General features: G+C 37.0%; 1 protein-coding gene and 1 pseudogene across 1 annotated transcript; one reads left to right on the top strand and one right to left on the bottom strand.

Moving 5' to 3' along the window:
- Window positions 1-29632: 29632 nt before the first annotated feature.
- SGO1 (shugoshin 1) lies at window positions 29633-50569 on the top strand. Its single transcript, XM_037828234.1, has 8 exons — window positions 29633-29758; window positions 31928-32076; window positions 32158-32354; window positions 36859-36935; window positions 38471-38529; window positions 39665-40489; window positions 49214-49403; window positions 49628-50569. The coding sequence occupies exons 2-8, from the start codon at window positions 31935-31937 to the stop codon at window positions 49743-49745; spliced, it is 1608 nt and encodes a 535-aa protein (XP_037684162.1). The 5' UTR covers window positions 29633-29758; window positions 31928-31934; the 3' UTR covers window positions 49746-50569.
- Window positions 50570-56183: 5614 nt separating this feature from the next.
- On the bottom strand, window positions 56184-59066 carry LOC119526367 (annotated as a pseudogene).
- Between the last annotated feature and the right edge of the window lie 13023 nt (window positions 59067-72089).

Here is a 72089-nt window from a genome sequence, read left to right as displayed (position 1 = left end):
ACTAGCTCTGATTGGGGGCTTTCTTTCCCTTTTCTCTCTCTCAACCTCAGTGGCTCAGGGGAGAGAGCCCAAGCCATTTTCAGTTTGCAGTGCTCTGACCCAAACAGGGGTGGAGTTAACAGAGTCAGAGAGACAAAGAAATAATTCAAATGCAGAAGATAACTCCTGGGGGTGTATCTTTCCTAAGATGAGGGAGGGGGGCCTAGCTCAAGGGCATTCCCTCCCCCCAGAACACAGACCCAAGGGCCTGGGGGAAAACAGTCAAAACAGAAACAACCTAAGCTAAGAATTAAAGGGGCCACACCTCTTTACACCAGTCATAAGCAACAGGCTGACAGGCACCTCCTGCTGGGCACGTTAGGAAAAGCACAGTGGCAAGAGGCCTCACAGGAAAGTCTGTCAATCTTCTAAGACACACCCTCAGGAAAACTTGACTCTGAATATAGCCCCACTCTGAGATCTGAATCTGGTCTTGTCTGGGAAAATCTGAGTGGGGTAACCAAGGAAACCAGATGCCTAGACAACAGAAAACTACAAATTACATTTTACATACAAACTACAATTACAAATTACATACTTCATTTGTAATGAAGATATGGCCCAGTCACAGGAAAAAACTTACACCTCAATTAAGATACAGTTGAGATATTATTTCACTTTAATGAAACAATCTATTACAGATTTTCAAAGAAATATGCTAAATCAATCCAAAAACCAAATCAATGATTTCAGGGAAGATACGGCAAAAGAGGTGAAGAATATAAAGAAAACACTGGATGAACATAAGGTAGAAATCAAAAGTTTGAAAAAACTACCAGCAGAATCTGTGGAAACAAAAGGCACAACACAAGAGATGAAAAACATAATGGAGACATATAACAGAAGATTTTAAGAGGCAGAATAAAATGCTCAGGAACTGGAGAACAAACTCCTACACACAAAAGAACAGATAGGGAAAAGAATGGAAAAATATGAGCAATGTCTCAGGGAATTGAATGACAACATCATGCACATGAATGTACATGTCATGGGTGTCCCAGAAGGAGAAGAGAAGGGAAAAGGGGCAGAAGCAATAATAGAGGAAATAATCAATGAAAATTTCCCATCTCTTATGAAAGACATAAAATTACAGATCCAAGAAGCACAGCATACCCCAAACAGAATAGAACTGAATAGACCTATGCCAAGACATTTAATAATCAGATTATCAAACGTCAAAGACAAAGAAAGAATCCTGAAAGCATCAAGAGAAAAGCGATCCATCACATACGAAGGAAGCTTGATAAGACTATGTGTGGTTTTCTCAGTAGAAACCATGGAGGCAAGAAGGAAGTGGTGTGATATATTTAAGACACCAAAAGAGAAAAGCCACCAACCAAGAATCCTATATCTGGCAAAACTGTCCTTCAAATATGAGGGAGAGTTTAAGATATTCTCTGACAAACAGACAATGAGAGAGTTAGTGAACCAGATACCCGCTTTACAAGAAATACTAAAGAGAGCACTACAGACAGATAGGAAAAGACAGGAGTGAGACATCTGGGACACATTTAGGGTGATGGTAGGACACAATGTAAGTACACTGAACCAATTTGACTGTGAGTATGGTTGAAAGGGGGAGGTTAGGAGCATATGGGACACCAGAAGGAAAGAGGAAAGATAAAGACTGGGAGTGTATAACTCAGTGAAACCTAGAGTGCTCAACAATTGTGATAAAATGAACAAATATGTTTTTACATGAAGGAGAACAAAGAATGTCAACCTTGAAAGGTGTTAAAAATGGGGTGGTATTAGGGAAAAAATACAATCAATGCAAACTAGAGACTACAGTTAACAGAAACATTGTATTATGCTTCCTTTAATGTAACAAAAGCAATATATCAAAGCTAAATGCCTATAAGAGGGGGATATAAGGAGGAGTATGGGACTCTTGGCATTGGTGATGCTGTCTGACTCTTTTATTCTACTTTAGTTTAATTCCATCTTTCCTTTTATTGCTTTTTAACTGTCATTTTTTCTTTCTTTTTCTTTTTATTTTGTCTCTTTACCTTCTTTGATTCCTCCTCCTTCTTTGTAGAAGAAATGGAGATGTCCTTATATAGATAATGGTGATAGCTGTGAATGCATAAATATGTGATTATACAGGACCATCGATTGTTTACTTAGGACAGAATGTATGGTGGGTGAACAAAGCCATCTTTAAAAAAGAAACAGGTTGATGAAGAAACCTTGAGGGCACTATATTGAGTGTAATAAGTCAGGCACAAAAGAACAAATATTGCAAGGTCTCACTGATATGAATTAATTATAATATGTAAACTCACAGACATGAAATATAACTTATCAGGATATAGAATATGGCTGAAGAATGGGGAGTGGTTGCTTATTATGGACAGAATGTTTAACTAGGTTGAACTTAAGTGTTTGGAAATGGATAGAGGTGATGGTAGCATGTTATTGTGAGAATAACTAACAGTGCTGAATGGTGTGTGAATGTAGTAGAAAGGGGAAGCTTAGAATCACGTATTTCACCAGAAGGAAAGTTGGAGGTTAAAATATGGGAATGTACAAAACAGTGAATCCTGTGGTGGGCAATGTCTGTGATTAAGTGTACAAATATTAGAAATCTCTTTCATGAACTAGAACAAATGTATGACACTATAACTAGAAGTTAATAATACAACAAATGTATGATACTATAAATAGAAAGTCATAATAGAGGGTATATAGGGAAAAACATATCTATTGCAAACTATGTATTACAGTTAGTAGTATTTTAACATTCTTTCATCAACAATAACAAATGTACTAAACCAATACTATGAATCAGTAATGAAGGGAGGATGGTTAGGGGTATGGGAGGATTTGAATTTTCTTTTTTGTTTTTATTTCTTTTCTGGAATAATGGATGCACAGCTGTATGATGGTACCATGGGCAAATGATTGTGCTCTTTGGATGATTGTATGATATGTGAACAATCTCAATAAACTTGAATTAAAAAAATACAATAGACGCATAAACAGCAGATTAGAACAAGCACTAGAAAGAATCAGAAAACTGGATTACAGGACAATAAAAACCTTACAGATAGAACAGATAGAGAATGGAATGGAAAAAATTGAGCAGGGCCTCAGAGATTTGAATGACAGCATGAAGAAAACAAATATATTCATCATGGGTGTACCAGAATGACAGGATAAGGGAGCAAAAAGTATATTTGAGCAAATAATGGCTGAAAATTTCCCAAGTCTTATGAAAGACATAAATACACATGCACAAGAAGTGTGATGTTCTCCAAACAGAATAAATCCTAAAAGAACTACCCCCAGACACATACTAATCAGTATGTCAAATGCCAAAGATAAAGAGAGAATCCTGAAAGCAGCAAGAGGAAAACAACTTGTCACATACAAAGGAGATGCAATAAGACTAAGTGTCAATTTCTCATCAGAAATTATGGAGAAAAGAAGGTGAGGTATAATATGTTTAAGGTACTAAAATCAATATTCAATAATCAAAAACCTTCCATCACTGAAAAGTCCAGGACCATATGGCTTCACTGGTAAATTCTTCCAAACATTCCAAGAATAATTGTCACTAATCCTTCTCAAACTCTTACAAGGAATTCAAGAGGAGAGAACTCTTCTTAATTCATTCTATCAGACCAGGCATTACCCCAATACCAAAGCCTGATAAAGACATCACAAGAAAAGAAAATGACAGACCAATTTCCTAATGACTATAAATGCAAAAATCCTCAACAAAATCCTAGAGATATAATTCCACAGCATGTTAAAATGATTATACACAATGACCACTGGGCTTTATCCCAGAAATGCAAGGGTATTTCAACATTTGAAAATCAATCACTGTAATACACCAAATAAATAGAATGAGAAGGAAAAAGGAAAAAATGCATGATTATCTCTATAGTTGCAGTAAAGACATTTGACAAAATCCAGCACCCTTTCTTAATAAAACACTCAGAAAACTAGGAATAGAAAGGAACTTTCTCAGAATGATTAAAGCCATTTATGAAAAATTCATAGCTAACATTATACTCAATGATGAAAGACTTAATGCTTTCCCTCTAAGATCAAGAACAAGTCAAGGATGCCTGCTTTCACAATTGCTATTCAACAATGTACTAGAAGTTCTTTACAGAGCAATTAGGCATGAAAAAAAAATAAAGGTTATCTAAACTGAAAAGGAGGAAATAAGTCTACCTCTATTACCAGATGACACAATCTTGTATATAGAAAATTCAAATGAATCTGTAGGAAAACTACAAGAGCTAATCAATGAATTCAGCAAAGTGGCAGGGTAGAAGATCAGCACACAAAAATCTATTGTGTTTCTATACACTAGCAATGAACCAAAGAGGAAATTAAGAAAACAATTCCATAAATAGTAGCATCTAAAAGAATGAGAAGATGGCAGACTGGTGAGCTGTATGTTTTAGTTACTCCTCCAGGAAAGTAGGTAAAAAGCCAGGAACTGTGTGGACTGGACACCACAGAGCAATCTGTCTTTGGGCATACTTCATACAACACTCATGAAAACGTGGAACTGCTGAGATCAGCGAAATCTGTAAGTTTTTGCGGCCAGGGGACCCGCGCCCCTCCCTGCCAGGCTCAGTCCCGGGGGAGGAGGGGCTGTCAGCTCCAGGAAGGAGAAGGGAGAATTGCAGTGGCTGCTCTTACCGGAAACTCATTCTACTGATTCAAACTCCAACCATAGATAGACTGAGGCCAGACACCAGAGACTCTGAGAGCAGCCAGCCCAGCAGAGAGGAGACAGGCATAGAAAAAAAACAACACGAAAAACTCCAAAATAAAAGCAGAGGATTTTTGGAGTTCTGGTGAACACAGAAAGGGGAAGGGCGGAGATCAGGCCTTGAGGTGCATATGCAAATCCCGAAGCAAGGCTGATCTCTCTGCCCTGGGCACCTTTCCTTAATGGCCCTGGTTGCTTTGTCTATTAGCATTTCAATAACCCATTAGATCTCTGAGGAGGGCCGTTTTTTTTTTTTTTTTTTTTTTTTTTTTTTTTTTTTTTTAATCCTTTTTGCTTTTTCTAAAACAATTACTCTAAGAAGCTCAATACAGAAAGCTTCAAAGAATTGAAATTTGGGCACGTCAAGTCAAGAGCAGAACTAAGAGAGCTCTGAGACAAAAGGCAATAATCCAGTGGCTGAGAAAATTCACTAAACAACACAACTTCCCAAGAAAAGGGGGGTGTCCGCTCACAGCCACCATCCTGGTGGACAGGAAACACTCCTGCCCATCGCCAGCCCCATAGCCCAGAGCTGCCCCAGACAACCCAGTGTGACGGAAGTGCTTCAAATAACAGGCACACACCACAAAACTGGGCGTGGACATTAGCCTTCCCTGCAACCTCAGCTGAATGTCCCAGAGCTGGGAAGGGGGAGCAGTGTGAATTAACAGAGCCCCATTCAGCCATCATTTGAGCAGACTGGGAGCCTCCCAACACAGCCCAGCAGCCCAGAACTGCCCTGGGGGGACGGCACTCACCTGTGACATAGCACAGTCATCCCTCAACAGAGGACCCGGGGTGCACAGCCTGGAAGAGGGGCCCACTTGCAAGTCTCAGGAGCCATACGCCAATACCAAAGACTTGTGGGTCAGTGGCAGAGACAAACTGTGGCAGGACTGAACTGAAGGATTAGACTATTGCAGTAGCTTTAAAACTCTAGGATCATCAGGGAGATTTGATTGTTAGGGCCACCCCCCCTCCCCGACGGCCCAGAAACACGCCCCACATACAGGGCAGGCAACACCAACTACACACGCAAGCTTGGGACACCAATTGGGCCCCACAAGACTCACTCCCCCACTCACCAAAAAGGCTAAGCAGGGGAGATCTGGCTTGTGGAGAACAGGTGGCTCGTGGACGCCACCTGCTGGTTAGTTAGAGAAAGTGTACTCCACGAAGCTGTAGATCTGATAAATTAGAGATAAGGACTTCAACTGGTCTACAAACCCTAAAAGAACCCTATCAAGGTCAGCAAATGCCACGAGGCCAAAAACAACAGAAAATTATAAAGCATATGAAAAAACCAGACGATATGGATAACCCAAGCCCAAGCACCCAAATCAAAAGACCAGAAGAGACACACCTAGAGCAGCTACTCAAAGAACTAAAGATGAACAATGAGACCCTAGTACGGGATATGAAGGAAATCAAGAAGACCCTAGAAGAGCATAAAGAAGACATTGCAAGACTAAATAAAAAAATGGATGATCTTATGGAAATTAAAGAAACTGTTGACCAAATTAAAAAGATTCTGGACACTCATAGTACAAGACTAGAGGAAGTTGAACAACGAATCAGTGACCTGGAAGATGACAGAATGGAAAATGAAAACATAAAAGAAAGAATGGGGAAAAAAATTGAAAAACTCGAAATGGACCTCAGGGATATGATAGATAATATGAAACGTCCGAATATAAGACTCATTGGTGTCCCAGAAGGGGAAGAAAAGGGTAAAGGTCTAGGAAGAGTATTCAAAGAAATTGTTGGGGAAAACTTCCCAAATCTTCTAAACAACATAAATACACAAATCATAAATGCTCAGCGAACTCCAAATAGAATAAATCCAAAAAAACCCACTCCGAGACATATACTGATCACACTGTCAAACATAGAAGAGAAGGAGCAAGTTCTGAAAGCAGCAAGAGAAAAGCAATTCACCACATACAAAGGAAACAGCATAAGACTAAGTAGTGACTACTCAGCAGCCACCATGGAGGCGAGAAGGCAGTGGCACGATATATTTAAAATTCTGAGTGAGAGGAATTTCCAGCCAAGAATACTTTATCCAGCAAAGCTCTCCTTCAAATTTGAGGGAGAGCTTAAATTTTTCACAGACAAAGAAATGCTGAGAGAATTTGCTAACAAGAGACCTGCCCTACTGGAGATACTAAAGGGAGCCCTACAGACAGACAAACAAAGACAGGACAGAGAGACTTGGAGAAAGGTTCAGTACTAAAGAGATTCGGTATGGGTACAATAAAGGATATTAATAGAGAGAGGGAAAAATATGGCAAACATAATCCAAAGGATAAGATGGCCGATTCAAGAAATGCCTTCACGGTTTTAACGTTGAATGTAAATGGATTAAACTCCCCAATTAAAAGATATAGATTCGCAGAATGGATCAAAAAAAATGAACCATCAATATGTTGCATACAAGAGACTCATCTTAGACACAGGGACACAAAGAAACTGAAAGTGAAAGGATGGAAAAAAATATTTCATGCAAGCTACAGCCAAAAGAAAGCAGGTGTAGCAATATTAATCTCAGATAAAATAGACTTCAAATGCAGGGATGTTTTGAGAGACAAAGAAGGCCACTACATACTAATAAAAGGGGCAATTCAGCAAGAAGAAATAACAATCGTAAATGTCTATGCACCCAATCAAGGTGCCACAAAATACATGAGAGAAACATTGGCAAAACTAAAGGAAGCAATTGATGTTTCCACAATAATTGTGGGAGACTTCAACACATCACTCTCTCCTATAGATAGATCAACCAGACAGAAGACCAATAAGGAAATTGAAAACCTAAACAATCTGATAAATGAATTAGATTTAACAGACATCTACAGGACATTACATCCCAAATCAACAGGATACACATACTTTTCTAGTGCTCACGGAACTTTCTCCAGAATAGATCATATGCTGGGACATAAAACAAGCCTCAATAAATTTAAAAAGATTGAAATTATTCAAAGCACATTCTCTGACCACAATGGAATACAATTAGAAGTCAATAACCATCAGAGACTTAGAAAATTCACAAATACCTGGAGGTTAAACAACACACTCCTAAACAATCAGTGGGTTAAAGAAGAAATAGCAAGAGAAATTGCTAAATATATAGAGACGAATGAAAATGAGAACACAACATACCAAAACCTATGGGATGCAGCAAAAGCAGTGCTAAGGGGGAAATTTATAGCACTAAACGCATATATTAAAAAGGAAGAAAGAGCCAAAATCAAAGAACTAATGGATCAACTGAAGAAGCTAGAAAATGAACAGCAAACCAATCCTAAACCAAGTACAAGAAAAGAAATAACAAGGATTAAAGCAGAAATAAATGACATAGAGAACAAAAAAACAATAGAAAGGATAAATATCACCAAAAGTTGGTTCTTTGAGAAGATCAACAAGATTGACAAGCCCCTAGCTAGACTGACAAAATCAAAAAGAGAGAAGACCCATATAAACAAAATAATGAATGAAAAAGGTGACATAACTGCAGATCCTGAAGAAATTAAAAAAATTATAAGAGGATATTATGAACAACTGTATGGCAACAAACTGGATAATGTAGAAGAAATGGACAATTTCCTGGAAACATATGAACAACCTAGACTGACCAGAGAAGAAATAGAAGACCTCAACCAACCCATCACAAGCAAAGAGATCCAATCAGTCATCAAAAATCTTCCCACAAATAAATGCCCAGGGCCAGATGGCTTCACAGGGGAATTCTACCAAACTTTCCAGAAAGAACTGACACCAATCTTACTCAAACTCTTTCAAAACATTGAAAAAAATGGAACACTACCTAACTCATTTTATGAAGCTAACATCAATCTAATACCAAAACCAGGCAAAGATGCTACAAAAAAGGAAAACTACCGGCCAATCTCCCTAATGAATATAGATGCAAAAATCCTCAACAAAATACTTGCAAATCGAATCCAAAGACACATTAAAAAAATCATACACCATGACCAAGTGGGGTTCATTCCAGGCATGCAAGGATGGTTCAACATAAGAAAAACAATCAATGTATTACAACACATTAAAAACTCGAAAGGGAAAAATCAATTGATCATCTCAATAGATGCTGAAAAAGCATTTGACAAAATCCAACATCCGTTTTTGATAAAAACACTTCAAAAGGTAGGAATTGAAGGAAACTTCCTCAACATGATAAAGAGCATATATGAAAAACCCACAGCCAGCATAGTACTCAATGGTGAGAGACTGAAAGCCTTCCCTCTAAGATCAGGAACAAGACAAGGATGCCCGCTGTCACCACTGTTATTCAACATTGTGCTGCAAGTGCTAGCCAGGGCAATCCGGCAAGACAAAGAAATAAAAGGCATCCAAATTGGAAAAGAAGAAGTAAAACTGTCATTGTTTGCAGATGATATGATCTTATATCTAGAAAACCCTGAGAAATCAACGATACACCTACTAGAGCTAATAAACAAATTTAGCAAAGTAGCGGGATACAAGATTAATGCACATAAATCAGTAATGTTTCTATATGCTAGAAATGAACAAACTGAAGAGACACTCAAGAAAAAGATACCATTTTCAATAGCAACTAAAAAAATCAAGTACCTAGGAATAAACTTAACCAAAGATGTAAAAGACCTATACAAAGAAAACTACATAACTCTACTAAAAGAAATAGAAGGGGACCTTAAAAGATGGAAAAATATTCCATGTTCATGGATAGGAAGGCTAAATGTCATTAAGATGTCAATTCTACCCAAACTCATCTACAGATTCAATGCAATCCCAATCAAAATTCCAACAACCTACTTTGCAGACTTGGAAAAGCTAGTTATCAAATTTATTTGGAAAGGGAAGATGCCTCGAATTGCTAAAGACACTTTAAAAAAGAAAAACGAAGTGGGAGGACTTACACTCCCTGACTTTGAAGCTTATTATAAAGCCACAATTGCCAAAACAGCATGGTACTGGCACAAAGATAGACATATAGATCAATGGAATCGAATTGAGAATTCAGAGATAGACCCTCAGATCTATGGCCGACTGATCTTTGATAAGGCCCCCAAAGTCACCGAACTGAGCCATAATGGTCTTTTCAACAAATGGGGCTGGGAGAGTTGGATATCCATATCCAAAAGAATGAAAGAGGACCCCTACCTCACCCCCTACACAAAAATTAACTCAAAATGGACCAAAGATCTCAATATAAAAGAAAGTACCATAAAACTCCTAGAAGATAATGTAGGAAAACATCTTCAAGACCTTGTATTAGGAGGCCACTTCCTAGACTTTACACCCAAAGCACAAGCAACAAAAGAGAAAATAGATAAATGGGAACTCCTCAAGCTTAGAAGTTTCTGCACCTCAAAGGAATTTCTCAAAAAGGTAAAGAGGCAGCCAACTCAATGGGAAAAAATTTTTGGAAACCATGTATCTGACAAAAGACTGATATCTTGCATATACAAAGAAATCCTACAACTCAATGACAATAGTACAGACAGCCCAATTATAAAATGGGCAAAAGATATGAAAAGACAGTTCTCTGAAGAGGAAATACAAATGGCCAAGAAACACATGAAAAAATGTTCAGCTTCACTAGCTATTAGAGAGATGCAAATTAAGACCACAATGAGATACCATCTAACACCGGTTAGAATGGCTGCCATTAAACAAACAGGAAACTACAAATGCTGGAGGGGATGTGGAGAAATTGGAACTCTTATTCATTGTTGGTGGGACTGTATAATGGTTCAGCCACTCTGGAAGTCAGTCTGGCAGTTCCTTAGAAAACTAGAGATAGAGCTACCATTCGATCCAGCGATTGCACTTCTCGGGATATACCCGGAAGATCGGAAAGCAGTGACACGAACAGATATCTGCACGCCAATGTTCATAGCAGCATTATTCACAATTGCCAAGAGATGGAAACAACCCAAATGTCCATCAACAGATGAGTGGACAAATAAAATGTGGTATATACACACGATGGAATACTACGCGGCAGTAAGAAGGAACGATCTGGTGAAACATATGACAACATGGATGAACCTTGAAGACATAATGCTGAGAGAAATAAGCCAAGCACAAAAAGAGAAATATTATATGCTACCACTAATGTGAACTTTGAAAAATGTAAAACAAATGGTTTATAATGTAGAATGTAGGGGAACTAGCAGTAGAGAGCAATTAAGGAAGGGGGAACAATAATCCAAGAAGAACAGATAAGCTATTTAACGTTCTGGGGATGCCCAGAAATGACTATGGTCTGTTAATTTCTGATGGATGTAGTAGGAACAAGTTCACTGAAATGTTGCTATAGTATGTAACTTTCTTGGGGTAAAGTAGGAACATGTTGGAAGTTAAGCAGTTATCTTAGGTTAGTTGTCTTTTTCTTACTCCCTTGCTATGGTCTCTTTGAAATGTTCTTTTATTGTATGTTTGTTTTCTTTTTAACTTTTTTTTTTTCATACAGTTGATTTGAAAAAAGAAGGGAAAGTTAAAAAAAAAAAAAAAAAAGAAAAAAGACAAACAAGGAAAAAAAAAAAAAAAAAAAAAAAAAACGATGTAGTGCCCCCTTGAGGAGCCTGTGGAGAATGCAGGGGTATTCGCCTACCCCACCTCCATGGTTGCTAACATGACCACAGACATAGGGGACTGGTGGTTTGATGGGTTGAGCCCTCTACCATAAGTTTTACCCTTGGGAAGACGGTTGCTGCAAAGGAGAGGCTAGGCCTCCCTGTATTTGTGCCTAAGAGTCTCCTCCTGAATGCCTCTTTGTTGCTCAGATGTGGCCCTCTCTCTCTGGCTAAGCCAACTTGAAAGGTGAAATCACTGCCCTCCCCCCTACGTGGGATCAGACACCCAGGGAAGTGAATCTCCCTGGCAACGTGGAATATGACTCCCGGGGAGGAATGTAGACCCGGCATCGTGGGATGGAGAACATCTTCTTGACCAAAAGGGGGATGTGAAAGGAAATGAAATAAGCTTCAGTGGCAGAGAGATTCCAAAATGAGCCGAGAGATCACTCTGGTGGGCACTCTTACGCACACTTTAGACAACCTTTTTTAGGTTCTAAAGAATTGGGGTAGCTGGTGGTGGATACCTGAAACTATTAAACTACAACCCAGAACCCATGAATCTCGAAGACAGTTGTATAAAAATGTAGCTTATGAGGGGTGACAGTGGGATTGGGAATGCCATAAGGACCAAACTCCACTTTGTCTAGTTTATGGATCGATGTGTAGAAAAGTAGGGGAAGCAAACAAACAGACAAAGGTACCTAGTGTTCTTTTTTACTTCAATTGCTCTTTTTCACTCTAATTATTATTCTTGTTATTTTTGTGTGTGTGCTAATGAAGGTGTCAGGGATTGATTTAGGTGATGAATGTACAACTATGTAATGGTACTGTAAACAATCGAAAGTACAATTTGTTTTGTATGACTGCGTGGTATGTGAATGTATCTCAATAAAATGATGATTAAAAAAAAAATAATAAAAAAAATAAAAAAAAAAAAAAATGTTCAGCTTCACTAGCTATTAGAGAGATGCAAATTAAGACCACAATGAGATACCATCTAACACCGGTTAGAATGGCTGCCATTAAACAAACAGGAAACTACAAATGCTGGAGGGGATGTGGAGAAATTGGAACTCTTATTCATTGTTGGTGGGACTGTATAATGGTTCAGCCACTCTGGAAGTCAGTCTGGCAGTTCCTTAGAAAACTAGAGATAGAGCTACCATTCGATCCAGCGATTGCACTTCTCGGGATATACCCGGAAGATCGGAAAGCAGTGACACGAACAGATATCTGCACGCCAATGTTCATAGCAGCATTATTCACAATTGCCAAGAGATGGAAACAACCCAAATGTCCATCAACAGATGAGTGGATAAATAAAATGTGGTATATACACACGATGGAATACTACGCGGCAGTAAGAAGGAACGATCTGGTGAAACATATGACAACATGGATGAACCTTGAAGACATAATGCTGAGCGAAATAAGCCAGGCACAAAAAGAGAAATATTATATGCTACCACTAATGTGAACTTTGAAAAATGTAAAACAAATGGTTTATAATGTAGAATGTAGGGGAACTAGCAGTAGAGAGCAATTAAGGAAGGGGGAACAATAATCCAAGAAGAACAGATAAGCTATTTAACGTTCTGGGGATGCCCAGAAATGACTATGGTCTGTTAATTTCTGATGGATGTAGTAGGAACAAGTTCACTGAAATGTTGCTATAGTATGTAACTTTCTTGGGGTAAAGTAGGAACATGTTGGAAGTTAAGCAGTTATCTTAGGTTAGTTGTCTTTTTCTTACTCCCTTGCTATGGTCTCTTTGAAATGTTCTTTTATTGTATGTTTGTTTTCTTTTTAACTTTTTTTTTCATACAGTTGATTTGAAAAAAGAAGGGAAAGTTAAAAAAAAAAAAAAGAAAGAAAAAAGACAAACAAGGAAAAAAAAAAAAAAAAAGATGTAGTGCCCCCTTGAGGAGCCTGTGGAGAATGCAGGGGTATTCACCTACCCCACCTCCATGGTTGCTAACATGACCACAGACATAGGGGACTGGTGGTTTGATGGGTTGAGCCCTCTACCATAAGTTTTACCCTTGGGAAGACGGTTGCTGCAAAGGAGAGGCTAGGCCTCCCTGTATTTGTGCCTAAGAGTCTCCTCCTGAATGCCTCTTTGTTGCTCAGATGTGGCCCTCTCTCTCTGGCTAAGCCAACTTGAAAGGTGAAATCACTGCCCTCCCCCCTACGTGGGATCAGACACCCAGGGAAGTGAATCTCCCTGGCAATGTGGAATATGACTCCCGGGGAGGAATGTAGACCCAGCATCGTGGGATGGAGAACATCTTCTTGACCAAAAGGGGGATGTGAAAGGAAATGAAATAAGCTTCAGTGGCAGAGAGATTCCAAAACGAGCCGAGAGATCACTCTGGTGGGCACTCTTACGCACACTTTAGACAACCTTTTTTAGGTTCTAAAGAATTGGGGTAGCTGGTGGTGGATACCTGAAACTATTAAACTACAACCCAGAACCCATGAATCTCGAAGACAGTTGTATAAAAATGTAGCTTATGAGGGGTGACAGTGGGATTGGGAATGCCATAAGGACCAAACTCCACTTTGTCTAGTTTATGGATCGATGTGTAGAAAAGTAGGGGAAGCAAACAAACAGACAAAGGTACCTAGTGTTCTTTTTTACTTCAATTGCTCTTTTTCACTCTAATTATTATTCTTGTTATTTTTGTGTGTGTGCTAATGAAGGTGTCAGGGATTGATTTAGGTGATGAATGTACAACTATGTAATGGTACTGTAAACAATCGAAAGTACAATTTGTTTTGTATGACTGCGTGGTATGTGAATATATCTCAATAAAATGATGATTAAAAAAAAAAAATAAAAGAATGAAATATAGAGGAATAAATTTAACTAAGTATGTGAAAGACATGTATTGAAAACTCCAAAGCAATGCTGAAAGAAATTAAAGAAAGACATTAAAGAACATGCTAACAGAAATTAAAGAAATTAAAGAACACCTTTAATTGCTTTAAAAAAATTAAAGAATATTCCATGTTTATGGATTGGAGGATTTAATATTGGTAAGAAGTCAATACTGGCCAAAGTGATTTACAAATTCAATACAAACCTTATTAAAATTGCAGCATACTTTCTTGGAAAAATGGAAATGCTGATCTTCAAATTCATATGAAACTGCAAGGGGCCCTGAATAGCCAAAAAAAAAAAAAATTGAAAATGAAGAACAAAGTTCAAAGACTCACATTTCCCAGTTTCAAAACATACTACAATGCTACTGTAATCTAAACAGCAAAGTACTGGCACAAGGATAAATAAATAGACCTATTAAATAGAATTTAAGGTCCAGAAACAGACACACACATGTATAGCCAATTGATTTTGGCAAGGGTGCCAAGTATATGCAATGAGGAAAGAACAGTCTCTTCAAAAAATAGTGTGGTATAAACTGGATATCCACATGCAAAAGAATGACATTGGATCCCTACCTCCTCACACCATATACAAAAATTAACAACAACAACAACAAAAATCAAGGGACCTAAACATAAGAGCAAAAACCATAAAATTCTTAGAAGATAAAATAGGGGCAAATCTTCATGACCTTGTATTTGGCAATGGATTCTTAGATATGACATCAAAAGCATGAGCAACAAAAGAAAAAACAGATAAATTTGACTTCATCAAAATTAAAAACTTATATGCATCAAAGGACATTATTAAGGAAGTAAAAAAAACAACCTACAGAAGGGGAGGAAATAGTTGTAAATCATATATCTGGTAAAGGCTTAATATCCAAAGTATATTCAGAACTTATACAATGCCACACCAGAAGACAAACAACCCAATTTTAAAAATGTGCAAAGGACTTGAACATACATTTTTAGAAAGAAGATATATAAATAGCCAATAAGTATATGAAAAGATGCTCAACATTATTAGCCATTAGGGAACTACAAACCCAAACCACAATGAGATACCACTTCACACCCACAAAGATTGCTATTATTCAAAAAAAGATAATAATAGTTGCTGATGAGGATGAAGAAAACTTCAAACTCCAGTGTTTCCATTGTGGGAATATAAAATGTTGTAGCTACTATAGAAAGAAGTTCTTCAAAAAGTTATACATAATCAGGGGACAGAGGGGCAGAGATTGGGCAATGAAGCAGGAGTAAGAGTGTTCAATAAGGCTTATTGTAAAGGTTTCTAAATTGTAAGCTCTTATAGCAGTCACATTTATTCCTGAGTTTTAACTGTTATTTAAGAGATGTTTATTTGGTACAATTTTTTGTTCTCTGTAGCACACTATCTAATTTAACCTGTATGGTCAGTTTATTTAAACAACATAATTACATGGAACCTAGGATAGAGAATGAGATTTTGTTGTTCTGTACAGATTATTGTAACACCCCAATACATCCCAGAGTATTTTTGGCAGAAAATAAAAAAGTATTTCCAAAGGCCCCTTGAGGGACTGGGGGAAAATGTGGAAATATTAAACCTCTCCACCAGGGGAATTCTTGATATTTTCACAAGCATTAGGGACTCTCAATTTAATAAGTCATGCCCTCAATCTTGGGGTTTGCCTGTATGAAACTTATTCTAGCAAAAAAGAAGTTATGCCTACTAATAACTATGTGCCCTCAGAAAACCTCTTTTGTAGCTCAGCTATGGCCTCCCTCTCTCAGCCAACCCTGCAGATAAACTCACTACCTTCCCCCTATGAGGGACATGACTCCAGGGGGCGTAAGACTACCTGACAAAGAGAGACATGTCTCCCAGTGATGAGCCTGGCCCTGGCATCATGGGACTAGAATGCCTTCTTGACCAAAAGGGGGAAAAAGAAATGAAACAAAAGAAAGTTTCAGTGGCTAAGATATTTCAAATAAAGAGGTCATTCTGGAGGTTATTTTTATATATTATATAGATAACCCTTTTTTGTTTCCAGTGTATTCAAATAGCTAGAAGGAAATTCCTGAATCTGTTGAACTGTAATCCAGTAGACTTGATTCTTGATGATGATTTATAACTATATAGCTTTTACCATGTGACCATGTGATTGTGAAAACCTTGTGACTGACACTCTCTTTATCCAGCATATGGGCAAATGAGTAATAAAGAAAAAAAAAATTATAAATAACAGGGGGGATTAAAGGGTATAGGATGTTTTGGGTGTTCTTTTTTATTTTTATTTTTATTTTTTTCTTTGTTTTGGAGTAACAAAAATGTTCTAAATTGATTATGGCAAAGAATGCACAACTATATGATGATACTGTGAGCTACTGATTGTATACTTTGGATGGATTATATCGTATGTGAATATATCTCAACAAAAGTACATTTTTAAAAGTTATACATAGAATTATCATGTGACTCAGCAATTCCACTCTTAAGAATATACCAAAGAGAATGAAAACAAAATCTGCAACTCATACTTGTATACCAATGTTCATGGCAACATTATTCACAGTTGCCAAAAGATGGAAGCAACCCAAGTGGCCATGAACAAATGAATGGATTAACAAAATGAAGTATATACACAGAATGGAATAATAAGGAATAAAGTTCTGAGACATGCTACAATGTGGATGAACCTTGAAAACATTAAGCTAAATGAAATAAGCAAAGCATATAAGGAAAAATTTTGTTTGATGTCACTTATATGAGAAATCTAGAAGGGGCAAAATTGCAGAGACAGAAAGTAGATTGGCAGTTGCCTGGTAATGGGGAAAGAAGATCAAGGGAATGTTCTGCTTGGTGGGTATAGAGCATTTGTGAATAAAAATTAATTTGAAAATTAAATTTAAAAACTATAGTTGGGGAGGATCCAGGACGGTGTATTAGGAGAGACAAAGCAAAATTCTCCTCCACCAAAAACACTAGATAAAGGACAAAAAGTGCTCCAGAACAACAGTTCCAGGGCTCCACCGCTGGGGAGTGACTTCTGCACCCATAGTGAGTGTCTACTTGGAGAAACCAAGAGGCTGCATTTAGAAACAGGTGAGTAATCAGCCTGGAATGCTGCAGGGACTGGCAGCTGGAGTCACCTGATGGCCAGGAGGGAGAAGACTTCCACGCCCTGGCACCTTCCTCAGTACCTGGCATGGTTGCTAACCCTTCATAGACCCGCAGCCAAGAGCCCCTGTTCAGGGACTGGCTGTTGGGGCAGGCAGATGATCATGGAGGGGGGGTAGCTTTCCATGCCCTGAGCAGCCATCTTTGCAGTTGAGTGGGAGAAAACACTTCACAGCCCGTGGCTAAGCGCTTCCTTGAGGGAATTCAGGATTCAGCAGACTTGTGACAGCATCCACTCTTTCTCCATGGAAGACCGTGGTGTGCACAGCCTAGAGGCAGTGCCAGGAGCCCTTCCCCAATCCCAGGGACTCACATGCGCCCAGCAGAGAGGGACTGTGGGGCATTTGAGCTGGAAGGTGAGACATGCAGCTCTGCAGCCTAGAGTACTCCACCTGCAGCCCCAGAAATGGCTGAGACCACTATGTCCTGGAATAGATTCCCTGCCAAATTGCACAGGGCATGCCCATACCCACAGGGCTGGTGGTCACCAGTGCACATGGAAAATTGGTGCACTGACAGGTGTCCCACATGTTTTGGACACCCATTTGGTTCATAGACGAAGTTGGGGAGAACTGGCTTCAGGGTAAGAGGTGGCTCAGGAGTGCCATCTGCTTGTAGGTCTGGGAAAGAGCACTCCACCAAGCAGTAGGTCTGTCAAATTTACAGATAAATGTTCAAATAAGCATGCATATCCTAAAAGAACCCTATCAAGATAAGCAAATGCCAAGACACCAAAAACAACAGAAACTTATAAAGCATATGAAGACACCAGAAGATATGGATAACCCAAATGCCCAAATTAAAAAGCCAGAACAGACAAAAAACTTGGAGCAATTAATCAAAGAAGTACATCAATATCATGGTTCAGGATATTAAGGACATGAAGAAGACCTTAGAGCATAAGGAAGAATTTGCAAGAGTAAATAAAAATAATAGTTGATCTTATGAAAATAAAAGATACTGTTGATCAAATTAAAAAGATTCTTGAGACATGTAACACCAGATTTGAAGAGGTAGAGGAATGAATCAGCAAACTAGAAGATAGCATGATGGAAAGTGAAAGCACAAAAGAAAGAATGGTGAAAAAAAACCCAAAGATTTTGAAATGGATCTCAGGAAAATGATGGACAACACGAAGAATGCAAATTTAAGAATCATTGGTGTTCCAGAAGGTGAAGAGAAGAGTAAAGGGCTAGGAAGAGTATTCAAAGAAATTGTTGGGGAAAACTTCCCAACCCCACTAAACGACATAAATATGCAAATCAAGATGCCCAATGAACTCCGAATAGAATAAATCCAAATAAACCCACTCTTAAGACATTCTGATCAGATTGTCAAATGTTGAAGAGAAGGAGAAAGTTCTGAAAGCAGCAAGAGAGAAGCGATTCACCACATACAAGGGAAACAACATAAGACCAAGTACTAACTACTCAGTGGGCACCAAGAAGGCAAGAAGGCAGTGGTATGACATATTCAAAATTCTGAAAGAGAAAAATTGCAAATCAAAAATTTGTATCCAGCAAAGCTCTCCTTCAAAACTGAGGGAGAGCTTAAAATTTTCACAAAGAAACAAATGCTGAGAAAATTTGCTAACGAGAGAACTGCCCTACAAAAAAATACTAAAGGGAGCTCTACTGACTGAGGCAAAAAGAGAGAGAGGTCTGGAGAAGTGCACAGAATTGAAGAGTTTTAGTAAGGGTACATTAAAGGAAATAAAGAGAGAGGGGGGACAAAATACATTTGACATTTAAAAACCAAAGGATAAGATGGCTAATTAAGAACTGCCTTCACAGAAATAACTTTGAATATGAATGAATTAAACTTCCCAATTAAAAGATATAGATTGGCAGAATGGATCAAAAAAAGAACCATCAATATGTTGTTTACAAAAGACTCATCTTAGACCCAGAAACACAAAGAAACTGAAAGTGAAAGGATGGAAAAAAATATCCCAAGCAAGCTACAGCCAAAAGAAAGCAGAGGTAGCAATATGAATCTCAGATAAAATAGACTTTAAATGCAAGGGTCATAAGAGACAAACAAGGATACTATATACTAATAAAAGGGACAATTCAACAAGAAGAAATATCATAAATGTCAATGCACCCAATCAAGGTGACCCAAAGTACATGAGACAAACATTGATAAAACTGAAGGAAGCAATAGATGTTTCCACAATAATCATGGGAGACTTTAATACATCACTCTTTCCTATAGATAGAACAGACAGAGGACCAATAAGGAAATTGAAAGACTAAACAATGTGATAAATGAATTTGACTTAACAGACATATATAGAGCATTACATCCCAAATCACCAGGATACACATTCTTCTCTAGAGCTCATGGAACTTTCTCCAGGATAGATCATATGCTGGGGCATAAAAGAAGCCTCAATAAATTTAAAAAGATTGAAATTATTCAAACCACATTCTCTGATCACAATGGAATACATACAACTAGAAGTTAATAACCATCAAAGATCTAGAACATTCACAAATATCTGGAGGTTAAACAACACACTCCTAAACAATCAGTGGGTTAAAAATGAGATTGCAAGAGAAATTGCTAAATATCTAGAGACTAATGAAAATGAGAACACAACATATCAAAACATATGGGATGCAGTGAAGGTGGTATTGGGGGGATATTTATAGCTATAAATGCATACATTAAAAAGGAAGAGCTAAAATCAAAGAACTAATGAAACAATTGAAGAAGCTAGAAAATGAACAGCAAACTAATCCTAAACCAAATAGAAGAAAGAAATAACAAGGATTAAAGAAGAAATAAATGATATCGAGAACAAAAAACAACAGAATAAATAAAACCAAAAGTTGGTTCTTTGAGAAGATCAACAAGATAGACAAGCCTTTAGCTAGACTGACAAAATAAAAAAGAGAGAAGACCCAAATAAAAAAAATAATAATAATAAATGAGAGAGGGGACATTACTGCAGATCCTGAAGAAATTTAAAAAATCATGAGGGTACTATGAACAACCGTACACCAACAAACTAGATAATGTAGAGGAAATGGACAATTTTCTGGAAACACATGAACAACCTAGACTGACCAGAGAAGAAACAGAAGACCTCAACCAAACAATCACAAGCAAAGAGATCCAATCAATCATCAAAAGCTTCCCACAAATAAAAGCCGAAGGCCAGATGGCTTCACAGGGGAATTCTACCAAACTTCCCAAAAAGAATTGACATCAATTTTACTTAACTTCTTTCAAAACATTGAAGAAAATGGAAAACTAACTCATTTTATGAAGACAACATCACTCTAATACCAAAACCAGGTAAAGAAGCTACAAGGAAGGAAAACTATGGGCCAATCTCCCTCATGAATATAGACGCAAAAATTCTCAACAAAATATTTGCAAATCAAATCCAAAAACATATTAAAAAAATCATACACCACGACCAAGTGGAGTTCATTCCAGGTGTGCAAGGTTGGTTCAACATAAGAAAATCAATGTAATACAACACATTAACAAATCAAAAGGGAAAAATGAAATGATCATCTCAATAGATGCTGAAAAAGCATTCGACAAAATCCAGCATCTTTTTTTCATAAAAACATTTCAGAAGGTAGGAATTGATGGAAACGTCCTCAGTATGATAAAAGGCATATATGAAAAACCCATAGCCAGCATAGAACTCAATGATGAGACTAAAAACCTTCCCTCTAAGATCAGGAATGAGACAGGATGCCCGCTGTCACCACTGTTATTCAACATTGTGCTAGAAGTGCTAGCCAGAGCAATCCAGCAAGACATAGAAATAAAAGGCATCCAAACGGGAAAGGAAGAAGTAAAACTGTCATTATTTGCAGATGACAGGATCTTATATCTGGAGAATCCCGAGAAATCGATAACACAGCTACTTGAGCTAATAAACAAATTTAGCAAAGTAGTGGGATACAAGATTAATGCACATCAGTCAGTAATGTTTCTATACACTAGAAATGACGTAACTGAAGAGACACTGAAGAAAAAGATTCCATTCTCAATAACAACTAAAAAAATCAAGTACCTAGGAATAAACTTAACCAAAGATGTAAAAATTGTATACATAGAAAATTACATAACTTTACTAAAAGAAATAGAAGGAGACCTAAAAAGATGCAAAAATATTCTGTGTTCATGGATAGGAAGGCTAAACTTCATTAAGATTCAATTCTACCCACACTCATAGACAAATTCAATGCAATTCCAATCAAAATTCCAACAACCTATATTTCAGACTTGGAAAAGCTAGTCATCAAATTTATCTGGGAGGGAAAGATGCCTCAAATTGCTAAAAACATTCTCAAAAAGAAATATGAAGTGGGAGGTCTTACACTTCCTGACTTTGAAGCTTACTATAAAGTCACAATAGTCAAAATAGCATGGTATTGGCCCAAAAATAGACCTATTGATCAATGGAATGGAATTGAGAATTCAGAAATAGACCCCAAGATCTGTGGTCAATTGATCTTTGATAAAGCCCCCAAACCCACTGAACTGGGACATAACAGTCTCTTCAACAAATGGGGCTGGGAGAACTGGAGATCCATATCCAAAAGAATGAAAGAGGTCTCCTACCTCACACCCTACACAAAAATTAACTCAAAGTGGATTGAAGACCTCAATATAAGATACAGTACCATAAAACTCCAGAAGATAATGTGGGGAAACATCTTCAAGACCTTGTATTAGGTTGCTTCTTAGACCTTACACCCAAAGCACAAACAACAAAAGAAAAAATAGATAAATTCGAACTCCTCAAAATTAAAAGCTTATGTACCTCAAAGGAATTTGTCAAAAAAGGTAACAACTCAATGGAAAAAATATTTGGAAACCATGTATCTGATAAAAGACAGATATCATGCATGTATAAAGAAATCCTACAACTCAATTACAATAGTACAAAAAACCCAATTATAAAATGGGCAAAAGATATGAAAAGACATTTGTCTAAAGAAGAAATACAAATGACTAAAAAAAAACATGAAAAAATGTTCATCTTCACTAGCTATTAGCAAATTAAGATTACAATAAGAAAACATCTCACACCAATTAGAATCGCCACCATTAAACAAACAGGAAACTACAAATGCTGGAGAGGATGTGGAGAAATTGGAACTTTTATTCATTGCTGGTAGGACTGTATAATGGTACAGTTACTCTGCAGGACAGTCTGGTGTTTCCTTAGAAAACTAGATATCGAGTTACTCTATGATCCATCAATTTAACTTCACAGAATATACCCAGAAGATCTGAAAGCAGTGACATGAACAGATATTTGCACACCAATGTTCATAGTGGCATTATTCACAATTGCTGAGAGACGGAAACAACCCAAATGTCCTTCAACAGATGAGCAGATAAACAAAATGTGGTGTATACACACGAAGGAATACAATGCAGCAGTTAAGAAGGAATGAGGTCATGAAACACATGACAGACACATGGATGAAACTTGAAGACATAATGTTGAGAGAAATAAGCCAGACACCAAGAGACAGATATTGTATGTTACCACTAATGTGAACTCTGTGAAAAATGTAAAATAAATGGTTTATATTGTAGAATGTAGGGGACCTAGAGATAGACAGCAACTAGTGAAGGGGGAACCATAATCTAAAAGAATGGATAAGATATGGAAAGTAATCTTAATGATACGAGAATGCTCAGGAATGACTGTTTTTTTAATTTTCTTGGGGTATGGTAGGAACATGTTGGAAGCAATGTAGTTATTTTAGGTTATTTGCTTTTCCTATTACTTTGTTTTGTTTTGTTTGAAATGTTTTTTTAATTAAAAAAAATACATTTGTTCTGTGAATTAAGTCTTAATTAAAGTCACTCCATCACACCCATTTCCCTCTCAACTAATAATACTTGTTTTCTAACTCTCATTTGGTAATACCTATTTCCTTATTATATTCCTTGTGTCATTATCTCTCTTGGTTAAGCAGTTGTTACATAACTTTCCAAAGTCTGTGCTTTGTTTTCCCAACCAGACTCAGTTTTATATACACCCTTTCCTCTTTATTTATAGTACACTGTCAATGTGATATAAAGTATTTCACTTACTAAGTAATTCCAAATATTTGAAGAAATAACACACTTCCAAAAGAGATAACAAGAATAATCAGTTTCTCTCATGATGAAGGCATGTCTCAAATTGTTTTAAGCGTGTTCCTACAATGGATTTATCTTTTAAGAGCATCAGCCTCAGTGAAAATAAGAGTCAGGAAGCTCTAGATAAATCTGGTCAATCATAACCAGAAATTAAGGTGTGGCCCAACTACACTAGATATTTAAAGGACTTAGAATAACACCTGGCCATCTAATTTAAGCAACTATTATTCCTTCATTCTGGCCTTGCTCAAAATGTGGCCAAGGTACCACAGTCATGAGAATTGCTTGTTTAAAAAAGCAGATACCTGATCCTCACAGCAGATCGACTGAATTAAAAACTTTGGGGATAAGATCCCAGGCATCTGCATCCCAAATGATTCTTACGTACACTACAGTTTTAGAACCAGAGCCATAGGCTTAACTACCTCAAGACTATTAACACAATTATCTTTTTCTTTGCTTATCCCTGCATCTGAAATGTGAATTCCATTTGTCTCATTCATCCAAACCCTATGTGTGCAAGTCATCATTAATACAGAAGTAGATCCAAGTTCAGTTTTTAACTTGCTGTGCTATCCTGGTGGAACAACTTTCCCTTTATCAGAAGATTTACATTTGCGCCAGTTGGATAATTTCTAGGGTTGAAATGAACATCATTAAAGAGCATGGATTCCTATTAGTGCACTTAATAGAAATAAACCACCTTCAGACATTACTATATGCATATCCTACTATTACTTTTCTTACTTACAGAGGAAAAGAAACTAGGGCAGATATGGCAAACAAATGTCACCGCACAGGCCAACTGTGAATAAACATTCATATTATTGGTATTAATTGTGCTTGTGTGCTGTTTTGGGATGCTGAAGTGGCATCTTGTTTCACCAAGATTTCTCTTTGATTATTGATGTCTGCCATGGATGAAAGGAGAGTTCAGAAGAAAATTACTAAAGTTTATGGGCCTCAAATCCTTCATCTGTATTATGGGAATAGTAATAATAATAGTAATAACAATAATAAGTTTATAGAGTTGTAAAGATTAAATGAAAAAATATATATGGTTAAAGGGTATGATCCTGAGTTTCATAACCCTCAACCTCAGGATATCAATAAATTCTCAAAAATAAATAAGCAGACTTTTGTCTGAAAATGAATATGTGTACTCTTCCTGGAGAGACTATTTGTTGCTTACACCATATTTTCATAGGAGCTGTTGATTGTAACAAGAATATAGTTCCCTAAAATCACCCGGAAATATACAGGTTGCTCTTACTTTGAATTTTGGGGTATTTTCCCCTCAAAGTCCCCACATCCTCTTCAAAACCCTATAATAAAGACCTAATTTGAAGTCTAACTATCCTATTGTCCCTTTTAAAATGAGAAAGGGAACTCCCCCAAATCAGAACCTCCAAATCCTCACTCAGGGCCAGCTACAAAATTAGTGTAGTCTAATGCAAAATTCTCCTGCCTTAGATCCAAAGTGTCCACTATGAATCCCTAGAATCCAATCAGCCTATGTCCTAGGTTTCTAGATTCTCCATGTAAATAATTGCTGGATTGGCATGAGTGAGTCCCTGAAGCCAAGTGACAAAGAAAGAGTTCTCAAGCATAGTCTCAGGAAGCATCGTCTTTTACGTTCCTGATGATGATTCCAGAAAGCTGCAGTATTCAGTGAGTGAGTGTGTTACAAAAGAGATGCACTGTGCCAAATATGTCACTATGACACCTGAATGGACCCAGCATCCAATAAAAACAAGCAGGAGCTACTGGGAGTCAAAATTAAAAAAATTCTCTTTGTATTTCCTCAAACCACATTCAAAATAACAAATATTCAGGCACCACCTTTTTGGCCCACTAATAGTGTTTCCCTTTCCTGGTTTTTCAGGTTTGATGATAAACTAAGAAGAGCTCTTGGAATTGCTGGTCTGCATCCAAGAGAAGTATTTTGCCTTTGGTCAGCAATACAAACAATTTCACCCTTGATTTTTCTTGTATTGATAGTCTACCTTCTTTACTATCATCTCTAGCTCTTCCATGGAGAGACACTATTATTTTTTTTAAGTTGCTCTGTGCTGCTCTTCCTTCTGATCCATGCCACCTCCACCCCCACCCCCACCCCCACCCTCATCCCCTTCTAGCTGACTGAGAAAGAAGCTCAAATCCAGCCTGGTGCCGGGTCTGACCCCCATGGTGGGTCCCAAGGCATAAACTCAGCAACCCCTGGTTCTTCTGTTTCAGTAGAACACCAGGCATATAACAAGCCTCATGGTCTTTCATGCACACACATCTTCAACATGCACACTTCTTTCCCTAACTGTGCCAAAGCTCAGCCACCTCAAAAAGGTGGCCTGAATCATTTCAACGAATGGTGACAGGTTTTCCTCAGGAAACCTGTGATGAAGAATCAGCAAAACATTTCACTCACTCACCTTCGTGGTCTATAAAGAGAGATGCCCATGAGTGCCGAGGAGAAGGACCCTGACTGTGCAGACGGGCACTGCCCAGCATTCCCCAGAGGTGGTTCTGACTGTCGCACCTTCTGGATGGGCCAAGTCAGGCAGTACCAGGCCTGTGGCCAGCCATGAGCTGCAGGATGCCAGCCAGAGCGCAAAACAGGTCTGCACCCTTTTCCATTTGACGTGTCCCCGGCTGGAATACATGGATCCTTACTTGTGCTATTATCATCAAATCCTGTCTAGACTGAAAACAGCTAAGAGTGGCTTCCTTTATATTCCATGATTAAAAGTAATGAGCCAACCTGCCCCCACAGTGCCCACACAGGTCCCGCAGGCTCCTCCTCAGCTGGAGTGCCTGCTTCCAAAATGGGAGACCCAGAGGGACCGCTACGGAAAAACAGAGACAAGAGTAAACGACACTGACAACTTTGACTAGTAGACAAGGTGACCTGCTGCAGTAATATTACATTTTACGTAAATCGTTTTGGAAAAAAAAAAAAATGAGAGTTTTAAATCAAGCAGGGCAGAAGAAATGCTCATACTAAGTTTTGATCCTATTTTGAAAACACTGATGCTCCAGACAATGAATGAACTGAAGGTTGACTGCTTACTGGGCCACCAGGGGATCTCCTGGCCGGCAGCTTGAAAGGTTCTGGGTACACAGATGATTCCAGGCTCCAAGTTTCTGACAGGACAAGAAAGCTCCTATAACCAAGGAAAATAAACAAGCAGGGAGAAATGGCTTTCTCAGTGTCAGCGGTGGGTGACCCTTGCCAGGCCTCCTGACCTGGCCTTCCTTTGTAGCTGTGTAGGGTCGGGTCCCCTGGGCAGAGCTGTCCCATGGCCAGGAGCTCCCACTTTAGAGGAGCAGCCCCATCCATGTGGAAGTCCTGCAAACTTTCAAAATGCAGCCACAAAGACATTGTCTTCCCCAGTGATCTCCGCCCTCAGGTAATCTCACACAGTAGGAAAAGCATCTACAGCCACTGACCTTTGCCTTCCCAAGTATGGAAATGTACACTTTCGGTATTTAGCTAAATTATCCAAATCCTTTAATAAGAGGCAACAGTCAGAGCAGAGTAGCAAATTTCTTGTTTCTTGAAGACCTCCATACAAGGTCCTGGCCTTACTCTGTGGAGGAGAAAGCTGCTTCTTCCCGTTTGACGTTCTCTTCTCTGCCCTTCCTGCCACCCCCTAACTGCCAGCAACAATCCAAAAGGGGCCAGCTGGCTGCCACCAAGGACTCTGAAAGAGCTCCCGTGTGGAGCGCCAGGGCCTCCAAAGCCAGACCACAGGGTGGAGGATTAAAAAGAAAGCAGGGGAAGAGGATGCCATTCAAAGAGAATAGAATGAAGAAATAGAGAAAACTAATGACAGTGACAGAAACGAAATTTTCCTGACTTCTTAAATTCACCAACATCAGCCCAAAGGCCAAAGGCTTGCCTTAGTGGAAATTACATTATACAGCATGTTTTTACTATTGATTTCCTAGTTTATTGAATGAAAATCAAGATATCCATAGAATTTGCTCTTGGTTCAGAATTGTCAGTGGCCTGGACAATCTTGGCTCAGTTAGGTCATAATTCAAGTGAGAAAAATTCAAGAAAAAAACATGCCACAGAAGAAATTCATTGGCTTTCGGCCACATCATGAACTTTTGCATTTCTTAATAAAATCAAGCTTTTTTTTTTTTAATTGTTAAGAATTTCAAGACAGCAACAGCACAGCATTAAACAAAACATGGGACCATGTGTTCAGAAGTATAGAGTAAATGTGTTATGGAAGCCATGTAGTGAGCATCCTGAACATCGCATACCAATGGGACAGCAAGAAACAGCAAATATATACACATTTTGCACGGATCTCCTCTGCTTACATACATGCTCCACTGCATCATCATACTTCACTTACAAATCACAGGTTTTAAGATAAATTATTAATCATTTCAAAATGGCAACAGCATAGCATTAATCCAAGCGCAACTCTGAACACAGAGCCCTATGCAACCGCTTAGGCTGCATGTCCATGAAGCCCACCATACCCTCACTTTCCACTTCACAGCCTCTGGCCTTAGGCAACAAAAGTTCTCTCCTCTCCTTCTTTCTTGAAGCTTCTGCACCTAAGAGCCACACTCCCCAATGGTAATAAACTAAGGACAAATGGAGATCATCTGGTGTATGGCACTTGGAGAACAAGAGCTCTTAGCTGGCAAAGGATGTTCTAACCTTTTCCACTCAAGCCTGGAGGGACCCTTGACTAAGGTGAGGAGTTACATGGAAGAAACAAAAAAGGACTGCATAATAAATGCCTAGATTCAAAACAATCATTTATTCATAAAGAAATAAAGGAATTTATTCATTCCTTTATTGCCCCAGTGAATATGTATTGCCTTACTTCAAATTGCCAACTAGGTACTGAAGATTTAACTATGACCAAGGTAAATTTAGTTCCCTACCCTTAGGCAACTTAGATAAGGCAATGACAAGTCAGTGCCACAAGCAGCACCAGGCAGCTTAAAAAAATACAAGCACAGGTACGATGAGACCTGATGTATGAATAGCAGTAAGACCAAAGGGAGGAAAGAAAGACTGTTTTGACAGACAAAACAGCCTAAGCAAAGGCAGCAAAAGGAATTTCAAGGAAATGAAATAAAATTCAGAAGAGGTGGAAACAGGGACTACGGGGCTCTTAAACGACCAGCTTAAATAGTTTGAACTTCATTAATAGATGCAATGGGGAGCCATTGAAGGGTTTCAAGCAGGGGAATAACATGATCAGATTTGCTTTGTAAAAACATCACTCTGGCTATAAAGAACACGTGCAAGGGGAGTCGGGTCCGAGTGGGTACTGGTACATTACAGGGAAATAGATTAGAGGTTGGAAAAAAGTGAGTGGACGTGAGAAATACTTAGAAAATATAATTGACAGGACCGGGCGACTGATGGGAGATGGAAGGGATGAAGGAGGGAAAGAATCAGTAAGCATGATTCCCCAGGCTTCAGGGTAGGTGGTAACTGGATGGATGCTGGTGCCATTTCCCGAGGGTTAATTAGAGGAGGCCAGAAAAAGAGAAATAACCGTGCACAATGGCTAAATATTTTAGATATCTATACTTTTCCCGATAATAACCCGTTAATCCAAAGTTTGCTCCCTTATTTTGGTTTTAATTTTCCTAATAGCTGCCCCCCTATAACAGGCTGACTGCTTCCGCCGGCAACCAACTAAGGAAATTCCTCTCACAAGAGGGAGCCGGTGAGCAGAACCTCGGAGACGGAAAGCAGTCAGACTAAAAAAACTTGAAGCCTTTGAACTACCTAAAATACCCCGCCTTAAAGGTCTCAGAGAGGCTCCACCCCTAAAAGCCCACTAATTCAGAGAAATTAACTCCCGGCAACCGCCGCAGCCTGACCACTGACTCCGCCCCTGAAGGGGTGGGACTGGAATCTGGTGGATGCCCGGATGTGGAAGGCCGGAGATAGTGCGTCACGTGACACCACCTGGTGGGGCGGGATGCTGCCTGCGCCAGGGCTGCTGGTGACGCCTTCGCATCATGTGACCGCTGCCCGGCCAGCCAATGGGGAAGCCCAGCGGAGAATTTCGAATGAGTCGCGGAAGTCAGAAGCGACAAGAGCTGGTGCTACAAACTTTGGAGTCCGGACCCCTGGATTCGGGGTTCCCGCGACTGGACAGCCTCACAGAGCCTTGGAATGTAAGGAGAAGAACGACGGCGACGGCAAAAGTGCTGGCCAAGGTATCGTTCTGGCCGCGCCCGCGGAAGGCGGGTTGCCGGGTCCATTTGTAGCGACACTCACCCTCCTCTACCCGACTTTCCTTGAGTATCTCGGAGAAAGAGGAGGCCAGGGTTTTCTAGGTGTGGAACAGGAGTGTCGTGACTTCTGTCTCTTCTCCTTCAGAAATTTCTGTGTTGATCTACGTCTGGTGGTCAAAAGTTTGGGCTGTGGGGTCGGACTGCTGGGAGCCTTTTTCTGCTCATCTACCCGACATGCACTCTCCGATGCTCCAGTTTCTTCTTTTGTTGAATGAATGGGTACCGAACCTGCTGCTCTGCAGAGTTGTGTGGATTAAGTGATACGTGAATAAAGCCTGTACGGTAGTTAAAAGCCAGGCTCACCGAAAGGGCACAGAAATTGGCAGCTATTCCTTGCAGTGCGATACCGTTGATGTCCTACCCTCGCTGTCCAGATCTTTGGCTTCCTCGGTACCCTGGAGAGGCCGGCACTGACCAGAGTCCTACCTGGCTGCCTTGGCTGCAGGGCTGATGAAAGAATTATGGATGAGATCCAATATCCTAGGTTCTTTTGACTCCGGACCCCTACCCGAATACAAGCCTAGACAGACCTGTTCCCGTCATCCAGCCTGTTTTCATTTGCTGTCTCTACCACACCCCTTCCCATACCACACACGCTTCCACACCTGCATCCCACACTCCCAGTTGGCAGCATTGGCCTAGACAAGAACCCAACTTCCTATTTTACCACTTTTTGTTGTGTTTTGTTTTTGTTTTTGTGGTTTTAACTTGGTTAAACATAATAACGTAAGGCTTTTTAGATAATCTTTGTTTTTAAAATACTTTAAATTAACCTGGTCAGTTACTTAATCTGTATGACTTTCAAACATCTCCAGTTGGAACTCAAAAACTTTATTGGGGTACACTGGTTTTTATACAACCCACTATCAGTGTTTTAAGAAAATAGTTTTGCTTGCTGTGCTGGAAGCTTCCCAGTATATATTGTACCACCATTGGCAGAAAGGAAATATTAAAATGGCATTTACAATATCCATATTTAAGACCCCAACCACTGATAGAAGAAAACAAGTAAGCCCTGGAGAAAACACCCAAGAAAAAGTAATGTTCAGAAAAAATATTTAAGAGGAGAGTAAGATCTCCTTTATAATGAAATTTGTGTAGGGAGATTATTGTAGGAAATGAATCTTATTTTTTGCAATTTTAAGATGTGCAAAGTAAGGTCTAGGGTAAAAGATGTTCTTGAAAAGTAGTTTGACATGCTTAGTAGCAACATACTGAAGTATATCTGATTTGCAGCATTGACAAGATTAAATATACCTAAGTTTTAATATACTTTATAGCATATTCAACCATCAATGAATGTTTTGCTACTTTTAACTGTATTTATTTATTTAGAACAATCTTTAATGTCTTGTTATGTTCAAGATTTACTAGGTGTTAGAGGACCTGAGTTTTAGAAATAACTTTGAGAAAATGCTTGTTCCTCTGCCTCAGCTCCTATTCTTTCCAATTCTATAATTGCTATAATAGCCGATTAAAATTGGATATGGTGCTACATAGTTTAAACCTCTGAGGATCACTTTGACTTTCTTGAGAGCATGCACATGAATTAATATTCAGTTAAAAGAGTATGGAAGACAGAGACAAGTAATAAATTAATATAGAGAAGAGCTGGAAAACAAATCCCAGATATATAATTGCCTCTGAACTAATGCTGTAAGCTTAAAACACTAAAAACTGGTCAAAAACATTGTTTGTAAGAAACATAAATAATAATAGTATTAGTAAATAACGATTTTAAGCATTTTCCATAGTGCCTAGCATATAGTAAGCCCCTAGGGAATAATTTTTAAAGAATGAATGAGTATCTTATGACAGAATCTTTGGGCTGGAAATTCATATTTTTAATAAGGGTTCCCTATAGATTGCCTGAGGAGGATGAGATTATGCCAAAATTATTGAGATTTAAAATCTACAAAATCTAGGTTGTTACCAAATTACCTATCTACTTTGAGCAAACTCTACAGTGACTAAGTCTCTATGTCATCCATTCTTTATGGACAACCTCTGTTTTCAATCTTAAGTTTTATATTTTATAGGAGTATTGGCTCTTGGAAAAATTGAATGTTTTTTCTTGTTTTAAATTCATAGGCAGAAAATGGCCAAGGAAAGGTGCCTTAAGAAGTCCTTTCAAGATAGTCTCGAAGATATAAAGAAACGAATGAAAGAGAAAAGGAACAAAAACTTGGCAGAAATTGGCAAACGCAAGTCTTTTGCAGCTGCACCATGCCAAGTAATCAGTAAGAAATTTTCATGTTGGCCTTTTCCAAAATTTTTCAAGTTTAAATTTAACAACTGATAATTTTTTAATCCTCTTTTAGCCAGCACTTCCACACTGCTGAAAAATTACCAAGACAACAATAGAATGTTAGTTTTAGCTTTGGAAAATGAAAAGTTCAAAGTGAAAGAAGCCCAAGAAATCATCCTACAGCTGAGAAAAGAATGTTACTACCTCACGTGTCAGCTATATGCATTGAAAGAAAAACTTACTTCACAACAAACAGAAGAAACTGCTCAGGTATTTTCATTACAAAAGCTGAATTTCTTTGAGTAAAAGTGAAACCCATGGATTAGTAGTTGTTCCAGTTTGCTAATGCTGCCGTTATGCAAAATACCAGAAATGGATTGGCTTTTATAAAGGGGGTTTATTTGGTTACAAAATTACAGTCTTAAGGCCATAAAAGTGTCCAAGCTAAGGCGTCAACAATAGGGGTACCTTCACAGAAGAATGGCCAGTGGCTCCTGGAACACCTCTTTTGTCTGGGAAGGCAGGTGTCTGCATCTTCTTCCTTTGCCCCCAGGTTGTGTTTCAAAATGGCTTTTTCCCAGGATGTTTCTCTCTAGGTATCTGGGGTATTCTCTTAGTTCCTCCCAGGCAAACTCTGAAGTAGCAAAAGTCTGCTTTCAATGGCCATCTTCAAAATGTCTGTCTTGGTTGCAGCAGCTCTCCTTCTGTCTGTGTGCTCCTATAGGACTCCAGTGATTTAATCAAGACCCACCCTGAATGGGTGGGGTCCATATTTCCATGGAACCATTCAATCAAGAGGTCATACCCTAATCAAAGATGTCACTCACAGTTGGTAGGTCACATCTGCATGGAAACACTCAATCAAAGCTTCCCAACGTAATCAACACTAATACACCTGACCCACAAGATTGCACCCAAGAACATGGCATTTTGGGGGGACATAATACATCCAAACCGGCACAGTAGTTTAGATCAATTTTGATATTTAAATTATCAGTAGCTCTTAGTTAATTGACTAAAGCATATCCATCTATAGATCTCTAGCCCAACTATTGTGCCTGGCCAATAAAGAAAGCTTCAAGCATATACATGATTGAGGCCTGGTGTGTCTAACATGGTTCTGAAAGCAGGTAGCAAGACAACATGCAGAAGATGTAATTTAACCTTTTGCACTGCTGGTCCCTTTGACTGTTGAGCTAAATGAGTCAAAGATGGGGCAACTAAGCTAAAGATCTAAAAGTAGTAGTTGAAGTAGACTAATCCAAAAGCTTTGATCATTGCTACAAATCTTAACTTTTCTATATAGTTTTGCTATTCACAGGAATTCTATAAGAACTGCCTTTATTTAGGGGGTAGAGAATATTTAAGTACTTTTTTGTAGAATCATTTTTACTTACTAGTTGGCCAATAAAGAAGATAATGCATTAACTACTAAACAAGAAATACCCTGAACATTTTGCTGACCAGATTTTTTTTTATTCATTTTATTGAGATATATTCACATACCACGCGTCATACAAAACAAATCGTACGTTTGGTTGTTCACAGTACCATTACATAGTTGTACATTCATCACCAAAATCAGTCCCTGACACCTTCATTTCCACACACACAAAAATAACAAGAATAATAATTAAAGTGAAAAAGAGCAGTTAAAGTAAAAAAGAACACTGGGTGCCTTTGTCTGTTTGTTTGTTTCCTTCCCCCATTTTTCTACTTATCCATCCATAAACTAGACAAAGGGGAGTGTGGTCCTTGTGGCTTTCCCAATCCCACTGTGCTGACCAGATTTTTAATCTAATTCTGTTTGTGCCCAAGGCTATATAGAAGGGGCTGAAGTATGGACCTGCCACCAAAATATAGCAGATGTGGAGAAAGCTTGATTAGGTTATTCATTGTCTCATTGAATGTTAATCCTGAAAAGAGTACTGATGAGCTAGTTTCTCCCCTTTTCCCAAAAGCCACTGCCAGGGAAACTGCATGGAGCAGAGAGAAAGAAAAGCAGTGGTGGGTGTTCAGGTGTTAACAGAACAAAGTTTACTTTCTTCCCATATGACCATACGTTTAAGCAGTGCCAGTGAAGACTGGCATTTATACGAGGAGGCCAAATAAGAAAGCCAAACCATAGTGTTTGGGTTAGGGCTGTGGAGGGACTTGAGAAGGGAATTAAAGCCTCCTCTACATTAGCAGGAGGTGTCAGTGAGAGAGTTCTTGCTTCCCTGCAATTAAGGTGATTCCATGTTTTTCTATGTATAGTGTGTGTGTATGTGTGTGTGTGTTGATCACATACACATGTATATAACATGTACATGTACAATGTAGTTGAGCAGTTCTTATACAAATATTAGATATGATTTCTTCACCTTCATATGAGGGTTAAATTATTAAAAATTTTTTTTCTTCAGAATGTAATCCTTCCTACTTTTTATTTCCTTGTTAAGTTAACTAGTGAGGGAAAAAAATCCCAACAAAGACGTTCGACTCTCCCTCTTCCCTTTCCAGAGTTTTCTGCTACGATCACACATGGCAGTTGAGTGAAATGAATACCCAATGAGATAATCACAAAAGCAGTGGGGGAGAAATTTCTATTATTGCAGGCCATCTGACATTTATCAATGATTTTTGAGTATTTATTAAAACTTATTGTTACCTGCTGGGGGGGAGGAGGTATTTTTAGCATTTAAAACATCAAAATTTGTTTTCTGCCATATACTTGTTGCATGTATCAGTGATTCTCAACCATCTTGCTGCACTTGTGTTTTCACATTTATGAAGTCAAATAACAATGGTGGAGAGACTTAAAATGCTTTTAATAATAAGAATGTTTTTCTTGCCTACGAGTAGTTAACCTAGCTTTTAAGAATCAATCACAAAGTAATTTCTAATAGCCTTTCTTGAACCTCTAAATTTTATAATGAATCATATTAGTTTTTAGGTTGTTATCATATTGTTAAGTAGTCCTTTCTTTATTTACCTTCAGTAATAAGTAGTTTCAGAACATTAGCTGTGTTGATATTAAAATGTAAAACTTTTAACAGGATTAAATTTCTGATGAAAAATCTTAGACCATAAGGTATAATATCAGCATATCATATGTGCAACAAATTTCTATATATATATATATATATAAACCGAATTAGGATACCTTATATGGTATCAGACTGGAAGTCTCATTTTCTAATATCAGTCTACAAATTTGCCTGTTATTACTTGTGTTCTCCATGTTCTCCCCCATTACAGTGGTAAAGTGTCCCTAGTCCTTTCAAAGTCTAAGCAAGTCCTCTCTTCTTACACCAGATTCCCTTTCTCTCACATCCTCCAGGACTCTGCTCCTGACAGTTTGCTCCTCTCCTCCAGTATGTGTCTCCCTCTCTACTAGATCATTCTAGCCATCATAAAAATGTGGTTTAATATCTCTCACCTTAAGGGAAAAGGAAAATAAAAGAATCCTCTCTGGTCTCATAATCTTCTCTAACTCCCCTTTCCCTGCCTCACAGCAGAACTTTTCCAAAGGGTATAGTGTGTTCACTGTCTTTACTTTCTTAACCTCCATTCACATTTCAGCCCACTTTTATCAGGCTTCTCTCCCTACTATATCATTACCAAATTCAGTGGTCACATCTCTGTCTTCTTACTTGGCCTCACAATAATATTCAACACAGAAATTACTCTTAGTTTTCTTGGCATCATACCACCCCAGTTTTCTTTCTACCTTTCTCACTGTTTTGTGTCAGTCTCCTTTACTGGTTTCTTCTTTATTCTTCTTTTAAATGCCAATTTCCCACACCTATCTTATCATCCCTTTCCATAGTTTTAAATGTTGTCTATCTGCTGGTGACTTCCAAAGTTATAGGCCTAGACCTGAACACAAATACATACCCACACATGGCTACTGTTTGGTATCTACACTTATGTTTATAAAAGATCTCAAACCTGCTTTGTTCAGAGCACAACTCTTTATTTTTCCCTTCCCAAAGAAAATGTGTACTTCTGCCTGTCTACTCATCTCAATAAAGCATCCCACCCATTTGCTCAGGCCCCAACCCAAAAGGCTACTCTCTTGCATTGCCTCCAACCCACCACTATGCAATCTTTGAGCTAGTTTTGTTATCTCAAGGCCTTCTACTGGACTTCAGCTCCATAGCCGCAACTCTAGCCTTGCTTGGTATGCAGTAATGGTCTCCTAACTGCTTTAGTGACTTTCCGTCACACTTAGACCAAAATCCAAACTCATGACTCTCAAAGCCCTATATTATCTGGTCTCTGTGTGCACATCTCCTACCACTCTTAGTGACTATGCTCCAGCCACAATGGCCTTCCTTTCCTGAGCACAGCAAGGTTTTTCTTGCATCACAACGTTTGTATTTATTGTTTATACTGCATTCTCTTTCTTCTGCTTTCAGTGTCTGGCTACTTCGTGTTCATCAGATTTCACATCAAAAAGTTCATATTTTAGATCCTGTCTAAAGGAGCCCTCCAACCTCAGTTACTCCATGTCACTTCATCTTAGGTGTTTCCTTCATAGCATTTACCATTATCTGAAATTATTTATCTATCTCTGTTTCCTTTTTTATATTCTGTCTCCCTGGAGTGGAATGTAAGCTTTCAGAAGGCAGGACTTAATCTCTTTTTTAGTTACTATAGTCCCATTTCCCAGAACAGTTCCTAGCACCATAGTAGACTGTCATTAAATGTTTATTGTTGACTAAATGAATGCTTTGTTATGAATACTACAGTGATAACAGTATTTTCTTTTGTTTTAATACATTTACAGAACCAGGAAGTATGTCCCTCTGGAATGGACTCCAATAGTGGTGACAACTCCAGGGAATTATTTGTAAAGGATTTACTGTTAGTATCAAATTCATTACTACAATTATTAATAACAGGAAAGATTTAATTCTGTGACCCATTTATGAAAGGAATTTTAGGAAATTTGTATCATATTTACTCTCGTATTTGAAATCTGATTCTCTACTGAGAATTTAAGAAAATTTTACATGTTAAAATTTGTTAATAGCCAAGCTCTAGCTTTCTTTTTCTTATATGTAGTTACTTTTTGATGTCTAGGAATAAGAAGCTTTTCTAGAATTTTTTTACTATTCTCTTCAGTTATATTTTCCTCTCCAAATATTTTTATGCTAGCAAGGATTTGATTATTCAAATGATAGGTTTTTATTTATTTTTATTTTATTATTTATTTGCTTATTTATTATTGAGATATAATTATATGAATAAAGTGCACAGATCTTAATCATGCAGTTCGATGAGTCTGAACCAAACCTCAGTTAAGATTTAGAGCATTGCCATCTCTAGCCCAGGATTTCTCTGTATCAGTGCTATTGACATTTTGGGCTGTATAAGTCTGTTGTGGAGACCTATCCAATGCATTGTGAGACACATAACAGCATCCTTTGCATCCACCTACTCATTGCCAGTAGCACCTCAGTTGTAACAACCACAACTGTTTCCAGACATTACCAAATATCTCTTGCATAGCATAATTGCCCTCAGGTGAGAACTGCTACCATAGACAGTTCCCTCATATCCCTTTCCGGTCTGTCCTCTCTTCACAGAAGTGACCACTCATATGATTTTTTATCTCAATAGATTAATTTTAATCATGAATAGTTTTAAAAATTGTGGAACTTTAAGACCTGACAAGATACGTTGTGGGCAAAAAGAAAGAAGAGGTAATCGAGTTTTTATAATATTTCTAAAATAGTTATTATTTACCACAAGTCGGTCCTTTCTGTTGCCTAAGTCTGTATTTCATTTTTTATGTCTGGGTGGGAAAAGTCTCTACAGAGAATAAAAAATAAAATTACAATTAGAGTGAAGCTACCATAATAGTATTAAATCATAAAGAAATTTTTTGTTTTTTAAACCAGAGTTAGAGGGATGGTAAGACGTTTAAAGACAATGAACAGGAGTTAACTGCAAAGGAGTCAATTCTTTACCCACATACAATCATGCACTACCAACAAATCACAGCTCTGCTGATGATTAAATCAGGCTTCTAAAGAGTTGAGTAATCAAACTGCATTTCTTTAAAATATTTGATAAGTCGCTTTTGATTGGTTATTTCTCCAATTAAATGAAATTACAAGTGGAGCATGTTTTTCAGGTGGAACTGTCCAACTTGAGTATTTTAGTCCATGTTTCAGTAGGAGTTAAATGTCAGTCAAAAGAAATCAGCCTCTAAGTAATCAGCATAAATGTTTTTTGTTCTCCTTTGATACAGAACAGATTTACTGATTTGGAATGGAATTATGAAATGATACCTACGAGAAAGAAAAATAAGCCTATGATTTAGGAAAATATTGTATTTGTTTTTATTACATGATTGCTAAATAAATTTCTATTTTTCATTGGTATTTTCTAAGGCAAATTCCTCTTCAGGAAGCTGAACTTTCAGGACAAGGCAAATCATTCCAAATACAAGGTAATTCAAGTGAAAATCTAAATATATTATTAAGAGCAAGAGGAGATCTTTAAGAACAAGTAGCATGAATTAAATTACTCTAATTGGTTATTTTTTAATGTTTTTGATCTTCAATCCGTATTCTGCTTAAAAGAAATCAGTTTATTTCATACAGAATGATAGAATTTTAAAACACTTTGGTCTGTTGGGCCAAAACTGTACTGAGAAACCTTAGCTATAACTGTGGCTGCAATTTATTGTATCCCATGATAAGCCCATTTCTGTATTAGGTCTTTTAAATATATTATCTCACACAACCTTTACAACAACCTTGGGATATAGGTACAGTCTGTATTGTTTTATATAGACTCCAAGTAAAGCATCTCACAAAAAGTAGTCCAGCTAGTAAAAGCTGAACTCCAAAGCCATGTTCTTCTTACTAGTCTTACATTGATTTGCCGCTGTTACCAAGTATCAGTCTCCTCTACATAAACTATGATTTGAAGGAGGGATAGTATTTGAATAAGTAGAATCAGAGGAATATCATCACTTTTCACCAAAATGTAGATTAGATGTATCACCCGACAGGCTTTCCAGCTATCTAAATCTTACTTATTTTTCAAAGAACAACTTAGTTCCTACTTTCTCAGTTTATTTGTCTTAAGTTGGGATATGGGTTCTCTTCCTCTGAATTGTATAACCACAGATATGTACAGATTGCTCATTTGTTAACTTTAACTTTCTACAGATAATGTTTGTAACTACAATGAGAGTCTAAGCTTCCTCTTTTTATTATCCATTGACCCTAAAAAGTAATATACCTAAATATAGGTGGTAGGTATTGGGTAATTTGTAAGCAGTCTCAATTAGTACTTAAATTTCTTTAAACCACAGGCACATCAAACCCCTTATTAGGATATTTTTCAACGTTATAAAAGATTCTTTCACAGGTCAACATAAGCCATCAGTTGATGGTTGCCAAGTAAATGGATGGTAATATTAAGTTCCCCAGATTTCTATTTACTTATAGTAAATGTAGTAAACTCTACAGATTGACTTTTCATTCATTCCATTTTTAACTTGGGATTCTAAGATTCTTGAAATTAAAATTCCCATAAAGTAAAATTGTTTTTTCATTTATCTTTTAAATTCTCAGAGCAAATATCTCCTGTTCAAGAAACACTGAGATTTGATTTTGAATCAAGTGAAGATAAGCCTACTGATAATGTCTTACCTAGAACCGTATCAGTTCGTCACAATTTAAAGAAACATTGCAACAATCTGTATCAATTTGATACCTTGGATAATTTTGAAACTAGTCATTTGACAGGGGAACTTTTTGAATTGGAAAGAATTCGAGTTCCAGACCCGCTCATAAATGTACACATACCTGAAAATGTAGAACGAAACGTCTGTCAATGGAACAAGGACCAAATTAACTTATCACCAAAGTTGATTTACCCAGCAAGCCTTAGTAAAACAAAAGAAATCATTTTAGAGTGTAAATCTGAGCAAACCAAAACTAAACATAGAGATACACAAAGAAGAAAAAGAGAAAAGAAAAGAAAAATTAACAGAAAAAGTAAATCAAAGTCTATATCAAGGTATAAAGGGAGCAAGCATGAAAATAAAAAAACCGTTTCCAAAAAAAATTTAGATGAATCTTTCAGTTCCAATGATGCTTACAATTTTAATTTGGAAGAAGGTATTCATCTCACTCCTTTCCGGCAAAATAAAAAGAGCAGTGATTCTGAAAGAGAAGAAAGCAAAAATGGCTCTGAAGTAAGCATTTGTGAATCAAGTGAGTCAGGAGATGATTCTGATGACCTCTATTTACCTTCTAAAACTACCTGCAAGTACATTCAGAATCCCACTAGCAAATCAGATAGAAGTCTCATCACCAGGCCTCAATCTAAAAGGCAACTAAAATATACAGATGAAAAAGAGACCCAGGATTCCGAGCCAACAAAAATTCCTACCAGTAAGTCATGTACTTGTTTGCTTTCATTTTTAATGTTTATGATAAATGATTACTCCTGATGCTTATCTCTATACTTGCCATCTGTCTCTCTGGGGGATGTGAGATTTGCCATCTGTCTTTCTTTGGGGGAAGTTACAGGCTTATAAAATAGTGGGGGACTGGGAGTGGAAATCACAGTTATGTTATTCTGACCTACTTCAAACTAATTTAAATCCTCTTTAGTAACAAATACTACTTGTTATACAGAAAGCATTTTTATTTTCTATAAAGAGATCCCCAAGATAGGAAGAAACTTTTTTTATGTGTGAAGACTTAAGTTGAATTAAAATATCTTTTATACACTCACCTGATATATCCCCTTCAAAAGGAAATCAAACTTTAATCCAGTGACCTGTCATTTTAAAGGTTTTGCTTTATATTTAATTTGATAGGAACTGTGATTTAAAATAATTTTCTTGTTAGTGAAGGAGACTAATGAGCCCAAGAAACTTTTTCCCCATTTGATAGGCTTAATATTCTTTTGTTTAACCAGAAAACTACTGCTCAGAAAATCTTGCTTTTATTAGTTAGATCAAAAGTAAAGCATGGTTCAAATGTTGCTACAATAACCTGTAACTACTCACTAAGGTTCACATCTGGGAATTTTAGTTCGTATGGTAAAACTAACATATGCAGTCAGAGTCTATCATTCTCTATTATCCCATTATTTCATAGTATACTCAGAATAACTCTGAAATGTATCATCATGCTTGTTTTGTTTATAAGGAAACTAAAGCCTAAAAAAGTTAAATGACCTTTCAAGGTCAAGCAGTTAGGCAGTGGTAGTATACAAATACCCTTGTTTAAAATTTTGTTGTAGTGGTGTTGGGATAAATTAAACAACATTGGCAGAATGTTGATAACTATTAAAGATGGATAATGATGGGTTCATTATCCACTTTTCTGTACATTTGAAATGTTCCATAATAAAACATTTTTAGAAGGAAAAAAAATAAGTTCTCAAATAGTTTTTCTTAGAGTTTGATCCCCAGACCAGCAGCATCAACTTCATCTGAAGACTTCTTAGAAATTCAGAGTCTCAGGACCAACTCAGACCTTGAATCAGAATCTGTATCTTTCCATCAGTTCCCTGGGGAGATTCATATACATATAGCTTGAGAAGTATTTTTCCAGAATGTGGCAACTGATCTGATATTATTTTGCTTAAACATATTTTTCAAACTGAAAGTTGGAATAATTACTCCAGTACAATATACTTATGTAGGGACAAAAAAAATATTTGAAACACAGATGACCCTCCAGCACATTTCACAGTTACAATTTAATTTATCTTAGGAAACTGTTTGCTTTTTACAGCTTTTTGAGGAGATTCTCTTGCAATGTCTTTACTATTGGCTACATAACTGCCTCCCAAAAATAGATATAGCTCCAAAGATGTAGAGTAACTTGGATGCTTATGATAGGAAAAACATTACATAACTTTTAAACACACTAGCTTTACTAGAGGGAACCTCTTTTTCTCCTGGCTTACATGTAAGCTAAGATTTAGAATTCTCATTTATTTAATAGAATAAGTTTAAGTGGCTTTATAACACTATAGGAAATCACTTACTTGATTGTAAACTTTGGTATTGAAATAGATATGGGATTGTGAGGCCCTGCTTGTGCTGCCTGCGGATGGAGGAGTGATTAAAACAGAAGGCACTGCCCACCCCAAGGGCCTGGAGAGCTCCCCCAGATCATCATGGGAGCAAGTGGGCCTAGCTGAAATGAGTCACAGCAGCATTCAGAAATCATGCATAGGTGAGGGATCCAAGATGGCAGATTAGGAGAGACAGAGCAAAATTCTCTTCCATGAAAAACACTAGATAAAAGACCGAAAGTGCTCCACAATAGCAGTTCCAGGCTTCTACTGGCTGGACAAGGTCCGCTACATCCACAGTGACTGTGCACTTGGTGAAACCAAGAAACGGAGTTCGGAATAAAGTGAGTGTTTCAGCTGCTGGGGAAACGGCACGCAGAGGCCACAGTGGGGAGAAACCTGGAGTCAGCATTTGGAGGCAGGTTAGTTTAAAAACCTGAAAAGCGGCTGCAGATATGGTAGAGTCACACAGTCCAGCACAATGGGGAGTGCCTTCTACGCCCCAGGCACCTCAGTATCTGACATGGGTGATAGCCTTTCTCACACCCGCAGCTAATTGTCCTGGAGCCAGGAAAGGGATGCTGCAGCAAGCAGAGGACTGCGGAAGTGGGAAGTTACCATGCCCCGTACAGCAGTGTTTTCAGCCAACTAGGAAATGCCCCTTCACAGCATCGCAGCCGAGAACTCCTCTAGGGGATTCCACTTGCCTGTGACGTGCAGTCTTCCTCCACAGAGGCCCATGGAGTGTACAGTTGAGAGGCAGGGTCCCACATGGAAGTGTGAAGAGCACTACACCAAGCCCAGGGACTTGTGGGCCCATGGCAGACACAGACTGTGAGAAAGCTGAGCTGAAGGGTTGGACTCGTGCAACAGCCCTTTGGTGTTACAGTCGCAGTCCCGGGAATGGCTGGGAGTTCTGGGTCTTAAAGCTGTCTTCCCTGCCTAACAGCACAGTGCACACCATCCGCTCTCAGGGCTGGCAGTCCCAGCTGCACACAGAGAATTGGTGCACTGATTGGACCCCCACAATGTTTGGACCCCCACTGGCTGCACAGACGAAATTGGAGAGAACTGGCTTGAGGGTAATAGGTGGCTGGGGGGTGGGTGCCATGTGCTGGTAGGTCAGGGAAGGTGCACTCCACCAAGCTGTAGTTCTGTCAAATTATAGGTAATTATTCAAATAAGTCTGCATATCCTAAAAGAACCCTATCAAGATAAGCAAATGCCAAGATGCCAAAAAAAATTTTTAAAGCATATGAAGAAACCAGAAGATATAGATAACCCAAACACCCAAATAAAAAAAACCAGAGGAGACACAGTACTTGGAGCAATTAATTGAAGAAGTAATCACAAACAAGATCATGGCTCAGGATATAAAGGACGTGAAGAAGACCCTAGAAGAGCATAAAGAAGAATTTGCCAAAGTAAATTAAAAAATACCCAAGCTTATTGAAATAAAAGAAACTTGATCAAATTAAAAAGATCCTGGAAACACATAGCAGCAGATTAGATGAACACAAAGAACAAGTAAGCAAAATGGAAGAAAATGTTTTGGAGAGTGAAAGTACAAAACTAGTGGAGAAAAAAATCAGAAAATTTGAAATGGATCTCAGGGATATGATGGACAACATGAAGCACACAAATATAAGAATCACTGATGTTCCAAAAGGGGAAGAAAAGGGTTAAAGTCTAGGAGGAGTATTCAGAAACACTGTTGGGGAAAACTTCCCACCCTTCTAAACAACATAAATACACAAATCATAGATGCTCGATGAACTCCAAACAGAATAAATCCAAATAAACCCACTCCAGACATATTCTGATCATATTGTCAAATGCTGAAGAGGAGCAAGTTCTGAAAGCAGCAAGAGAAGCAATTCACCACATACAAGGGAAACAACATAAGACTAAGTAGTGACTACTCACTCAGCAGCCACCATGGAGGTGAGAAGGCAGTGGTATAACATATTTAAAATGCTGAAAGAGAAGAATTGCCAACCAAGAATTTTTTATCCAGCAAAGCTCTCCTTCACGTTTAAGGGAGAGCTTATAATCTTCACAGACAAACAAATGCTGAGAGAATTTGCTAACAAGACACCTGCCCTACAAGTGATACTACAGGGAGCCCTATCAGCAGAGAAAAAAAGAAAGGAGAGGGAGGTATGAAGAAGGGCTCAGAACTAAAGTGTTCTAGTAAGGGTACATTAAAGGAAATAGAGAAAGGGAAAAAATATATCTGACAAATAAAAACCAAAGGATAGGATAGCTGATTCAAGAAATGCCTTCACAGTAATAACATTGAATGTGAATGGATTAAGCTCCCCAATTAAAAGATATAGATTGGCAGAATAGATTAAAAAATATGAACCATCAATATGTTGCTTACAACAGACTCATCTTAGACCAAGAACACAAAGAAATTGAAAGTGAATGGAAAAAAAAATCCCATGCAAGCAGCAGCCAAAAGAAAGCAGAAGTAGTAATATTAATCTCTGATAAAATAGACTTTAAATGCAAGAATGCTATGAGACAAAAAAGGTCACTATATACTAATAAAAGGGACAATTCAACAAGAAAACAATCATAAATGTCTGTGCATCCAATCAAGGTACACCAAAGTACATGAGACAAACTATTGACAAAACTGAAGGAAGCAATAGATGTTCCACAATAATTGTGGGAGACTTCAATACATCACTCTCTCCTATAGATAGATCAATCAGACAGTGTCAGTAAGGAAATTGAAAAACTAAACAATGTGATAAATGCATTTGACTTAACAGGCATATGTAGAGAATTACATCCCAAATCACCAGGATACACATTCTTCTCTAGTGCTGCTCACAGAACATTCTCCAGAATAGATTATATGCTGGGCCATAAAACAAACCTCAATAAATTTAAAAATATTGAAATTATTCAAAGCACATTCTCTGATCACAATGGAATACAATTAGAAGTCAATAACCATCAAAGATGTAGAACATTCACAAATATCTGGAGGTTAAACAACACACTCCTAAACAATCAGTGCATTAAAGAGGAAACTGCAAGAGAAATTGCTAAATATCTAGAGACAAATGAAAATGTAAGCACAACATATCAAAACTACGGGATACAGTGAAGGCGGTACTGGGGGAAATTTATAGCTCTAAATGCATACATTAAGAAGTAAGCTCAAATTAAAGAACTAATGAAACAATAGAAGAAGCAAGAAAAGGAACAGCAAGCTAATCCTAAACCAAGTAGAAGAAAATAAATAAAAAGGATTAAAGCAGAAATAAATGACATAGAGAACAAAAAAAACAGTAGAGAGAATAAAACCAAAAGTTGGTTCTTTGAGAAGATCAACAATATTAATAAGCCCCTAGCTAGACTGACAAAATCAAAAAAAGAGAAGACAAATAAAATAATAAATGAGAGAGGTGACATTACTGTGGATCCTGAAGAAATTTAAATAATAATAAGGGGATGCTATGAACAACTGTATGCCGACAAATTAGATACTGTTGAGGAAATAGACAATTTCCTGGAAACACATGAACAACCTAGACCAGAGAAGAAATAGAAGACCTCAACAAACCAGTCATATGCACAGAGATGCAATCAGTTATTGAAAAGCTTCCCACAAATAAATGTGCAGGGTCAGATGGCTTCATGGGGAAATTCTACCAAACTTTCCAGAAAGAACTAACACCAATCTTACTTAAACTGTTTCAAAACATTGAAGAAAATGGAACGCTACCTAACTCATTTTACGAAGCTAACGTTACTCTAATACCAAAACCAGGTAAAGATGCTGCAAGAAAGGAAAACTACAGGCCAATCTCCCTAATGAATATAGATGAAAAAATTCTCAACAAAATACTTGCAAATTGAATCCAAAGACACATTAAAAAATTATACACCGTGAATGAAGTGGGGTTCATTCCAGGCATGCAAGAATGGTTCAACATAAGAAAATGAATCTTTAATACAACATGTTAACAAATCAAAAGGGAAAAATCAAATGATCATCTAATAGATGCTGAAAAAGCATTCGACAAAATCCAGCATCCTTTTTTGATAAAAACAATTTAGAAGGTAGGAATTGAAGGAAACTTCCTCAATATGATAAAGGGTATATATGAAAAACCCACAGCCAACATCGTACTCAATGGCGAAAGACTGAATGGCTTCCCTCTAAGATCAGGAATGAGACAAGGATGCCCGCTTTCACCACTTATTCAACATTGTGCTAGAAGTGCTAGCCAGAGCAATCCAGCAAGACAAAGAAATAAAAGGCATCCAAATTGGAAAGGAAGAAGTAAAACTCTTTATTTGCAGATAATATGATCTTATATCTGGAAAACCCTGAGAAATCGGTAATACAGCTGCTAGAGCTAATAAACAAATTTAGCAAAGTAGTGGGATACAAGATTAATGCACATAAGTCAGTAATGTTCCTATACACTGAAAATGACCTAACTGAAGAGACACTCAAGAAAAAGATTCCATTCTCATTAGAAACAAAAAAATCAAGTACCTAGAAATAAACTTAACCAAGGATGCAATAGACCTATACATAGAAAACTACATAACTTTAATAAAATTAATAGAAGGGGACCTAAAAAGATGGGAAAATATTCCATGTTCATGGATAGGAAGGCTAAATGTCATTAAGATGTCAATTCTACCCAAACTCATTTACAGATTCAATGCAATTCCGATCAAAATCCCAACAACCTACTTTGCAGACTTGGAAAAGCTAGTTATCAAATTTATTTGGAAGGGAAAGATGCCTCGAATTGCTAAAATCATTCTAAAAGGAAAAGCAAAGCAGGAGGACTTACACTCCCTGACTTTGAAGCTTATTATAAAGCCACAGTCATCAAAACAGCATGGTACTGGCACAAAGGACATATTGATCAATGAAATTGACTTGAGAATTTGGGGCTAGACCCCCAGATCTGCAGTCGACTGATTTTTGATGAGGCCCCCAAAACCACTCGACTGGGACATAACAGTGTAGTCAACAAATGGGGCTGGGAGAACTGGATAGCCATATCCAAAAGAATGAAAGAGGACCCCTACTTCACACCCTACACAAAAAAATTAACTGAAAATGGGTTAAAGACCTCAAAATAAGAGACCATACCGTAAAACTCCTAGAAGATAATGTAGGGAAACATCTTCAAGACCTTGTATTAGGTTATTTCTTAGACCTTACACCCAAAGCACAAGCAACAAAAGAAAAAAAAAAAAAATAGATAAATGGGAACTCCTCAAACTTAAAAGCTTTTGTACCTCAAAGGAATTTGTCAAAAAGGGAAGAAGCAGCCAATGCAATGGGAAAAAAATATTTGGAAACCATATTTCTGACAAAAGACTGATATCTTGCATATATAAAGAAATCCTACAAGTCAATGACAGTAGTACAAACAGCCCAATTATAAAATGGGCAAAAAATATGAAAAGACATTTCTCTGAAGAGGAAATACAAATGGCCAAGAAACACGTGAAAAAATGTTCATCTTCACTAGCTATTAGGGAGATGCAAATCAAGACCACAATGAGTTACCGTCTCACACCAATTAGATTGGCTGCCATTAAACAAACAGGAAACTACAAATGCTGGAATGGATGTCGAGAAATTGGAACTCTTATTCATTGCTGGTAGGACTGTATAATGGTACGGCCACACTGGAAGACAGTCTGTCAGTTCCTTAGAAAACAAGATATAGATTTACCCTTCGATACAGCAATTTCACTTTGCAATATATACCCGGAAGATCTGAAAGCAGTGACACGAACAGATATATGCACACCAATGTTCATAGCAGCATTATTCACAATTGCCAAGAGATGGAAACAATCCAAATGTCCTTCAACAGATGAGTGGATAAACAAAATGTGGTATATACACACAATGGACTACTATGTGGCAGTAAGAGGGAACAAGGTCATAAAACATGACAACATGGATGAACCTTGAAGATATAATGCTGAGTGAAGTAAGCCAGGCACAGAAAGAAAGATATTGTATGTTACCACTAATGTGAACTCTGTGGAAAATGTAAAATCAATAGTTTATATTGTAGAATGTAGGAGACCTAGCAATAGACTGCAGACAGTGAAGGGGGAACAATAATCTAATAACAACAGTTAAGGACAGTAAAGTTAATGTTATGGGCATGCTCAAGAACGACTATGGTTTGTTAATTTTTGGGTGGTAAGGTAAGAAGAAGTTGGCAGCAATGTAGTTATTTTAGGTTAATTGTTTTTCTTATTCCTTTGCATGGTTATAGTACGTTTATTTTCTTGGGGTAGGGGTAGGAACATCTAGGAAGCAATGTAGTTATTTTAGGTTAATTGTTTTTCTTATTCCCTTGTTCGGTTATGGTTTGTTAATTTTCTTGGGGTATGGTAGGAACATATTGGAAGCAATGTGGTTATTTTAGGTTATTTGTTTTTTCTTATTCCTTTGTTTTGGTTTTGTTTGAAATATGTTTTTTAATTGTTTTTTAATTTTTTGATAAAGTTAAAACGATGAATGTTTTAAAAAAGGTTAAATAAGTAAATGAACAATGGGCGGAGGAGGTGAATGGAATGTTTTGAATGTTCTTTTTTATTTTTATTTTATTTTTTTGAGTAATGAAAATGTACAAAGATTGATTATGGTGATGAATGCACAACTATATGGTGATACTATGAGCAACTGATTGTACACTTTGGAGGATTGTATGTTATGTGAACATACTCAATAAAATTGCATTTAGAAAAAAGAGATATAGGCCTTGATGACTAAATTTTAGTCATAAGTGTGACTAAAATGAAATTGAACAGTTAGTTTAATTCATTTGCCCAGTTTGGAGGAATTTTAAGTTTTCATACAGTGTTCTGTTGTATCAGCTCTTCACATATACAATAGTTTGTATTTCAACATCATATAGGATGAAGGGAAGAGAAAAAATGATGAAAATGTAAAAAAAATCTATGTTGTAAATATACGGAATTTTTTGTCAGCTTAGAATATATAATTGAGTATAATTTTAGTTCCTATGATTGTCTTTGGAAAGATATTCAGTAAGTTATTTTTGTAGGTGCACCACCTGAAACTTACCAGTCAACTCATCTTGGTCTGAAGGATATTACAAATGTTTCCTTAAGTCCTGTAGTGAAAATCAGAAAACTTTCTCTTTCACCCAATAAGAATAAAGAAAGCCCAGCAGTGTCTCCGCGTAAACGTAGGTGCACAGCCACTGTAAACTATAAGGAACCTACACTCTCTTCGTAAGTATTTGAATTATGGGAATTCATTTTTAATGATATAGGGGGTGTGGGGTAAGGTTGTAAAACTTTGTTCAAGAATGTGTCTTACTTGAAATATAAAAGTTTGAAGAAAAAAATAGAAGGGGGAATATTAGAATTAGCATGTTTTACAATAACTTTATACTAAAGAATAAGTTTGTTAGAATGCTTATAATTATGCCTAAGATCTCTTTTTACCCTTATAGGAAGTTGAGAAGAGGGGACCCTTTTACAGATTTGTGTTTCTTGGATTCTCCTATTTTCAAGCCAAAAAAGGACTCCAGGCACAGTTCAAAAAAAAAGTGTATTAAGCAAATACAGTGAAGCTTTCGTTGGATGCCATTGAAATTCATCATCCACTCCACTCTGTTACTCGAAGAAAAGTTCGTAAGATAGCACATGAGTGAATTAGTTATTGTCATAGACTATTCTCTTGACAGAACTATATAGATCATGAACGTTTCTTCAAAACTATACTTAAAATGTGATGGTTGATCTTAACCTTTAATAAATTTTGGTTTATTTTTTCTTGTGAATATAAGTATCTGGACTTAAGCACGATAATGGTTTAGATTTCTTATATTGCCTAAAATCCTTCATTTTAATCAAAATGTCTTTTTTACCAAAAGTTTGAAAATTAATAATGATTATTCAAATTAAGATGCTTTAATTAAAAGCTTTCGGCATCTTTATTTTTCCCTTAAGTAGGGGATGCTAGAGTGATTTTCGAAGACAGGCTGAGGACCTTTTGAAATTCCTTATAATATTTGAGTGAAGTAAATCCTTGACATTCACAACAGGATATACCTTAAGTTGTTTGTGGATCCTTTATATCACAGTTGTGTTTAATTTTTCAGATAAAGTATATATGAGATCGTGATTAGAGAACTGATGGTTACTTCGGCTCAAGGACTAGCTAAGTGACAAGCCCTGAACCTAAAGCTCTAAGGGCACGTTGTTCAAAGTGATGCTTCACAAAATCACAAATCATTATTTTGTAGACTTTCATGATAGCTCTAATTTACTAAAAAATCTCAAGTGTTAAATGTGTGAATACTGAAGTTTTTTTGTATTTGCTCTATGTAAGTTTTTGATCAACAAATGAGGGAATTAGTCAATTTAGAAAGTTTGAACCCTATACTTGTAAGTATCTCTTTAATCTTTTGAAGAACTGTAATTTATCCAGTTTTTAAAGAGCAAATAAAATTTGGTATGAGATTGTGCTCATGTTTTTCTTTGTTTGTTTTTTCTGTTCTTTAAATACAAAGATAGAATATCTGTCTTTCTAGTCTCCGCTATCCTCATCCTCCTTGGACATTTCTATTTGTGTTTTCCTTGTTATTCTCTGTAGTCATTGCCATGAAATTCAGCTTCCTCTTCATACTTTCAACCTAACACTTTTTTTCTCTCTTCCAAACTTCATTGTGGAATTTCCAGGTCTATTATTCTTATTTTACTGGTGGCCCTTTCAATCCTGACCTCAGAATTTCTTGATTGCATTTCCGTATCTTTCTCCATATCATTCACACCCAAAATCCTTTTCATCATCCAAAATTTGTCTCTCAAACTACTGATTTCTATTCCCTACTCCCATTGCAATCTTCTTTTTCCAATTTGCTAGTTCAGCTACTCCCCTAATATGTGTTCTTTAAATTCATAGAAACTCAGGAGTGGCTATCAATTTAAATTAATTAATATTAAATAAAATTAAATTCCTCTGTCCCAGTAACCACATTTCAAGTGCTCAGTAGCCACATATGGCTGTGGTTACAACACCCTCAAGGTTCTAGTGTTGGTGCCAGGCTAGAGTGTTAGAAAGCTCAGAAGAAGCTGGCAAAAGTGGTTACCATATCTGACAATGCAGATGTAGAAAATTTTCATTATTGCAGAAAGTTCTATCGGATGGTGCTGTTGTAGACCAACAGTCAGCAAATTATGACCTATGAGCCAAATTCAGCCTGCTGCCTAATTTGGCATGGTCTGCAAGCTAAGAATGTTTTTACATGATTTTACATTTTTACATGATTTTAAAAAATCAAATGTAATAGATTTTTATAGGAAGCACTAACTTTGTACCCCAATAAAATACCTATATCATATCCTCAATTTTGCTTGCAAAGCCTAAAATGTTTGCTTTCTGGCCCTTGTCTGAAAAAAAATTTCCATCACCTGCTCTAGAACACTGAGTGCCTTTGCTTTTGTATGATAGACCAGTCTCTTATGACACTTTCTCATCCAGCTTTGATCCTCACCTTCCCTTCATCCCCAGAATCAATCATCCTTAAAATTTGTTTTAAGGTTTTCTTAAGGTTAAGGTTTTTGGTTCTGTGTTCTTGATGTAGTATAAATCCAAACTGTTAAGTATTATTTTGCATTTTAACATTTTACATGAATGTTACCATTATTGTACATATCCTTTTGCAACTGACTTTGAACTTAACATTGTTTTTGAGATTTCTCCATGTCAGCAGATGTAGATTATTTTCATCATTGTAAAGTGTTCATTTTTTATATAAATAAATGAGGCTTGTGCTGGTTTGGAGCTGTTATGTACCCCAGAAAACACCATGTTCTTTTAATCCATCCCTTTAGGGGCAGACCTATTATAGATGGGACCTTTTGGTTAGGTTGTTTCAATTGAGATATGACCCAGCCCATTCAAGGTGGGTCTTAATCCTTTACTGGAATCCTTTATGAGAGAATAAAAGACAGACAGTTGAAGAGAGAGTTTAGAGAGAGAGAAATGCCCCAGAGATGCTAAGAGAGAACCCACAGATGCCACTGGAATCAGAAGTTGAAAGTGATGAAACCTGGAAGCGATGGACCAGCAGATACCGGCCACATGACTGAGGAGCCCTGGATGCCAGCAGCTTTTCTTCAGAGAAGGTACTCTTGTTGATGCCTTAATTTGGACATTTTCACAGCCTTAGAATTGTAACTTGTAACTTAATAAATCCCCATTGTTTTAAAAGCCAACCCATTTCTGGTATATTGCATTTCAGCAGCTTTAGCAAACCAAAACAAGACTTAATTCCTCTTTTGAACTATTTGTTTCTCCTTTATCATTATTACAAGTCAGTGCTTCACTGAATATCTTGCATTCCTGTACACATGTACATAATTTCCCATGGGGTTGTCCCTAGAAGTAGAACTACTCAGTTTTAGAGTATACTGAACTTTAACTTTACTATAGAATTGCTCTGATTATACCAATTCTGGTACATATAATGTACTATCTCCTAACTGCAATTTTTAAGTTCCGGGTTCCCCATACACTATGCATCATTTGATAATACTGGACATTAAAATTGCCATATGGATGAGTTTGAAATGGTTTCTCTTTGTTTTAATCACTTATTAGATTGTATCTCATCAGTTTAATTACTTGTAAGAATTCAAGTGCTCATTGGTTATTCTTATTTCTTTTACTGGAATTATTTTTTTCTTAATAAATAGTATAGGTTCTTTATATATTCTGTATACTATTCCTTTGCTGATTTACATGGGTTGTAAATATCTTTCTTCAGTTTCTATCTACCTTGTCTTTTTACCTTGTTTATAGTGTCTTAATGTACAGATGTTTTAAATATTAATGTAATAACTTCTATCACTTTTCCTTAAGGTTTTTGTCTAAAATTTTTACAGTTTTGCTTTTCATTTTAAGTTCTTTAAACCATAAGGCATTTATTTGAGAAGTAGGAATCTAATTTTGTTTCCATGAAGATAGCCAGTTTCTCAGCTTTATTCATTGAGGAATAATTTTTCCCTGGTGATAAATATTGCCATCTTTGTTATACACCAAGCTCCTTTCCATTAGTTTATTTGTCTAATTTGTGCTGGGTGCAGGGTAGTCACAAATTTTTCTTTTCATATGTAGGTGGAATTGATTCGATATTTTGTTTAGGAATTTTTGTATCTGTGATCAATTAGCAAAATTTGCCCATGTCTCTTCTCATGCAAACCTTGTATTTTTGGTTTCATGGTTATACAAGCCTTACAAAATAAGTTGAGAACTGTTCTCTTTTTGCCTTATGGAGAAAATTGTACCTATTGAAGGTAGAACTTGCCATTAAATCATCTTACCTTGCTGTGTTTTTGTGTGGACATTTCTATTTCTTAATGATTATAAATTTTCTGAGTTCTCTAATTTTTCTTGATTCCATTTAGATAAATTATTTTTGAGGAAACTTTATATTTTTTTATTTAATGATATAAGTTATTTGTAATATTCTTTAGACTTTTTAAATTTCTATGCCATTTGTAGTTATGTCGCTTTTTATTGCCCATTTATGGCTGCTTTATTTTGTACTTGATTCATTTTTGCTAGATGTTTGTCTGTTTTGTTAATCTTTTCAAAGGACCAGTTTTGCTTATCCTGTTTTTCCCTTTTTTCCTACTTTTATCTTATTTCCTTCCTTTATGTCCTGTGGGCTTACTCCATTGTTTTTGCAACTTCTAACCTAGCTTGATGTCTATCCTTTCTTCTATAGCTTCCTTAAGTTTAATTTCAAGTGTTTTCTAACTTTCATTATTTCTTTTTTGTCCTATTACTTATGTAGATTTTTTTTACCAACTTGGAAATTTTTGTTGTTGCTTTTTTAAAAAAAATGGGCAAAGGGCTTTAATAGATATTTTTCCAGAAAAGATAAAGAAATGACCAATGAACACATGAAAAGATGCTCAACATCATTAGCCAATAGAGAAATGCAAATTAAAACCACAATGATATACCACTTCACACCCACAGGGATGACTACTGTTTTTAAAATGGAAAATAAGAGTTGGTGAAGAGAAATGGGAACTCTAGTGTATTGTTCATGTGAATGTAAAGTGATGAGTCACTGTGGAAAGTGATAATGGCAGTTCCGCAAAAAGTTTAATATAGAATTACCATTCGACCCAGCAACCTCACTTCTAGGTATATTCCCAAAGAGAATAAAAACAAGGGCACACATATTTGTACACCAATCTTTATAGCAGCATTATTCACAATAGCCAAAAGCTGGAAATAACCCAAATGTCTATCAACAAATGAGTGGATTAACAAAATGTGGTGAAAACACACAGTGGAATATTATTCAGCCATAAGAAAAACAAGTTATGAGACACACTGAACACAAGAACTCTGAAAACATTATGCCCAGTGAAATAAGCAAGACACATAAGGACAAAAATTGTGTAATATCACTTATAAGAGATGAAATAGCAAATTTGCAAAGCAAGAAAGCAAATTAGAGGTTACAGAGGAGGGTGAGAAGAAGAAAGGCCAGTATATATTTTAAAATTTTTTTAAATTGAAAAAAAAAAGCAACTGCCTGACAGTTTGCTCTCTAAGCTGATAGTCCCCGTGACAGTGGGAATGGACAAGTCTGAATTCCAAAAGGCAGGCCGCAAGCTGGAAACTCGGATGCAAGTTTTTGATGAATTCCCCGGGAGAAGTTCACTAGGTAAGTAGAGATGAAAAAGACTTCCTTCTGACAACTGAAATCATATTTCTCCTTTTAAGGCCTTCAACTGATTAGATGTCTCTCATTGATGAAAGCAATCTCCTTAGTTGATTGTATATGTAGTCAGCCATAAATGGAATTGACTTATTAATAATTTAAATCCATGAAATACAGTAGCAATCATAAAGACTAGTGCTTTCTTGATCAAACAACTGGACACCTTAATCCAGCCAAGTGGATAAATAAACTTTACCATCACAGTTGTGTTTTCTTTTCTTCTTTTTAAGCATAAACTGAATATTTAAATTGCAAATCATAAGGAAACCAAGTATTTGCACCTGTTACATCTGCAGAAATTGAAAACACTGAAGAATGAAGACCATACAGCAAGCTGCTAATATACCTCCGTTTAAGAACTGACTTAACACTGGGTTTTTCTGACAGGACACAGGGACAAGGTGGCCCGTGATTTTCCTGAGGTTCCCTTTGTATTGGGGCCGAGTAGAGCACAGTGATTTCAAAGGAAATAAGAACAGAGTCCTCCAGGACAGTAAGTCAGAATTTCTGGTTAAACCAATCTCTCACAAGTTATACAAGCATATTTGAATACCACTAGAAAAGAACCTGCATGCATGAGGTGCCAACTGTTAGAAATTTTGCACAGAATTAGAATGGAACAGCATCTTTGACTTTCCAGGTAATTTTATGTATCAGGATATGGTTAATTCCTTGGTGTTCAAGGCCTACTCTTGAAGATGCTGTTAAACAAAAGCAAAAATTACCTCCTAGAGAGAAAATCCACGTTCTAAGAGACAAAACATTTTATCTGGACAAAAGGATAATTTAACTCATGAAACTCAAGAACACAAAACAAATAGAAAGGCACGGCATTTTCCTACACAAAACATTACCACTTCCCCACTATTCCAAAGACATCCAATAAATAATTTTTTGGCAAACAGGCCCAGATCAGAACCGCAAGCAAAAACTTGACAAGTGGAGAACACAAGTCTCAGCTCCCTCACAGAAACACTGCTAGAGTTACCCAAGAATGTCAGCACCACCCAAAGCTTGGCCTGCTGTTTTGTCTTTTGCGAATGATTGAATGGCTGGAGTTACCATACTGCTTTACAGAACAGTTCCATCTGGTAATGCCCAGGCAATGGGTGAAGCCAAAGAGTACAACAGAAGTACCCTCTCACAATTCCTTTATCCTCTTACCAATGCACTAGGTTTGAATGCTCAAGTCAGGCTTCAGGCTGGCAGTTCTTCAGCAGGACCTCTTCTCACCCATGCTTTAGGTCTTCTGCTCTCTTCAGGCAGGGAAGAGCTCAGGAGGCTCTCCCCATAGCAATACTTTGCTATGGGATCCCTACAGGTGTTCTCATGCTGCACACTCTGGGACAAGGTCCTGCATTTAACCAAACACAATTCAACATGATCTTACACTTCTAGGAAAAGGTTCTGGAATGCCACAGCTGCCGGGTTGAGGAAATGCTCTAGGAAAAGTTGGTTGTTGGCAACAAGAGATGCAGTACTCACAGGTTCTACCACAGTCTTTGGACAAGCAGCCATTGTAGCAGTATTGCTTTGTGCTAGGGATGTTGACATGTCAGCAACCTTTCACCAGCAAATACTTCCTTTCACAAATGTGTCTTAGTTCATCCGTGATGAGGTGCTATCCTTGAATAGAATTACGGCACTGATAGCCTGGTCATTGTACTTTCCAGGGAATGTGTTGAACATGGTGTTGAACCTGGAGGAGATTCCAGTCTCTCACTGCCCTCTTCTACTGCTTGAAGGTGCTGGTGAGGAAGTACACAAGTGAGAGCCTGAAGTCGCAGAGTGAGCACCCACCTCTTCCGCAGAAGCAGGTGAGACTATGGCCCCCACGTTTACCAAATTGGCACTGACAAGGGGTACAAGAGCACTACATGCCTAGCAACTCCAACCCTGCCATCCCAGCTGAGAAGCCCTGTGACCCATGGTCCAGCTATATTGTTATTTTTTTGTTATTCACTTCTACTTTTTGTAATGCATCAAAAATGTGAATTGTATGTTTTTGTTTCTTTTGTATTTGTTAAATCATCTTGTTTTGTGACCTAATGTGTGGTTAAATTTTGCAAATGTTTAACAGTGTATGTTTGAGAAAAATATCTGTTTCCTAATTGTTGGATGTAGTTGTATATATTTTGTTGTATAAATTTTCAAATCTTTTATATCTTTACCTATTTTTATAAGTGACTTGTCATTTACTACAAAAAGTATAATGGTTTCTTCAACAATATTGGATTTGTCAATTTTACTTTCCTAGTGAATTTTTCTTTTGTCACTGTAGTCACTCTTTTCCCCTAATAATACTTTTTATCTTAAAGTAAATGTGGCTGTCATCTCATATGTGGTTAATATTTACCTGTATATGTTTAATATTTACTTGCTGTATTTTTCTTCCCTTTCTTCAAACCTCCCAAGTTAGTATATTTTAGGTGTAACTCTTTAAACAACATTTTAATAGATTTTGGTTTTTAGTCCAAATGGAATTATCTTTTATCTAACAACTTAGGTCCATTTATGTTTATTGCTATAACTGCTATATTTTTATTTACTATTATCAAATATTTTATGCTTTCAGTCTACTCTGCCTTTTGTGTTTCTTCTTCACTATTTGCCTCTGGATTGATGGGAATGCATTATTTCTATTTTTCAAATTGATGAGCCTTAAATCATTTGACAAACGTATTTGACTTTCCAAAATCCAAGTTTCTGAACTATATAGGTTATAAATCATTTTGATAAGAGCCAAGTTTTCATTCTTTTTCTAAAAATGAATTTAATTGTGCTTTCACTCTTCATTGAGTTGACCATAGAATAGTAAGTTGACAATTATTCTCTCAGCATTTAACTTTTTTGTAGCATTCATTTTTGCTGTTGAATCTTGGTCTAATTGTTGTTCATATTTTATTAATTTATCTCAAAACATTTCATATTTTATTTATTCAGTTACACACATACACCTACTCCACACCCACCAAATAGACACTCCTCCTTCCCCTTCCCTCTATTGCCCAAAAACTTCTAACCTAGTTTCTATCTGTGAATTTGTTATTTTTGTACATATCTTATAAGTGATATATAATGTTTGCCCTTATGTATCTTGCTTATTTCATTAAACATAATGCTTTCAAGGTCCTTCCATGTTGAAGCATATCATAGAACTTCATCCTTTCTTATGGCCAAATAATATTCCATTTTTATACATAATCACATTTTGTCTATCCATTTGCTGATGTACACTTGGTTTATTTCCACCTTTTGGCTATTGTGAATAATGCTGATAAAAACAAAACATTGCTGTACAAGCATCTGTTTGAGACCCTACTTCACTTTCTCTGGGTATACACCAAGAGGTAGAAATGCCATGCAATTGGTAATTCTATGTTTAACTTTTTGAGAAACTGGCATATTGCATTCCATTATGGCTGGACCATTTTACATTCCCAACAACAATGCACTAGAGTTCAAATTTCTGCCCATCCTCATAAACAATTATTATTTTCTTTTTAAAATAATAGCCATCCATGTGGGTGGGAAGTGGTATCTTGTAGTTTTTATTTGCATTTCTCTAATGGCTAATGATACTAAGCATCTTTTCATATGTTTGTTGTCCATTGGCATATCCTCTTTGGAAAAAGGTCAATTCAAGTTCTTTGCTCATTTTTAAATTGGGTTGTTTGTCTTTTTGTTGTTGCATTGTAAAAATTCTTTATATATTCTGGATATTAAGCCCTTATCAGATATGTAGTTTGCAACTATTTTCTTCCATTCTATAGGTTGTCTTTTCACTTTCTTGATAATATCCTTTATTGTACAAGAGTTTTTAGTTTTGATGAAGTCAAATTTATCTATTTTTTTTCTTTTATTGCTCATGCTTTTGGTGTCATATCTAATAATCCATTAACAAATTCCAGGTCATGAAGGTTTGCCCCTATTTTATCTTCTAAGAGTTTTATGGTTATACCCCTTATATTTAGGTCATTGATCCATTTTAAGTTAATTTTTGTATATGGTATGAGGTAAGGATCCAAATTCATTCTTTTGCATGTTGACATCCAGGTTTCCCAACATCATATATTGAACAGACTATTCTTTCTCCATTGCATGTACTTACCACCTTCTTGAGAATCAATTGGCCATACATGCCTGGACTTTCAGTTTTTATTTCTGGACTTTCAGTTCTGTTCCATTACACTATATGTTTATCTTTATGCCAGTACCACATTCTTTTGCCTACTGTAGTACAATTTAAAATCAGGAAGTGTGAGGTCCTACTACTTTGTTTTTTCAAAATTGTTTTGCCTGTTTGGGGCTCCTTGCAGTTCCAGACACATTGGAGGGTTGACTTTTCCATTTCTGCAAAGAAGATTGCTGGAATCTGGGTAGAGGTTTCATTGAATTTGTAGATTGCTTTGAATAAAATTGACATCCTAACAGTATTCAGTTCTCCAATCCATGAACATGAAATATCTTGACTTTTATTTAGGTCTTTAATTTTTTTTCATCAGTGTTTTGTCATTTTCAGTGTACAAGTCCTTTATATCCTTGGTTAAATTTATTCCTAAATATTTTATTCTTTAAAATGATATCATTAGTGGAATTGTTTTCTTAATTTCCTTATTGGATTGTTCATTGCTAGCATATAACAACACATAGATTTTTGTGTTCATTGTGTACCTTGTGACTTTGCAAGTCACAATTTAATTGTTCATTAGCTTTAATAATTTTTGTGAGATTCCTTTAGATTTTCTAAATATAAGAACATATGGTATGCAAATAAGGAGTTTTACGTATTCCTTTTCAGTTGGGACAACTTTTATTCCTTTTTCTTGCCTAATTGCTGTTGCTAGAACTTCTAGTACAGGTACTGAATATCAGTGGTGAAAGCAGGCTCTCTTGTCTTATTGATTTTAAAGTAAAGGCTTAAAATCTTTGACCATTAAGTATGATGTTAGATATGGGTTCTTCATAAATAGCCTTTATTAGGTGGATAAAGTTCCCTTGTATTCCAGATTTACTGAGTATTTTTATCAGGAATGGATGCTGAATTTTGTCAAATGCCTTTTCTGTGTATATTGAGATAACCATAATTTTTTCCTTCATTCTGTTTATGTGATATATTACATTGATTGCCTTCCTGGGATAAATCCCACTTGGTCATAATGAATAATATTTTAATATGCTGTTGGATCTGGTTTGCTAATTTTTTTGAGGATTTAATGTCTATATTCATAAAGGAAAATGTTCTGTCATTTTTGTTTTTTGTAATGGCTTTAGCAGCCTTGGGTGTCAGGGTAATGCTGGCCTGATAGAATGAATTAGGAAGTGTTTCCTCCTTTGAATTCTTTGGAAGAGTTTGAGAAGGATTGGTGTCACTTATACTTAAATGATTGGTAGAATTCACCCGTGAAGCCATCTGGTCCTAGACTTTTCTTTGGCAGAAGGTTTTTAATTATTTATTCAATCTCTGTACTTGTTATAGGTTTCTTAAGATTTTCTTTTTCTTCTTTAGTCAATTTAGGTAACTTGTTTGTTTCTAGTAAATTTACCATTTCATCCAGATTATTTAATACATAGGTTCGTAGTATTCTCTTATAATCCTTTTAATCCTTTTTATTTCTGAAAGGTCATTAGTGATATCACTATTTTCATTTCTGATTTCAGTTGTTTGCAGCATTTCCCTTTTTCTCTTTTTCTGTCTGGCTAAAAGTTTGTCAATTTTATTGGCTTTTCAAAGAACTGATTTTTTGGTTTTTTGATTCAATTATTTTTCTATTCTCTTTTTCATTTATCTCTGCTCTAATATTACCTCCTTCCTTCTGCTAACTTTGGATTTACTTTGTTCTTCTTTCTCTAGCTTCTCAAGATGTGAAGTTAGATTATTAATTGGAGTCAATTTCTCTTTTAATATAGGCATACATAGCTATAAATTTCCCTCTGAGCACTGCCTTTGCTGCATCCAACTGGTATGTTGTATCTTCATATTCATTCATCTCTAAGTATTTTTTAAATTTCCCTTGTAATTTCTTTAATCCATTGGTTGTTAAAGAGTGTGCTCTTTAATTTCTACATATTTGTAAATTTTCCAGTTTTTCTACTGTTACTGATTTCTAGCTGCACTCCATTGTGTTTGAAGAAGTTACTTGAGATGATTTAAGTATTTTTTAACTTATTGAGACTTCTCTTTTGCACTAACATATTGTCTATCCTGGACAGTGATCCATCTGCAGTTGAAAATAATGTGTATTCTGCTGTTGTTGAGTGAAATATTTCCATGAAATATCTTTTCCAACCTTTCACTTTCAAACTATTTGTGCCTTTGAGTCTAAGGTGCGTTTCTTGTAAGCAGCATGTAGTTGGAGCATGCATTCTTATCCATTCTGCCACTGTGTCTTGTGATTGGGGAGTTTAATCCATTAACATTCAGTGTTATTACTGTAAAGGCAGTACTAACTTCAGCAATTTTGTCCTTTGGTTTTTATATATACATACATATTTGCCTCTCTTTTCCTTTATTACAACTTCCTTTTCTGTATAGTTGAACTTTTGTGATGTATCTGACTGATCCCTTTCTCATGCATGTTTCTGTATATTTTTAAAATACTTTCTTTGTGGTTCCCTTGGGATTTATATTACACAACCTACATCTATAACTTACTAATTTGCAAAGATACCAACTTAGCTTCAATAGCATACCTGTTCCCTGCTCCTGTATCTCTTTGTTTCTCCTCTTTATGTTGTCTTTCTCCCACTTTACCTCTTTATATTTTGTATGCCTATTATCAGGAAATATGCCTTTTTCTTGTTAAATTGTATTCTGACTCTTACAGGAATTAAATAGAGTTATCTATTGAGGATACACTACTATTGAGTTTTGCATTTACCCTATTAGTTAGTTTACTGATAATCATGCTACTCTCTTCTACTTTTTCCTTTCAACATGCAGAACTATCTTTAATAATTCTTGTAGTGCAAGTGTTTTATTGACAATATCAGTTTCTATTTGTGAATATTTTAAATGCTCCCTTATTTTTGAAGGACAGTTTTTCCAGATAAAGAATTTGGGGCTGGCTGTTTTTCTCTTTTACTACCTTAAATATATCATACCAGGGAGACATCATCAACATGGCGATGTAAACAGCTACTGAAAACTTCTCTCCAAAGATTCAATGAAAAAAAGGACAATTCTGAATTGTTTGAAACTCTGGAAGTGAATATAGACTGGAGAAATACCCTGAAGATGACAAACTGAAGAAAGAGAAAAAATATGGGGTAGGAATTTTCTGTCCCAGACCAGCCAATCATCTCCCCTCCTCCTCACTCAGTCTCTGTGTGGGAAAGGCACAGAAACAGTGGACCAGAACCATCCCATGAGGGACATGGATTTTAAAATCTCACAGCAGTGAAAAAAACCCTTGCTGTTTGAGGCCCCGGTGGACAGGGGGTCATTTCAAGGCCCAGATCAGTGAGGGTCAGGGAGACTGAGAAAACGTGGACAGAGATGTGTCTCCAGCCCTGGGTCTGAAAGCCCTTCCCCCGCCCTTGAGGGAAGAGGCAGCCAGCAGCTGTTTCCTTGCCTTGGAGACAGCTGGAGTGCTGGGTCACCTGAAAGAGTGCTTTGCCATGAGTGGAGCCCCACATCAAGCCAGATTTTGGCTGGTGGAGTTGGGGCATAGAAACCCAGCAGTGTCACCCAGCTGGGTCAGGCAAAGCTGTTTTGATTTAAAAGATTTATTTGAACATCTATAATCAGTTGTTTCAACTCCTAATCTCAGTTGAAATGTTAGTTTCTTCCTTTGACTGGGCCATATCTTCCCATTTCCTGAAGTGGCTCTTGATTTTTTGCTGGAGTTTAGGCATCTGATTTTCTTGATTGGTTTATTCTGGAGGTTTTTTCCCTCTCTTTTGCCTAAGGTTTTCTTGTTAGTTGACTTTGATCTCTTATCTTTTCCTTTTTCTCTCCCTGGCCAGTTTTCAGATCGGCTCTGCCCCCCGGTCTTGCCCCCAAATTCAGGAATCCACCATGGCCTGCCCCAGGGCTGGGAGATAGGACATGGCACTCCAGCAAGTTCACTGTGCCTGGTAATACAAAAATTGTTCAAAAATTGATTGTGGTGATGAATGCACAACTATATGATGATACTGTGTACAACTGTTTTACACTTTGAAAAAAATATATATATACCACTGCCTTTTTGCATCCTTATTTTCTGATGAGAAATCAGGACTTAGTCTTATTGTCGTTTATTCCTTCGTATATGATGAATTGCTTTTCTCTTGCTGCTTCCAGAATTCTCTCTTTATCTTTGATATATTTGAAATTCTGAATAGCATGTGCCTTGGAGTGCTTCTATTAGGATTTATTTTGTTTGGAGTACATTACTCCTATTGGACATGTATTTTTATGTCTTTCATAAGAATTGGGAAAATTTTGGTCTCTGCTTTCTCAAATGTTCTTTCTGCCCCTTTTCCTTTCTCCTCTACTTCTGGGACACCCATGATGCATATGTTTCATGTTGTCACTCAAATCTCTGAGACACTGCTCAACTTTTTCTATTCTTTTCTCTATCTGTTCTTCTGACTGTATGGTTTTGATTGTGCAGTCTTCTAGTTGACTGATTCTTGTGTCTGTTCACATCTGCTGTTGTATACCTTTAGTCTGTTTTTAATCTCTACTATTGTGCCTTTCATCCCCATAATTTCTGTTATGTTTCTTTTTATATTTTCAAATTCTTCTTTATGCTCACACATTGTCTTTTTAGTATCCTTTATCTCTTTATGCATATTTTCCTTCATGTGCTTGAATTGATTTAGGAGATTTGTTTGGACTTCTTTAATTAGTTGTTTCAAATTCTGTGTCTCCTCTGAAGTTTTAATTTGTTCCCTTTCTGAGCCATATATTCCCATTTCTTATTATGACTTGTAATTTTTTCCTGATATATAGGCATCTGATTACCCTCATGAGTTAACTCAGAAGGCCAGTTTTCCCTCTTGTCTAGGGTTTTATTTTTGATTGGCTATGGTTAAGGCTCTTCTTTGATGCTTGGTCCAACTTATTCTAGATCTTTAGAATAGCCCATGTTTAACTGATCAGAATTATCAGCTCTCCTTCATCTGATTCTTGCCCTAGATATACAGTATAATTTTTAAGATTGTACTTTTTGTGTAATTGTTTCACATTCAGGAGAAAACTTTGTTTCTTCTGTTCCTTCTCTGGGAATCTTGATCTTTCTGTTTGTTTTTGTGCGGGATTTTCTCCTCAGCTTTTATGATTTGTTTAAATTCTGTCCCTCACTCAGTGCCCCATTTACCTTACATTTTTCATTTCTGGGACCCTCCTATCCTACAACAGTTAAGTTTAACCTCCTTTGAGTCTTTTCTGCTTCTATTTTCTTCCCCATTAGGGTATTCCATTATGGGAAGCCAGATGGAGTCGCTGCAGAAAGGTGGGTAACTCCAGAAAAGTCATTTTGTATTTACATGGTACAGCCAACAGAAATTAGATTGATTGAGCACATCCCTTGCCAGCCACATATCTATCATGGTCACTCTTTCTTTCTCCACCCCCCCGCCCCGGGGGGCCCTTTTGTGTGCAGCACTTCTCAGTGGCTTGTGTTCCACCCTGGAATTCTGTGGACCTGGGTCCCTGTGCCTGGATATGTGTGGGATTCTAACTTGCTGCTGTGAGTGCCACTATAGTCCATGCACCCAGTCGGAAGTGGGAGGGATCCAGGCCTCTGCCTCTGAGCACCTCCCAAGCTGTGCAGGACTCAGTGAGGAGGATGGAAGAGGATCAGCAGTCAGGGACAGAAGTTTTCTATCTGATATTTTTCTTTTTCTTTGATCGGCATTTGTGGAGTCCTTCTCCAGTCTCTACCATCTTCAAGAGTTCTAAGCAAGTGGAATTTGTTCTTTAATTTGTAGACTCTCTGGGGAAGTTTTTTTCAGGGTATGTCTAATGTCGCCCGTTGATGATGTCATTCCTCCCTCATCTTTTTTTTTAGGAAATTAGGAAGTATCTTAATTTCTCCCTCATTACTGAAGGACAACTTTGCCAGATATTATCTTTGGATAACAATTTTCCTTTCAGCATTTTAAATATGTCTTCTCACTGCCCTCTGGCTACCATGGTTTCAAATGTGAAATCAGATGTTAGTCTTATTAGCATCACTTCTTTCTTGCTGTTTTCAAGATTCTGTCTTTGTCCTTGGCATTTGACAGTTTGATGATAATGTCTTTGATCTCTTTAAGTTTATCCTGGTTGGTGTTTGTTGGACTCCTTGGATTTCTGCATTTGCATCTGTTTTAGTTCCCATGGCTGCTCAAGAAAATACCATGAAAAGTGGTGGCTTAAACGATGGAAATTTAATGGCTCATGGTTTTGAGGTAGGAAAAAGTCCAAATCAAGCCATCATCAAGTCAATGCTACTTATAATGGGTTCAGACCCACAGGAATGAATTAAGTTGGAGTACATATTGCTCCAAACCACTACCATCTTTCATAAGATTTGGACTTTTTTTGGCCATTATTTTCTTGTATATTTTTCTGCCCCTGTTTCTCTCTTCTCCTTCCAGAACTCCTATGATATGCATATTGGTATGCTTGATAGTGTCTCATAGATTCCTCAAGCTCTGTTCATTCTTTTAATTCTTTTTTCTTTCTGTTCCTCGGACTGACAATGTCAATCACTTTATCTTCAAGTTCAGTGATCCTTTCTTCTGTCTCCTCCAATCTGCTGATGAACACTTTTACTGAATTTTTCATTTTGATTATTTTACTTTTCAGTTACAAAAATTTCCATTTGGTTTTTCTTTATAATTTCTATCTCATATTTGAAATCCTCATTTTGTTCCTATATTATCTTCCTCATTTCCTTTAGTTGTTTATCCATGTGTTCCTTTATTTCAGTAGTCTTATTTGAGAGAGTTGATCTAAGATCTTTGATTCATAATTCCAGAGACTTGATTTCCTCTGGATCAGTTTCTATTGGCTTCTTTTTTCCCTGTAACTGTGCCATCCTTTACTGTCTTCCTGTATGTTTAATAAATTGTTGCTGAGAACTGGACATTCTGAGTGTTATGTTGTGGTAACTCTGGAAATCTAGTTCTCCCACTCCTCAGTTTACCAGGTGATCAAGAATAAGAATAAAGAAGGAAAGAAAAAATAAAAACAAGAGAGAGAAAAAGAAAAAGAAATACTTAAAATACTAGAAAAAAAAAGAAAGAAAGAAAAAAACACCCAAAAAACAATTATACTGCATCTCCAAGTCTCAATAGATGCCAGTGGGAAACTGGAAGCTGCTACTATCAAGGCTGATACCATGGCCAGCATGCACATTGGTCCCTCAAAGATCTTCCAGGCCACAAAATTAAAAAGAGGGAGAGGAAGAAAATAAGCCAACCAACCAACCTCCCAAAAAATACACTGGCTCTGTGTCCTGATAGACTGTGGTGTAAGGCCTGAAGGCACTGCATCTAAGAGAGCTGAAACCGAGGTTAGCATCTGACCTGGTCCCTCAGGGATTTTCTAGGTCAAACGACATAAGCAAGAGAGAAAAAGAAATTCAACCAACAAAAGGGGTGCTGGTCTTTACAGCCTGGTAGATGCTTGCTTGTGTGAAGCCAGAAGCTGCTGCTGTCCAGAAGGCTAAAACCTAGATTAGTGTTGGCACTGGTCCCTCAGGGATCCACCAGACCAAGAAACACCCACCCACAGAAGAAAGAAAACCAATGAAGTAAAGGATCACTAGTTCTTTATGCCCCAGTTAATGGTGGGATATCAGAAGCTGCTGCCACCTAGAGAGCCAAAACTGAAGCCAGCATCTGAGCGGGGCCCTTAGGGATCTGTCAGACCACGAAACATCCACACACACAAGGGAAAAACCAAAGAAGGTGCACTGGCTCTTTACATCCTGCTGTTTGCTGGTGGGAGGCCAGAAGCTGCTGCTGGTCAAAGGCCCTAAACCAGTGCCAGTGTCCATGCCTGTCCCTCAGGGCTCTCCTGAAACAACCTTGACCTTCAACCCAGCTTTTGGAAGACAAAGGTTTCCTTTGCCCACCCTGGCTCCAGTCATCCACTTCTGGAATCTGGGCCATGTTTCTGCAGGCAGAGGTTTTCACCTACAAAAAGCTGAAATTTCAGCAGCTTCTCCTTTCATCTGATAGGTTGTTTAGATGTCCTGATTCCAGGGTAGCACCTAGTCAATTCCAATCCTTTTTACCAGCTCATTCATTTTTCTGCTGGAGGGTGTAAAAACTTTCTCCTCTATCATTTTGTGTCTGTGCTCTCACATTTCGTATTTTTTTTTTACTTATTCTAAATGTATTTTAAATTTCATTTTCATCTGTTTGTTGCTAGTTTGTTAAAAATACAGTTTTTCATACATTGACCTCACTAAACTCATTTGTTATAGTGTCTACTTTGTAGATTCCTTATGATTTTTTTATGTACATGATTTTGTAATCTATAAAGGCAGTTCACTTATGCCTGTATAATTTGCATGCCTTTTTTTCTTTTCTTTTCTTTTCTTTTCTTTTCTTTTCTTTTCTTTTTGCCTTATTGCTCCAACTAGAATCTATGTTGTAATACTGAATAGAATTGAGAAGAGCAGGCATCTTTAAATTGTTATCAACCTTGATGGGAAGCATTTGGTCTTTCAGCCTTACTATGATATTGGTTGTAGGTCTTCATAATTAACCTTTGTCAGATTGAGAAAGTTTCCTTTTATTCTTTGTTTACTGTAAGTTTTTTGTCTGTTTTTTCATGAACAGTGTTTGAATTTTGTCAAATGCCTTGTCTGCATCTGATGTAATGATCATGTTGTTTCTCCTTTATGCTGTTAATATGGTTAATTACATTAATGGGTATGGTATTTTGGAGCAGTGTGCCCCAGAAAAACATGTTCTTTAACTTAGCCCACTCATGTGGGTGTGAACCCTTGTAAATAGGACATTTTGATGAGGTTACTTCAGTTAAGGTTTGGCCTGACTGAATGAGGATGGGTCTTCATGCTATTACTAGAGTCCTTTATAAGCAGAATGTAATTCAGACACACAGAGAGAAATCCAGAGGGAATATCCAAAAGTTTAAAGTCAATGCAACCTAGAAGAGAAAGGAAAATCCAGGAGAGGCTTCCTTGTGCGTTGATGTGTGACAGAAAAGCGAAGGACCAGGAATCACTGGTGGCCAGCCCCAAGTACACCACAGTCTTCTGGGTAAAGCAGCACCTTGATAATGACTTGATTTTGGACTTCTCCAACCCTCAAAACCATGAGCCAACAAATTCCCATTGTTTAAGACAACCCATTGCATGGTATTTGCTTTAGCACCATGAGAACTAAGACAATGAATATAATGGATTTTCTGTAGTTAAACCAAACTTGAATTAATGGAATAAACTCCACTTGCATGTTATGTATTATCCTTTTTACATAGTTCCAGATTCTATTTTCTAAATTTTATTAAAGATCTTCATGTCTAGGTTTATGGGGGTTATCGTTCTATAGATTTCTTGTAAAGTTCTTTTTCTGGCTTTGATAGGGTAATGATACTAGCCTCATAAAGTGAGTTCAGAAGTCTTCCCACCTTCTGTTTTCAAAAAAGTCTTTGTAGGATTATTTCTTCCTTTATGTTTGATAGATGGTAAAACTATCTGTGCCTATAACTGTTTCTGTGCCACTTCTTTGTGGAAAGATTTTTAATTATGAATTGCATTTCTTTAATTGATACGGGATATTTATGGTTTCTATTTCTTTGTTAGTCAGTTTTTCTAATTTGTGTCTTATAAGGAATTTGTTCATTTCATCCAAATTAATCAAATTCGGTGGCATAGTTGTTCAAAATTTCCCTCTATTATCTTTTTAATGTTTTTCACGTAAGATTTGTCATTATATTCTCTCTTTTCTGATACTGGTAATTTGTTCTTTCATTTTTTCTTGATCAGTCTAGCTGATAACTTTTCAAATTGATAAATTTGAGATTGATCAATATTTCAAAGAACCAGTTATTATTTCATTGATTTCTCTCTTTTTTGTTTATTTTCTATTTCTTTCATTCACACTTCCTTGTATTCTTCCTTCTACTTACTTTGGGTTTAATTTGCCCTTATTTTTCAAGTTTCTTAAGGTAGGTTGAATTAAGACTTCTCTTCTAAAACTATGACTATTTTATGCTATTAATGTTCCTTTAAGCACTGTATTAGCTGCATCCCACAAATTTTTCATTTTCATTAAGTTCGAAAGATTTCCTAATTTCTCTTGTGATTTTTAGTCTTTTTTTCCTCTCTGTGCTTCATTTTGGATACTTTCTCTTGCTATGTCTTTATACATGGTTTTTGTTTTGTTTTGTTTTTGTTTTTGTTTTTGTTTTTTTTGTCAAATCTGTTAACCCAGTCATCCGGTAACTTTTTCACTTCAGATATATTTTTCACCTCTAGAAATTACATTTGGTTCTTTTATAGATATATCTTCTGTTTCTCCATTGTGTTCATATTTTTCTTTATACCCTTGAATATATTTATAATGCTTATAATAGCTGTTATAATGTCTTTGCTAATTCCATTGTCTTTGTCATTTCTGGGTCAGTTTTTATAAGCAAATTTTTCTCTTAGTCATGTATCATGTTTTCCTGATATATCTTAATTTTTTATTAGATACCATACATTGTTTCATTTTTTATAAGCTATATTTTGTTGTAGTCCTTTAAATAGTGTTGGACTTTGTCAGGCATTTAAGTTACTTGCTGATCAGCTTGATCCTTTTTAGGCTTCTTTTTAAGCTTTTGTAGGCAGGTCTAGTGTAACTCTTACTCTAGAGCTCATTTAGCTCCAGGACTAAGATATAAATTATCTAGGGGTCTCCATTGAATGTCCCGTGTATTCAACAAGGTCTATCCACTCTGACTGCTGGGAACTTGAATGATTCCCAGCACTGTATAAGCTCTGAAAATTGTTCAGCTGTATTTTTTTTTACCCTGCAGTTGTTTTGCCTAGCTCAGGAGTTTTTACCCTATACATGTGCAGATTATAATTCAACCAGGGCTCAAAAAGACCGCTAAACAGAATTCTGGCACTTTCTCTACATAGCTCCTTCCTCTCTAGTACTCTGCTAACAATTTCTAGCTTCCTTGGCCTCTCCAGACTCCAATCTCTATATACTTAATTCAGTGTCACCATACTCTGTTTGAATTCCCCCTCCTTGTTCTACAATTCTAAAGCTGCCTTAGGAAGAATTACAGGATGAACAAAGAGCTCACTCTGCTTATTTTCCTTCTATGTGGGACCATAGTCCTGCACTACTTATTCTCTGGTTTCTGAGAAGAGTTGATAAATATATTTTGTCCAGTTTTCTAGTTTACAGGGGGAGAACAAGTTTCATAGGTTATGCCTTCATAGGTACAAGTGGAAATCAAACATTCATTCCGCTAGAAATTCACTATAATTATAAATATTCATGCATTTCATAAACTGGGAAAAATTCTTAGCTCATTGAATGTTATCTTTTCCCCATTTTCTCCTTATGCAACTTGTTTTAAATAATATTGAGCACAATTGTGCCAGGCACTTTTCTAGGCACTTGGGAGACCAGTGAACAAAACAAATATCTTAATCTAATGGAATCCACATCATTTATAGCCTATCTTCTTTTTATTCCTTTTTTATATTTTCTATCTCCTTAGGTGTATCCTTTATTATTTCATCAGTTCCATATTTTGGTTCACTCATTCTATCCTTGACTATATCACAGCCTATTGAACCTGTTACTTAATTTTTTCCCTCTATTTTTAACAATTACAAGCACTTATTTTCTATCACAGTATTGGTGTGTTATCCCACATTAGGAGTCGAATCCTGATATTTGTTGTGTCTGCCAACTTTTGATAATGATGAAATTTTTGCATATGTTTTGTAACTTTTTATTGTGAGTTCATCTTTCATGGAACTTATTTTTTCCTCTGAGAAAAATCTGTGGATTGGGTTGTGGAAACTTCTCTGTAGACTGGTTTTGTGTTTGGTTTTACCAAGAGCCCTGGAGATATCACCTGCTTGAGAATCTTATTTTTATTTTATGCTGTGTTTGGAGCTGTTTGGGTCTCCTGGACCATACAGGAAATATAAATTTGAACCCCAAGACTGCTTATGTTACAGACTTTGAATTCTTAGGGAGGAAACTTTTTAGTCCATGCTTTCACTAGTGTGTGCACACCTTTATAGATTGTGGCTTTATGTGTGTTGAGGTGATTAAGGTGGGGGGTGTCACTAGCCTGTTTCACTCAACCCACATACTTATTAAAACCTAAGCCCTTTAATTACAGAGATAGCAACTATCTCAGGGTGACTGCACAATCAATGCATGTGTTGACCCCTGTTTTTAGTTTCCTTTTGGTTATGGCAATTAGGGATTACCTTTTCCTCCTTGTAAACTCAGCTATGTTCTTAAATTTACTGCCTTTAATCCAGCATTTACAGTTATTTTCAGGGAGCAAGATTTCCAAGTTATCTTAGTCTTTGATGTTGTGTAACCAGAAGTCTCCAATCCATTGCCAAGATGATATTTACTTAAATCACAAAAAATTTGATCATGCTTAACAGTTATTTCCTGTTTCCCATAAGATAAAACCTAGGATTCTTTATATACCCTATTTTCACCTGGCACCATCTCACACCACCCCTCTTTGCTCCCAAGTATTCATGTCATTTTGGGGTCTCTCAGTTTTTTGGTTTTATACTGCATCAGGGATTTTTCAGCCTGCATTGTTTCTTCCTGCCTCCTCCAAATTTTGCCTTGGTCAATGCCTATTTATCCTTCATCAAACAGTGTAAAAGTTACTTCCTCTGAGAAGCTTTCCCTAAGCTCCAATTCACCAGATGTGTCTCTTTTTCTAGTCTCATAGCAGCATACAGGTAGAAGCCCCAGAATTTCCCTATGGGCAGGGCCTACGGTGGTGATTATTTGGATAGGGGGCAGGATAGGGAGTTGGGAAAGGGGAGTTCCTATCTTGAAGCTATAGTTGCTTAACAAGCATAAATTATATTTAATTCATGGTTATTGGAACTGCTATTAGTGCCACCCCTGCAAGTTATACCTCTGTTGTGGTACTCTCTTCACACTTGCAATTATTTGTTTAATGTCTGACCTCCCCATAAGACTATAATTACAACTTTGATCA

Source organism: Choloepus didactylus, chromosome 1, assembly GCF_015220235.1.
Source record: "Choloepus didactylus isolate mChoDid1 chromosome 1, mChoDid1.pri, whole genome shotgun sequence".
NCBI lineage: Eukaryota > Metazoa > Chordata > Mammalia > Pilosa > Megalonychidae > Choloepus > Choloepus didactylus.
Note: the sequence above shows the minus strand (reverse complement) of the source record. Positions and strands in the feature narration are given on the sequence as shown.

Bases quoted from the DNA above. Each gene is read 5' to 3' on its own strand.
- SGO1 (XM_037828234.1), top strand. From the start codon at position 31,935: ATGGCCAAGGAAAGGTGCCTTAAGAAGTCCTTTCAAGATAGTCTCGAA. The intron at 32,355-36,858 runs GTATTTTCATTA...ATACATTTACAG, and splicing joins AAACAGAAGAAACTGCTCAG to AACCAGGAAGTATGTCCCTC. The intron at 38,530-39,664 runs GTAATTCAAGTG...TTAAATTCTCAG, and splicing joins CAAATCATTCCAAATACAAG to AGCAAATATCTCCTGTTCAA.